General features: G+C 41.6%; 2 protein-coding genes and 1 long non-coding RNA gene across 5 annotated transcripts in view; 1 reads left to right on the top strand and 2 right to left on the bottom strand.

Annotated features, from left to right (window-relative positions):
* The window catches only part of rbbp6 (retinoblastoma binding protein 6), an 18,702-nt gene extending 3,694 nt beyond the window's left edge, over positions 1–15,008 (bottom strand). Inside the window, exons 1-18 of one of the 3 annotated variants that reach the window (XM_061748871.1) lie at positions 14,473–14,609; positions 14,365–14,405; positions 11,697–11,802; positions 10,925–10,973; positions 7,525–7,569; positions 7,313–7,395; positions 7,127–7,223; positions 6,570–6,706; positions 6,311–6,483; positions 5,045–5,148; positions 3,872–4,027; positions 3,725–3,777; positions 3,262–3,364; positions 2,195–2,228; positions 2,042–2,075; positions 1,677–1,976; positions 1,463–1,573; positions 1–1,001 (exon numbers count right to left, since the gene is read on the bottom strand). The exon at positions 1–1,001 is cut by the window's left edge and continues 1,087 nt beyond it. In XM_061748871.1, coding sequence (XP_061604855.1) covers positions 1–1,001; positions 1,463–1,573; positions 1,677–1,976; positions 2,042–2,075; positions 2,195–2,228; positions 3,262–3,364; positions 3,725–3,777; positions 3,872–4,027; positions 5,045–5,148; positions 6,311–6,483; positions 6,570–6,706; positions 7,127–7,223; positions 7,313–7,395; positions 7,525–7,569; positions 10,925–10,973; positions 11,697–11,737 — 2,521 coding nt within the window. In that variant the 5' untranslated portion in view covers positions 11,738–11,802; positions 14,365–14,405; positions 14,473–14,609. Of the gene's footprint in view, positions 1,002–1,462; positions 1,574–1,676; positions 1,977–2,041; positions 2,076–2,194; positions 2,229–3,261; positions 3,365–3,724; positions 3,778–3,871; positions 4,028–5,044; positions 5,149–6,310; positions 6,484–6,569; positions 6,707–7,126; positions 7,224–7,312; positions 7,396–7,524; positions 7,570–10,924; positions 10,974–11,696; positions 11,803–14,364; positions 14,406–14,472 lie in introns of all 3 variants that reach the window. The other 2 variants (XM_061748869.1, XM_061748870.1) reach the window with 2 other exon arrangements.
* An 8,585-nt stretch (positions 15,009–23,593) lies between these two features.
* On the bottom strand, positions 23,594–63,959 carry cacng3b (calcium channel, voltage-dependent, gamma subunit 3b). Its single transcript, XM_061749884.1, has 4 exons — positions 63,032–63,959; positions 36,677–36,760; positions 34,176–34,316; positions 23,594–31,094 (listed from the first exon to the last, which is right to left on the bottom strand). Exons 1-4 carry the CDS (start codon positions 63,246–63,248, stop codon positions 30,589–30,591), a joined length of 948 nt encoding a protein of 315 aa, XP_061605868.1. The 5' UTR covers positions 63,249–63,959; the 3' UTR covers positions 23,594–30,588.
* Positions 63,960–64,073: 114 nt separating this feature from the next.
* On the top strand, positions 64,074–71,043 carry LOC133466513 (uncharacterized). Its single transcript, XR_009784951.1, has 2 exons — positions 64,074–64,275; positions 70,031–71,043. It is a non-coding gene; the product is annotated as an uncharacterized LOC133466513 (long non-coding RNA).
* Positions 71,044–72,089: the final 1,046 nt, after the last annotated feature.

Below are 72,089 nucleotides of genomic sequence, written 5' to 3'. Positions count from 1 at the left end.
GCCGAGAGATGGAATCTTTGCCTTTTTTACATTTACTTTCACTTTCTGGTCTCTGTTGTTTTTCTCTCTCATTTTTATTTGATGCGAGTGGATTTTGGACAGATTCAAAGGCATCTCTGTCTGGCAATGAGTCACTGCAAGTATGACGATGCCTCCTTTTGTCCTCCTTGCCTTTTGGGCGTGCAGCATCAGGGGAACACGTGTTGTCTTCTGGGACTTCATCGTACTTCCTCATTCTCTCCTGTTCAGATTTGAGGGCAGGAAGCTGTTCTGAATTTGCAGTCGCTTCATGCTTACGGCCATCCTTCTTCGCGCTCCCCCTGTGAGGGGTGGTATTCTCGGACGGTGGCGAGCGTGTGTCACAGGGCGAGCGAGCGTAGCTGCAGACACTCGAAGATCGAGAAGGAGGGGAGCGACCCTCGCTGGAAGACTGAGAGTGACTGGAGCGACTGTCGCTGGACGATTGAGATGGAGGGGAGTGGGGGTGCGTCGAAGTCCTGCGCGTATGTTGGAGATGAGTGAAAGAGTCTAACTTGTGGCTTGTGTGGTTCTCTGCTCGGTCCGCCCATGGTGGATTTGGGGGAGGAGGGAGAGAGAGGAGGGAAGGCGGCAATCGGTGGTAGTGGCTGACATAAGTGCTGAAATACTTCTCATACCACTCTTTGTATTGTTTTTTCCATTGCTGGTAGAAATCATTATTTGTGTCCTGGCTACTAGTTGGTTCATTAGCATAACACTGCCCTGAAGGGCCTTCAGCTTGTCTGGAAGAAGCTGGTGAGTGTTCAGCTCGTCTCCTGGATTTGTAGCTTCTATGAGAGGACTTTTTGTTGTGATGGCGTTTTTTCCGGTGAGCTGACTGCGACGTAGAATGAGAACCCTCCCGGGGTGAAGATGATGAAGATGCCGTGGGTGAGTGGGACCTCTTGTAACCATAGCTATAAGAGTGTGAGGGATTTGTGCGGGTGTGTGGGACTCTATGATGAGAGTATGGTGACCTGGGCCTAAAAAAAAAAAAAAAAAGAATATAAACATAAATGATTGTTCTTTGTTTGAAAATGCTAACAAAGTCACTACAAGCAATAGCAACCAAGTTGATATTTCCAAAAAGAAAATAAGACTACCCATGCCTAGACGTAGATCATACTGTATCCCACTGGGTATATACAGCGACTGAAATAAGTATTTAACACGTCATTTATATACTTCCAAAAATACCTGAAAATAGCACCTTTGGATATATATTTAATGAGAAAAAATGGTGACGTTAAATACTTATTTCAGCCGCTGAATATAATGTACCAAAAAAGTGCAACAAAATAATGAGGGTCCAATAATATGGTCATGCATAGATTCTACAACAGGATGACCACTGTCACAATGTGATGAAATCGAATAATGTATAACACTGTAATACTATTAGATAGTTTTTGCAGTCACAAGAACCTCTCTGTAAAAGCAATACCTTGATCTGCCATGGGATCTTGAGCGGGACCGACTGGACTGGCTTGATGAGCGAGAAGATTTGGACTTAGAACGAGAGGAGCGTCTGAAGCTGGATCGTGTACGAGGAGACCTAAAGGATGCACAGTTACACACAATCGAATGAATATTTAAGATGTGCCAATAAAGAAATTAGAAACATTTTCAAGGGTCTGCTGAATGCGCATTTTATTTACCTTTCCCTCCTGTGTCTATGATGGCTGGACCAGTCCCTCTGGTTGAGAGGAGGGATGGAGGGGGAGGAAGAGGAGATGAGGGGAGGGAGGGGGGCACCCTGAGGGTTTGGGTGAGTCCAATTGGGTAGGGCCACTTGGTGTCCCGGTGGGTGTCTTGGATACTGCTGAGCTGGAGGGAATGAGTGGAAGTGGTGGCTGGGGAAGAAAGGTGGAGGAGCAGGTGGCTGGGAGGATGAAGAGGGAGGAAGGTGCTGGATTTCAGTTGTAACTCCCATGGGAAAAACCGAGGATGAGAAGGAACTGTAGGAAAGATACACAAGTTTTGAAACTGTAGATGGAGTCATCATGACCACATACACACAAACCTTGCTGACCTGTGCAAGCTGGTTGGTGTTTGACCTTTAAATTGAGGGAGGGGAAAAAAAACAACATCATGTCATTGTCATATAGTATATTGAATTAATAACATTCATTAATGCTTGTTGATGTTGATCAGTATGGGTTAAACATTTGCTTACCTAAGGAGGATTTCTGCACTGGGTCATTGTGAACCTGATAAGAGACAAATGACAAATGACTGAAAATTATACATTTGGGGACTAAAAGGAGACATATGCACATTTTTTGCAATTTAAAACAGTTCCCATGTGTCAAAAAAAGTCCGCAACAGGCTTTTGTCAAAATACCCAAAAGTATTTTAGACTTTTTTTATTTTTCTACAGACACTGTGGTCATTTTAGAGGTGACTCAGTCAGCCCTCATCCTGCCCGATATAATGCTGGGCCAAAGATGAGCCCTGCTTTTGTGGAATGATGACCAGCGGCCCGACTGCTTGCTTCTACTTGTTGAAGCAGAGCCCGCAGTAGGGAATTAAAGCATTTTTACTCGTGGAGGCTGCAATTTACATGTATGTAGTTCATGGACACATCGCCAAACACAAACACCCCCAAGGTCTCCGGCACTGCCACCTTACTGACATTAACGGCCACCAAAGTGTCTAACGCAACTCTGTCAGCAAACGCTAATCTGTGCGTTCAACAGAAATATATGCAACTCTGCTTACTTTACCCGAAGTCACCACTGACTAATTTAACCAAATACCCTCAGCCACCAGACACACACTTAAAGCAAGTGCCCATCAGGATCAATATTCCATTGAATTGGCAATCGTGGCTGCAGCATTTGTTCACCAAGTCTAAGAATTTCACTCTACACATGATTAATGTAGTGGCGTGGTGCATGACATCGACAAACACAAAAACCCTCCATCCTCAAGTAGACGTGTTAGCCAAACATCATAACTTATCGGCAGAAGGTAATGATGTTTATGCTGTTAGCTAACACTAATCCGCCCCAACACTGCAACTCTGCTGAGCTTTTGTCAAGCGCGTCATAAGGCTTCTTTTTCTCTGGAACTTAAACCAGCCTGGCTGATCACATAATTGGTTGTTTAATTTCACACTTTATGGGTGTACAGGCTCATCAGAGACAACTATTTGGATACCAGACAAACAGTCTATTTAAATGCCCTCATTAATGTATATGTTAAGAAGCGGTATTTGTACGTGCATTTGTTTGTCCTCACCAGTATCATTGGCTGTGATGGAACAGCTGTGGGGTCTTTGTTTAAGAAAGCCACAGAAGGTATATCAGCCACTGAAACATCTTGTGTTTTTACTTCAGCTTCACTGTGTGAAAAGAATATATTGTATTTATAAATACAGTATCAGCTTCTTACTCTGAAATCCAGTCGGTGACACCATACAGAAGAATAAAGAAAACAGACATACAGAGGGGAATCCACAGAATATTAATGTTTGCTATGTGACAGAAGACAACATGAAGGTGCAAAAATCTGTGTGAAGTATACATTTACAGAGTGCAATGCATAATTGTAGAGAAAGTATATAGCCAAGTGGATAAAGCAAGTTCTTTTTAGGTACAACAATAAAAGCTCTTAAGCTGTTACTATTGAAAACTTCATATTGTATCATTCCACAGTTTTCTCACAATGTTCTAATACTATGAACAATAATTTGGATACGTACACACACGGTGGTAGGCTGGAAGCAGGATGAGCCCCAGACTCGTGAACATCAGTCTATGGACATTGTGAGATGGATTACAGTAGAGATGAGAACAATATTAGGGACATGTTTAGTGTAACTACTGAAACATGTCAAAAAGAGCTTGACCTGCTGACTGGGGGTGGACTGCTGGATCTTCTGTTGTTGGACAGTCAAAGGAGTAGGAACAGGGATTGGTGTTGGTGTTGCAGTGAGTGACTGAGGGATGCCAGACTTTTTCAAATTCCTGGTGTCACCTTTCTCTTTCTTAAAGTTATTTACAGCCTGTGTGATAGACAAAAAGTGAATAGGAAATAAAATAATTGAAACGTTTCTAGTGTTACACAGTGTGGATCAAGTAAGTTCCACTGTAACTTAACTCCGCCAAAGCCCTAAAAGTACTCTGGAAAAATGTCTTAAGAGCAAATCTCTCAAAGAGGAGAAGTGTAATGATAATCATAGAACATATTGCAGCATAACGGAATGGTCTGACAAAACAATTAATTGAATACCAATTATACCAATATAATTTTATCACGCAGATGCCAACATACCATCAATCCATCAATTTTCTATACCAGGATAGTGTCAGGGACTCGCATACTACACCACTTTACATACATACATAAATAAAGCCAATGCCACTTGACAGTATTGCTCGGCAAAGACCTTGTTACCTCTTGATCTGGCTTCTTCCAAGGGTTAATCGTTTAAGTATAGTGTTTAACCTCTCTATAGACTTTCATAACCAGTGTGAATAAAGGACAAAATGTTTATTAGTTTTTTTTTCTTTTTTATAAACAACTTGGTGGACGACGACTGGTTAGAGCGTCAGCCTCACAGTTCTGAGGAGTCGGGTTCAATCCCCGGTCCCGCCTGTGTGGAGTTTGCATGTTCTCCCTGTGCCTGCATGGGTTTTCTCCGGGCACTCCAGTTTCCTCCCACATCCCAAAAACATGCATTAATTGGAGACTCTAAATTGCCCGTAGGTGTCAATGTGAGTGCAAATGGTTGTTTGTTTGTATGTGCCCTGCGATTGGGTGGCAACCAGTTCAGGGTATAACCCCACCTCCTGCCCGATGACAGCTGGGATAGGCTCCAGCACACCCGCTACCCTAGCGAGGAGAAGCGGCTCAGAAAATGGATGGATGGATGGATAAACAACTTGGAAATCAACCAGCATCATGGAATGGACTGCATTCAAGTTGGGAGGTTACATTATACAGTATTGTAACCCCTTCTTTAAAAATATTCATGACATACCCTCCAACAATGATCATCACCATCCCTCTGCTACTTTACCTGACGGAGGAATTTATTGGCTATCAATGTGTCAGGGGAGACATCAGCTTGGTTACAGGTGGGACAGATGTGTTCTTCTGAGTCCAGCAAGGCCGTACGAATACCTGTACAAAGGAGAATGACAAGTAGTATGTTCATCACTACTGAAAAATTACTGCACAGCTTTGTGTTTCAATGTCACAAGGTTTCCAGTCATTAAGAATTGAAGACAGTGTAACTGACCCTTGACAAGTCAGAGTGATACTTGGGAAAAGATGCTAGGTTAGCAAGGAGCAACTTATTGCATTTAGGCATGTAGACATCCTCAACACCACTCCAGTGTGATGAGAACAACAAATAAAGGGGACAGTCCTCTTTCCCAAGCTCAAGGGGGTCATCAAGTTTTGAAGACCAGGACAACATCAAGATGGCCATGATCATGGAGCTGGAGAGGATCCTGGAAGAATCCTTCCAGGCATGGCTGAGAAGGCTGAGAATATGTGTTAGACTCCAAGGGATTACTTCACAGGGAAAATCTAGTTCGGATTTGAAATTAATCTTTTGGGACAACAGTTCTGGAAGGTTTGTTACACATCTTATTTCCAGCCCCTTGTTCAGTCATTGCCAATAAGAATGAACATACCTTTGAAGGCAAAGCGTGCCCAGGTCCAAGGTGAGCCTAAGGGCCTTTTCACACCGCAGTTGTTCAGTTTGAAAGGTCTGTGGGGCAGCAAGTAAGAACGATGGCACCCCAGTGCGACCATTGTTTTATGATGGAGGAGGTGACGAGCAGCAGCAGAACAAAGGAAATGGATGTATCCTAAACTAATTTTATGGCAGGATCTCAGTGTTTAAACTTGTTTGTGAGCTAGAGTTCCACAAAGAGCACTTCGAGGTGTATTTCAGGCTGATCACGGAGCAGTTTGAAAGCATCCTGCAGAGACGTCTCAGTATATAATTTTTCTGTTGTCCCAAAGCTCGAGATTGTGATACACTACATTTATTATGACTTCGTCCATTTTCACTGTGCCATTTACAGTACAAAACTGCCAAAAAAGCACTCCGCCAGCCCCTCTCCCATTGGAGGCGCTTTCTGAACTCCCAGTGATGCCCCTCTCGAATAGAATATCTTTTTCTATTCAAGGTCGCATTGTGTCAACCACCCTCTGCACTTGCTTCCCCGTGACACGGCATTCTGTGGTCCCGCCCCCTCAGCACATACACAGTGAATGGGAAAGTCAACGCCACACTAGGCGGTATTTCAGTGTATGTCTCTCAGTTACTCACACTCGTCACAATAACTGTTTCCACAGCATGGTATGACTACCGAATCCACAAGCAGGTCATGACAGATCAGACATTGGAGCTCCTCAGGTACAGGGATTTTCTCATCCACTGGCTCACACTCTTCTTGGTGCAAAAATGGATGCTTCTCTTTCTTGCCGATGGCGTACGCCTGACTATGGATACATAGTGAAACAGACACAAACAATGCCTATTTGCTCTTTTCCTCTTCCTGGGTGCAGATTTAACCAGATACACTCACGCGTCAATGGCAGGAATTGCAAAACGCCCGCAGTTAGTCATCATAGCTCCCTTAATGTTGGGGTCATCCACCTCCACCATGAAGGAGCGAGGAATGCCTGTGCTCTTCTTTATCTTTGGCGCATCGAAATTTTTATCCTGCCGGCACAAACAATTGATGCTTAATTGCCAACACTGATTGCTTTGGTTCATGTCAATATTTAAAGCTGCTTTTTAAAAGTTCCTTCACCACACTCCCAAAGCCCAGTTGTACAGGCTTCTATTATGATTTACAGCCAACTCTCCAACTCAAATACTGCAAATGGCAATACAGTGCATACTTGCAGTTCGGCAACCACAAATTCACTTATTCGCAGATGTTTTGTTCAAATTGTTTCTTTTTTTTTTTCTTTTGTGTGTGGGATTTAAAAAAAAAAAACATCCAGTGCAATTATAATGGCCTTCAATTAGTCACGGGTTTTTGCTGTTCAGGGTCCGGCCCACTCCCTTTCTCCCACAAATAGCAGGAGTCCACTGTAATTAAAATCTGATCAAGTAAATAGAATGTCTTGCTCATACCCCAGTAGATGGACATTTCCTGATATGATGCCCAGTGTTTCCACAGCGATAACAGGTGTAGTTAGCAGGGAGCATCCCACCAAACTTTTTGTTGTAACTAGATGTGATTGAAGTATATGAACAGTTTGTTGTATTACCATGAACATAACATTGAATAAAGACGAGGAAAATGGGAGCATAACTCACGTCATGGGGTTGTACGAGGACTGGTTCATTACCACTTTGATCTTATCCTCTTCTGACACATCAGCAGCTGCCAGGTTCACCATCTGCATTGGAGAGGAAGGGTTTGTGTGCCCAATAGAAACTACACATTTAAAAACTGCACATTTCTTCTCAACAAATAATCCAGGTATGAAGATGAGTGATAGGGTAAATATGGGTAAATTACAGCATACCTTGGAGAATAAAGGCAGGGTTTTAGAAGAACTGTTGTCATCCATCTGTTAGAATTGAACACAAATCCATTTCACTGAAAAACCCCAAATTTAGACAAACTTAGGCCCTTCTGAGTAGAGAAAAGCACATACGCATATGATAAATCTTGATGCAGAAATATACGTGCGCTCACTTGTGGTAATGTAGTATGACTTTCGTCTATGGTGAAACATCTTTATATGGGAAATAAACATTACCACAGTCGTCTCATTCCAGGACTTATCTTGCTACTGCGCACTCTGCCACCCTGAAAACTACAAGTTCAAATAGTGGTTCTTTACCTAACGTTACCTGAAAGGTATCTGGTTACACCATATCTGTTACTGCTCTGGATTTTCCCCTCAATACATGTGTAAGATTAAAATAAATCATACTTTGAAGGCCAAACCCCATTTTTACACTTTCAACAAGGCTAAGATGACTGGTGGTGATGGTTAATGCCACTGGTGTCATACTGGGAGACATTTCTAATATTACAACATTTGTTTACCTTAAACAAAGCTTAAAGTATTAGAATCCTCTGTATGATGATACCGTGCATTTCTATGCCATCTCAAACTATACCCACAATAATACACATTGTTATATTAATGGTTCTATTAAAGAAATTTCAACTAAGAAGCACATTTGGAATTATATAAATTCCAGAACCAATCGAATGTTTTGAATGCATTTAAATGACTAAAGATGGATCTGAGTCTTCACTGTTTAACATGTACTATGAAAATAATTTTACGCAAACTTCAATTCAAAGCTAAATATTCAATTATACAAATATGAATATGATACCACTTGGCTGCAAATGCTTTTTCTTCACACATTTGTGGACTGACAGTTTTCCTGTCTTTGAACAGCAGCACAATGAATGTTAAATGGAGTGCTGACTTTCAGCTTTAATGGGTCAGCGTATTCACATACTGTGTGACAAGCATGGGATTTGTGTCCCAACAATAGAGCAGGACAATGGTGTCCAACGGGATTCCACCTAAAAGTTGAATGACCATCATTGCATAGGCCAGTCACAGGACGTAAGCATTTGCTGAGTAGCGACCCACTAAAAAAAAAAAAATGAAACAAGTCAAGAAAATATCCCAGAATAGTCATCAGCAAACAATCATATTAAACAACCTAACTTTTGCTAGGTTGGTTATGTATTGTTATTATTGAAGTCCAGTGGTGTCATTTACAAAAAGCACATTGCCTCTACTAATAACATATTTTGAAATATTTCATTATTTTACTGCTAAGACAACTCAAGAAATGACCTGCAATAATCATCTGAACTGTATTACAGTATCAGTACAAGATTTTTTTTTTTCTTTCCATCAAAATAGAAACAAAACGGCTGGCTATCCGAACCAAGGATGGTTGAAGCTAATTTGAACAGCTGACAACATGCAGTGACTCAATTGAAATCAAACACAGTACATTGGGAAGCTTCATCAGAACACCTTTATTGGAAGAAAAACAGAAGAAGCTTTAATATTGTCCAAACGGAATCAATGTGCTAAGGAGAGAGGCAGACACTTCTCCTACTGAGAAATCAGAGAGAAAATCAAGTCAGGTCAGTAAGCAAGTAAAAGCTTAGTAAGAAGCATTTGTTGTTCATTTATAGGAAACTGTAGGACGAAACTACATGAAACTAACCTGTTATCCGTCTTCTCTAATTTTTATAGCGTAATCAAAACCCTACTTGATAGGACTGACTTAACAGTTTAAGAGAACTTATTTTACAGTAGGGAAGGAATAATCCTTTGTATTCTATTTTTGGTAAAGCCAAAAAGTTTCTGGAAAAGAGTTAAAACATGGCATTACAATATATCAACTCCATTTTAAAAAACTAGATCTTTTCTTTATACAGGAGTTTAATATTAATCCAAAATTGACTTGCAGCTTTGGAGGCGAGCCTGTTGACTGACACCAGATGCAGCATGGTGAAGCAACAGTTTGCTTTTTATCAGCCATCAATAACTGCCTGCCTGATAAAATTTGATCCGCCCTGGGCGAACTTAGCACTCCTTTATATGCAGTGAGCCTGAAAACAGCGACAGGCTATACATACACTTTTATTCGAATTAACTTCCAGAAAGAACATGTAAAGAAGTGTTTCCAGTGACCGGATCCTTATCTGTAACAGACAGGTTCTCTCCAATTGTCTGTTTATTGTTCAATGACAAATCATTTAGAAAAAAAAACGTATTTGTTTAAATTGCGGTTATTTACTCAACTGCAATGGGCGTCAGGCATTTATTTTATTTGAGGTTACCGTTGTATATGGGTGGAGCTATGCAGCAGTCTTTAGATTGGTTGACTTAGTCTAATTGCAATGCAATGTGTAATTAACAAGTATTTTCCATTCATGTGTTCTATTATATTGTTTGGGGGAAGAACCAACTAGTGTTACCCGTTTGTTTCTGCACCATCACTTATAATAGACCATTATGTCTAAACATAATCTGTTCTCAAGTTATGTTGTCTTTTTAAGTTTGCCCTTATTGTAAGACTATGTATAGACACCAACCAGCCACAACATTATGTCTAGTTACACAGTCTAGTGAGATACAATGAACGGGATGTATAAAATATTTTGCCTTTACAAAAGTTAATAATGCTTGGTATTGATTGACACTGTCAGAATGGTGCTCATTTAATAATGTTTATGAATGCAGTTTGCAGTGGTGTAGCATTGCACTGGATCATAATCAGAGGTGTGTCTAATATTTTGAGTACGTAAATGTTATAAAAGTGTAAAAAATATTGACAAAATATGAAGATGGCAATAATCAAGCTTTTGCATAATTTCCTTTGTAAAGGCAAACTATTTGATACAGCGCTTACATTGGACCTCACAAAGTGCACGCAGACAGATAATGTATGAAGTGATTTTTGTTTCTCTCAACCCAGTTCTCATGGCCAGGTTTGTTTAAAGTTTGAATGATATTTCATTTAAAAAGGCTTTCTGTGCCACACAACACTACATTTTGTTGTATTATCTGGTGAGTTGCACACTTTCCTGCTGTTGTGATGCCATGTGCGGTGTAGCGTACCAAACCGTGCCCATGTGAACTTAACGGTAAAAGCTACCGAGGAGCGACAGCTGTTATTCTTTTTCCTGCAGGAGAAATAAAGAGGCCTTTATTTGAGGTTTGACATGTATTTATGTGGATGAGGCAGCAATTAATTGGGGCATGGTCTCTACTATTTGCGTATATATGTAATGATGTATCTTAGTTCTTCAAGCTCAAGCAGTTCCTTTTACCTCCTTTCAAACATGACTTAGCTCATAGTCAAATTTGACTGAGATTAGGTTTGGTGCTCAGTGGCTGTGTGGCAGAAGAGTGTGTAGGTTTGGTTACATACTGCTTTGATGGCTCCAGTGGAGAAGTGGCAGTGGGCATCAGAGCGCTCACTACAACATGAAAAAACAAACATGTTACTTAGGTTGATGATTGAAGACATGTTACTTTGAATGTGAAAACGCATTGTTGGATGACTTTTTTTAATCAGGCACCATTTTTAACAGGTGGCGCAACATTAAATACCATTCTGGCAATATTGTTTTCTACACATTACCGTAATAAGGTTCCAGACTAACATGGCAGCAACACCTTGTGATCATAAATATACAATTTGTTAGTTATTCGGAACAAGCTGTACCAGAATAAACTTGGCTAATAAGCCACATGTGCTTCAAATCTATGGAAAAATAAATTAGCTGATACAAACAAAACATTTCATCTTGTTCCTTTTTTTTCTTTTTCGACTGGACCTCCAGGAAGAAGCACTTCCTCTTGGGTTACATATTAATGCTGAAATCTCTTACCTAAATTATTATGTAAACACTTTACACTAATGTAAAAACATACATGGTACAACAGCGAGGCCAGTCCTCTGACCACCAGATTATCAGTGATGTCTTTTGCTACTCTCCAAGTATGAAAAAACCCCACAACAATGTTGCCTCCAGACTGTTTCAGTGAGCTCTTTTGCTACTCTCCAAGTAGGAACCCCCCCACAACCATGCCAAGTTCCCTTTCAAAGCCTGCCAGATATAAGTAATGTCAACCATCATGTTAAACCTTCTGCAAGCAAGACGGAATTTACTATATTTTATTTAACTGTTGACACTTACGTGTTTTGAGTCTTTTTGACAGAGAAACTCTTGACTCTCATATTTGGCACCCTCCTGACAATCACTGACGAGCCTTTGGGGATGAGCCCTTCCTCATTTGTGTACTCTGAGAAGTAAAAGTAAGGCTTTAAAGCAGTTCCAGAATAAATTTTGGGAAAAAAGGCAGCTTTTTTTTTTTTTGCCTTACATTGCATTTCCTGCAGACATGATACAATAGTTTGATTTGACAGAGTTGGGTCTGTTATAAGTCCCTACAATAGCAAACACCTTGACAAAATTATGGTTTCCAAAAGTAAACTTTTAAGATGCAGCTTTGAAAAAAGATGGTTTTATTTCAACTTCTACAAATTTTATTTCAACGTCTATAATTTCAATTATTTGATTAAAAATAGCCAGCATGCGTAAGCACAAAGAGGATAAATTGATTACTGTATTTCATTAATCAAATACTATTAAGATGAGCATTTTGTAAAAAGATATCTGCTCCTTCATTTTGGGATTTCCCACGTCAAAGATGTGACTGAAACAAACCTGTAAAGTTGTAATGACTTTGCAGCATCGCGTTAGTCAGGTTCCTCTGATGTCAAAACCTATTCTGTTCAGAGCCTCCAAGGGGGGTATTTGCCTGGAATCTGGAGTTTTTAGGCTATTGCTATGCTGAATTAAGCACCTTTGCAAACCTCTCAATTTATTTCTATCACACCAACTTTGCTGTTTAAATTTTGTAAAATAATCTTATGTGATATAGGTACTTTGGGCCAGTGTTTTATCGAACCAAGGCACATATTTTACTATACTGTACAGTAAACTGAAATAATATTTGTTTGCCTGTCAAAGGCATTTCCCATTACATGTTAGCATTAAGCTAGAAGACATATGCAAAGTTACGTAGTGGTTTTAAATGCACAATTCCCTTTGTTTTATATTTACTTGGACAGTAAACTTCAACTGGGAGTGGCAAAAAAAACAGCTTGAAGCCTCTTTTTTGAAGAATTGCTCACTAATTGTTTCTGCCAAACTGCTGTTTGTTGTGAAGTGAGTTGAGTTCAATGCCACCATACAGTCCTCGTAGCTTAAGTCTTTGCTTGCATGTCAAAGCCCAAAAATACATACAATAACAATTTTAAAAATTAAAAACGTCCGAACTACAGCTTGAATGTCAAAACACTCGTAAATTGAGTCACTTTTATCTCAACGCACCACTCAGGGCAGACTTCGTTGACTGTTAATTGCTCTTGAGGGGGTGGCACAGTGACGACTGGTTAGCACATCTGCCTCACAGTTCTGAGGGTCTGGGTATAAATCCGGCCTTGCCTGTGTGGCGTTTGCATGTTCTCCCCATGCCTGCGTGGGTTTTCTCTGGGTACTCCCGTTTCCTCCCACATCCCAAAAATATGCTGTGATGATGATGATCATGTGTCTGTGCATGTGTGAGTGAAGACTATAAGTTGGCCGTAGGTGTGAATGATTGTTTTTGTATGTGTGTCCTGGCATTGGCTGGCAACCAGTTCAGGGTGTACCCCGCATCTCGCCCAGTCATCTGAAATAGACACCATCACGCCCGTGACCCGAGTGGGGATATGTGGTACGGAAAATGGATGGATGGTCTTGAGGGCCCCCTAATGGTCGCCGGTCATGGTGCCCGAAGCAGGTGTTTAGTTCGCGTATGCCTTGGGCTGGTGTCAGAAAAATCTGCAAGAATTTGTGACCCCCGGATGCAATTTCGCCTTTTGAGGATCGACAATAAAAGAGAAGATTACTTGTTAACAATGTGAAGTGTCTCAATCATAAATTGTGACCACTGTATTCCTCCAGAGATTGGAACACAGCAGACACAATTTATGATGGGGAAACCTACGTTACGCTGTTAAAGAGGAACTAAACCCTTTTCTGTCTTGCAAGTATATGTTGTATGTGCCGCCACTAGTCTAGACACGGTATTCTGATTAACATTCAGCTCGTGGAACGAGAATTAAACAGATTAATCAGTTTTCATCCATCTCAGGGGGCCGCCATGTTTGGCAATATCGTCCTCTGCTGTTGACTGAAATTAGCGTCTCTCGCGCTTGTGTTGCGAATGTCAAGTCACCAAATCTGGAAAACAGGCAGCACATTCCCCGTGTATGTTGCGATAACTAGCATAACTATGGGTTGTTCACATGATTGTTTGAACCCAAACTTGCTAAAACATTCTCCAAACCATGTCATCAATGTGTAGTGATGCTAGCTATTGTAAAATACATGAGGTGGTCGCTGTTTTCTGGGTTTGGTCATGTGACGTTCGCAACGCAAGTGCCAGAGACTTTGCAAAGTTCATTTCAGGCGACAGCAGAGAGAGATATTGCCAAAGATGGCGGCCCCCTGCGATGGATGTAAATTGATGAGTTAATCTGTTTAATTCTTACTCCACGAACCCCTATTAATCAGTATATCGTGTTTAGACTAGTGGGGTCACATGCAATAAACTGCAAATGATTATTTTCCAATTTTAGTTGCCCTTTAAAGCAAGTTTATTTTCTCCTTTTGCCGTCGAACTCTCAAAACACACACCACGGATAACAAATTCTTAACAAAAAAAACCGCAGATTTTTCCTTAACACCCTTTGCTTTGATCCAACGCTGACGGAGCACTTTTGGGATTTTAAACGCATCACTGATCTTGACCCACCAGACAGCTGGCAACGCCGGACCACGTGTTTTCTTAGCCGCCTACAAGATGTGAAACAACAAGTAAAAAACACAAAAACGTCCACACCTCACAATAACGTCGCGTTACCTTCTTTGGTTTGCGCGTCGGTAATCTGCAGGTCGCAGTCGCCGGCTCGCAGCCTCTCCCTGCCCATGATCTGCTCCTTTAGGTCCGTCAGCGTGACGTGCGGCCCGTCAAACACCACCGTGGCGTAGCTGAGTTTGGAGGAGAATTTATAATGTATATGAGTCATGTTGCCACTCAGCAGTCGCTTCAACCTCACAGACAGGAAACCCCCCCCACGCGTGCTCGTAAATTAGCCTAGCTAAAGTTAGCTGCCCGGAGCTTCACTTGTCCCTTGCTAACAAGTGCCTGGCAAAGTAGACATTAAGGCATGGCATCTCCCAAGCCACGGTAGAACCCCAGCAGGGAGTTAAGGCGAGGCTGAGTCAGTCGCTTTCGAGTCCAATTTGTGCTTTCGACGCTCTAAATGTGGCTCTCGAGACGAGTTGCTGGCTGACAAACTACCAGCTGTTTCGAAAGGCGACAGCTCGTCAGCAAAGAGCCGGTTGATGCTGCGTTCAAGTCAGCCCCGAACACGTAGGCGTTATAGAGAACGTCCTTCTCTGATAAGGCGCAGATTAAAGACGTCGGCCAAATTGTACGCTCTTATACCACAAATATTTAAAAGACACATAAAATCTTGTTATTATTCTCAAACTCATTGAAATGTTAAATCAAGGTTAGTCGTAGCTTCGAACGCATAACGTTTCTTTGTGTATATTAAAAAAATGTAAACCGAGATGAATGACTTGCACGTTTTGAATACAAATGCTATAATGTATCCACATCATAAAATAAATTGTGACGTTAGAGCCAAGTTATGCCGACACATGACACTGATGTGAATATATGGTGAATATACAATGAATATTCCCATAACATCGAAAGCAGCACATGTAGTTTCAGTCAGAGGAGCACGTGTTTGCAAGAGACAAGTAATGAGGAAAAGCAAATCATTTACGGGACAAACTTTAATTACGTAATACATTTATTTTGGCCACATTATTCATTGGATTTTTTTTTTTAAAGGTCTCAAATATTTTGCAATCCCGTTAAAATCCCCGGAAGAAATATATAATCTTCTCATCTTGTATTTGCGTCATCAAAATGGAAATACAGTTAAGGTGTTTTGCAATTAAGTTTTTGTTTATCTATGTTTTACTCATTTTAAATCATCCTCTGGAGGGAGACAAAACACTATTTATCATGTGCCCATGTGAGTTGCTCTGCACTGCAGTGATTGTGTGAGCTGAGGGCCATTTTTAGGCCCTAGACCAAGATAACATGGCTCCAAAGCGTTGAATAGCTGTCAGAACTATGAAATCTAATCTATCTATCTATCTATCTATCTATCTATCTATCTATCTATCTATCTATCTATCTATCTATCTATCTATCTATCTATCTATCTATCTATCTATCTATCTATCTATCTATCTATCTATCTATCTATCTATCTATCTATCTATCTATCTATCTATCCCACCTCTCGCCAAAGTCAGCTGGGATGGGCTCTAGCACACCTGCCACCCTAACAAGGATAAGCATCATAGAAAACTGATGAATGGATAAATGAAAGGACACCCTGAACAAGCTTTGTTGAGTTAAGTTTTGGAACCAGATGAAGAATATTGCATTAAGTGTTGGTTCAAAATAATTTCATTCACTGCAAGACTGCTTAAAAATAGGCCCACTACTTTACCTTATATGGAGGGAACAAAGGTTTGAGTTATGCTGGAGGCAGCTGTCGCCAAATCGCCACAAAGCATACGTGAGCTCCCATAAAGGCAGTAAATTCATCGATCTGTGTTGAACAACCGATATGGCTTGGGTTCACTTCACTTAAGTATGTGGGATAATCTCTGATAGTATAATGGTTCACTTACTTGACTTCCATGCAGGCAACGTAGTTTCAGTTCCCTCTCATTGAGAGTGTGATTGTGAATAGTTGTATCGAGCCTATACAGAAAATGGATGGATAGTTATCTGGTAATGCCGGTACAAATTATTATTATTATTTTTTGACAGGATAAGCAGGGCCCCGGGGGTGGATGAGATTCGCCCGGAGTTCCTAAAGGCTCTGGATGTTGTGGGGCTGTCCTGGTTGACACGCCTCTGCAACATCGCGTGGACATCGGGGACAGTGCCTCTGGATTGGCAGACTGGGGTGGTGGTCCAGGGTGTGTTCCAACTACAGGGGGATCACACTGCTCAGCCTCCCTGGTAAGGTCTATTCAGGGGTGCTGGAGAGGAGGGTCCGTCGGGAAGTCGAATCTCAGATTCAGGAGGAGCAGTGTGGTTTTCGTCCTGGCCGTGGAACAGTGGACCAGCTCTACACCCTCGGCAGGGTCCTCGAGGGTGCATGGGAGTTCACCCAACCAGTCTACATGTGTTTTGTGGACTTGGAGAAGGCGTTCGACCGTGTCCCTCGGGGAGTCCTGTGGAGGGTGCTTCGGGAGTATGGGGTACAGAACCCCCTGATACGGGCTGTTCGGTCCCTGTACGACCGGAGTCAGGGTTTGGTCTGCATATCCGGCAGTAAGTCGGACTCGTTCCCGGTGAGGGTTGGACTCCGCCAAGGCTGCCCTTTGTTGCCGATTCTGTTCATAACTTTTATGGACAGAATTTGTAGGCACAGCCGAGGCGTAGAGGGGGTCCGGTTTGGTGGCCTCAGTATTGCATCTCTGCTTTTTGCTGATGATGTGGTTCTGTTGGCTTCATCAAGCCGTGAGCTCCAACTCTCACTGGAGCAGTTCGCAGCCGAGTGTGAAGCGGCTGGGATGAGAATCAGCACCTCCAAATCTGAGACCATGGTCCTCAGTCGGAAAAGGGTGGCATGCCCTCTCCAGGTCGGGGATGAGATCCTGCCCCAAGTGGAGGAGTTCAAGTATCTTGGGGTCTTGTTCACGAGTGAGGGAAGAATGGAACAGGAAATCGACAGGCGGATCGGTGCAGCGTCTGCAGTGATGCAGACTTTGTATCGGTCCGTTGTGGAAAAGAAGGAGCTAAGCCGAAAGGCGAAGCTCTCAATTTACCGGTCGATCTTCGTTCCCACCCTCACCTATGGTCATGAGCTGTGGGTCGTGACCGAAAGAACAAGATCCTGGATACAAGCGGCCGAAATGAGTTTCCTCCGCAGGGTGTCCGGGCTCTCCCTTAGAGATAGGGTGAGAAGCTCGGTCATCCGGGAGGATCTCAGAGTAGAGCCGCTGCTCCTCCGCATTGAGAGGAGCCAGATGAGGTGGCTGGGGCATCTGATTCGGATGCCTCCCGGACGCCTCCCTGGTGAGGTGTTCCGGGCACGTCCCACCGGGAGGAGACCCCGGGGACGACCCAGGACACGCTGGAGAGACTACGTCCTTCGGCTGGCCTGGGAATGCCTCGGGATCCCCCCGGAAGAGCTGGATGAAGTGGCTGGGGAGAGGGAAGTCTGGGCGTCCCTGCTAAAGCTACTGCCCCCGCGACCCGACCCGGATAAGCGGTAGAAAATGGATGGATGGATGGATTTTTTGACAGTTGTGCAAAAAGATGCAGAGTCCTCTAGCACTTAGAGTACTTCCAATGACTAATCTCGCAATAGTCCGGTGCAATGACCATTTTCTTTCCAGTGTCGAAAAGCTTGGTCTCAGTTGCAGGTCATGGGTTTTGCAATAGGACAAAGACTCAAAACTAAACTATCCATCGATCCATCCATTTTCTGAGCCGCTTCTCCTCACTAGGGTCGCGGGCGTGCTGGAGCCAATCCCAGCTATCAATGGGCAGGAGGCGGGGTACACCCTGAACTGGTTGCCAGCCAATCGCAGGGCACATACAAACAAACAACCATTCGCACTCACAGTCACAGCTACGGGCAATTTAGAGTTGTCAATTAACCTACCATGCATGTTTTTGGGATGTGGGAGGAAACTGGAGTGCCCGAGAAAACCCACGCAGGCACGGGGAAAACATGCAAACTCCACACAGGCGGGGCTGTGATTTGAACCCCGGTCATCAGAACTTTGAGTCAGATGTGCTAACCAGTCGTCTACTGTGCCGCTCAAAACTAAACTAAAATATAAAAATAAATAAATAAATAAAAGTACCAATAGACAATGAAAATCCATAACCATTTCATACAAAATTGAACTGATTTGCATAGCTTAATAATAACTGTTTCCCACAACAATTGAGGGCATCATTTTGGGCTGGATGGTGCAGATACCTCCTTAGTGATCCATTGAGCATCACACCTACTGTAGGTGCTATCCCTGTGGAGCCAACCATCTTTGGCTGGATTCAGCTCGAAACAGAGGATGTAGATCAAATGGAGGAGAGATACAGAGAGAGAGCGAGAGAGAGAGAAAGTGAGAGAGAGAGAGAGAGAGATTAGAGGAAATGTTTTGCCCACAAGTCTCTACCGCTCTCTCTTTCTGCCTTTCCCTCCTGCCTGCTCTGCTCCGAGGAGGGATTTGCCCCTATCTTGGCTGGCTTAGCACATGATTGTGAAAGCAGTGGGAGGATGGAGAGATGCAGCAGGAGAATGATGGTGAGAGGATGAAGGGGACACAGCTGCTGCCTTTAAACTCATGTTCTTCTTATCTTCATATGATACGCGACATGACTCAGCCATCAAAAGAGTGGATGTGTGTGCGTGTTTGTGCATATGCATAAATCAAGGATGGCATGGGAAAGCATATCAGTTTACTCTGTAAGACCATGGACACGTTGCTATAGGATATGTACAAACCTCAATTCCAATGAAAGAAAAAAAGAAAAAACAGAATGCAATGATTTGTAAATCCTTTTCAACCTATATTCAATTGAATACACTACAGAGATAAGATATTTAATGTTAGACCTAGTTGTTTTCCAAATACTCTCTCATTTTGAATTTGATGACTGAAACATGTTCCCAAAAAGCTGGGACAGGGGCAACAAAAGACTGTGAAAGTTGAGGAATACTAAAAAAACAAACAAACAAAAAAACACCGGTTTGGAACATTCCACAAGTGAACAGGTTAATTGGAAACAGCTGAGTGTCATGATAGAGTATAAAAGGAGCATCCCTGAAATGCTCAGTTGTTCACAAGTGAAGATGGGGCGAGGTTCACCACTTTGTGAGCAACTGCGTCAGCAAATAGGCAAACAGTTCAAGAACGTTTCTCAATGTACTCTCAATGAATTCATGGCTTTCATCATCTAGGGTCGATAATATCATCAAAACATTCAGAGAATGTGGACCAATCTCTGCGCGTAAGTGGCAAGGCCGAAAACCGCCCTTGACCTTTGAATGTATTAAAAGAACGGCATTATTGTGTAAAGGGTTATGGGTTGGAGTGAAGTGGGACTACTGCTGTTTGGCAGAGCACAAACTAATGGCAATAAAAATAATACAAGCCAGCGGAATGTCTAAATTTGGTAAACTCAATGTAAACAGTGAATCTGTGCTTTTCTGTGGTTTGGCATTTTGTGAATTCACCTATTTGCATTTATTTTTTAACCTAATCTCCATTATTTGCAGGAAAAACTCCCTTATTCAGTTTTTGTGCTCAAGCCAAAGTAAAAAAAGCATTACCTTGACGCCATCTTGGTGCCAATGAACTGTGTTGAATTAATGCTTTTCGCCCCCTTGTGGCATCTTGGTGCCAAGGAACTATGTTGAAGTAATTAAGGAGCTTCATTTAGACAAAAGTAATGCTTTGCTACCATCTTGTAGCATTTTGATATAAATTAACTATGTTGAATTGAATCGAGGAACAGCATTTAGACAAAAGTCATGCTTTGCTGCCATCTTGGTGTCAAGGAACTATGGTGAACTTAATTGAAGAGTTTCATTTTGACAAAAAAAAGTGCTTTTCCGCCATCCTGTGGCATCTATAAGCAATGACAGGATGGTGTAAACCTTTTGGGGCAGGGTACTTGATTTTCGCTGTTCGCGGCAAGGCTCGGTCCCTATCCGTCACAATTAGCGGGGATTCATTGTACATACAAATGACCATGTGTTAATTGGCATTAACATTTCTCAATGAAAATGTCTGTTATACTTTTAAGAATGCACGGAGTTACTGCTGTCTGCTATGAGAGGGGGGGAAAAAAACATCTGATGTGGGATTCTTGAGGGATACATGCTGGGAAACGCTCAATGTGTTTTATGGGCTATTTGCATAAAAGGCAGTTTTCTCTTATTGGGCCAATGGAGCTGAAGAAAGCAATTACTACAGTGTCGTACTGCTCAATGGGAGGTTTCCAAACAGAGAAATGTGACGGAAAAGGTCTTAGAGGATCACAAGGAATTAAAAATAAATACATAGAAGAGAATGGTGGAATATGTTGAGTGAAACGTGGAATTTATCTGAGCAAGAGGAAATCTGAGAATCACTTGGATGTGAGTGATCCAATCTCATGTTTAAGAAGTCAAAGGTAACAAAAAGCAGAGTAGTGACGCACAGTCTCCCCCATAATCCTGGCATCCACTCTAATCTCTATGACGTTGACACGGGTCACTTTATGAATGAATATTCATCAGGTGTGTCTGAGCTCCTCATTTAATCCATCCTACTCATAGCTTTGCTTGCTGTTCAACCTCCATAATCACAAAAGCAGTGCAATGAAGTGTGACCACTGAAGTAAACACCCAAGAAAAATATCAAAAACACACAGTAGGAAAAACTGTTCCCCTTACTGCCAATTCCTGTGTGCTTCTTTGAGTTGGTGGGTGGCACCTTGTGGGTGTTGCTTGCATGCCTATTTAAAGAGTCATATAGAACCACTTGTGCTTATTTAATGCAAAACTACTTAAGTCTCTCCTGAACACCATCAGCATAAATAGACAGCACAGTAAGTGTTTAACTGCGTCTGTTTATTTCTGCATGAGCCTCGTTAGGTGGCTAAATATTCTCTCACGCTTTTTGAGCTTAAGTGGAAGGTGTACTTCATCATCGTAAGTGTCTACACTATTAGTGAAACTTTCTGAAAATGGGCTTCCAACAGAGAAGCTCAGCTTCATTAAGTTTACATGTGGAGTATCTTTTAAGTGTTATTTTCATCACAATATGAATATAACAGTTTTATTTTCATCACAATATGGATATAACAATGTGATTGGAATTCCATTAGGAATCTGGACAACACCAAAACAAAGCATCTTGTTATGAAGGAGTGGAGTGGTGGGCCGTGCATTTAGTACTTGGGCCTACAGTGGGGATTTACACGACTTTACAACACAAACCTTTACTTTTCACGAACCTTTACTTTTTGATCTCATTTTTCACGATCTTAACTCCAAGATCTACTTCAATAGTTGTGGGAAGTTGCTGTTTATTGGCAGGAACTGGAACGCACTGTTTGGTGCGGCGATCCAGAGCATCCCAAACATGCTGAATGGGTGATATGTCCGTTGAGTATGCTGGCCATGCAAAAATTTGGGATGTTCTCAGTTTGCAGCAATTGTGTACAGATTGGTCTAGCTGGTCGAACTAAGGTCATCTTGAAGGTGAAGACACTGGATGTGGAGGTCCTGGGCTGGTGTGGCTCCATGTGGTTGGTTTGGAGGCATTGACAAATTCTCTGGAATGCATTTGGAGAGAGCTTATAGTCGAGAAAGGAACATTAAATTCACAGGCACCAGCTGTGGTGGACTTTCCTGCAGTCAGTGTGGCAACTTCAAGCTCCCTCAAAACTTGCAACAGATGTGTGCTGTGTGATAACATTGCCTATTTTAGAGTGGCCCTTTATTATGGGGAGCTAAGGCACGCCTGTGCAATAATCGTGTTGTCTAACCAGCATTTTGACATGCCACACCTGAGAGGTGGAAGGATTATCTTGGCAAAGGAAAAGTGCTCATAAACACAAATTTAGACAGATTTGTGGACAATGTTTGAGAGAAATAGGCCTTTATATACAAAAAGTGTTACATTTATATTTTGGTCAACCTAGAAACCATCAATACTATACAAAAAAAAAAACCTAAGGATGTCTAGCTTTTTGGAAAAAGTTCACTTAAAAACCTCTTTTTACATTTATATTCTTACATCAGGCAACAGACTGACCCATTTTTCAACAGTTGCTTTACTGTATGTGAAAATTCACGTCTAAATCAGAAGAAAATTGTTAGGTCAACTACTGTTATCAGTGACTTTTGGAAGTTCCACTATAGTACATGCAAATAAAACACAAAACAAACCCACACACAGGCGCATTGAAAAGGTGTCTCTTTATTTTCTTTTCATCATACTGTATATAATGTTCTCTCTCTAGATACAGGTAATCATATAATATAAGTAAAAGTGTGCTTTTATTCACAGCATTTGTCCGTGTCAGACGGCTGCTAGTTGGAGGTTTACGTTATAAAGTGTACAGAGATTCAGGCTGACAGCTATGTGTCTGTGCAACCTGTCCTCCACAGAATGTAGTAAGAAATCAAATAAAAATGCTTTATTACGTTCTAATTGGACAAATATTTGGAAATATGACAGCCATATTTTGCCATTATTATTACTATTTCTTTTCGGAATAATGATTAAAATACTATAATATAATTCATTAGGAAAAATCTTTTTCAATACAAACAAAAAGTTAGTGGAGTACATTTTGGACAAAATCCTACTAAATTCTGGTGAGAACAAGTTTGTCTGTGTGTTAAGCTGTGAGGGGAATACAGTCAGTTTGCCTGGGGTATTGAAATACAAATACTGTATGTGTGTGTGCGTGTGTATGTGTGTGTTTAGCTCATGATAGGGCTCAGAGGTATACAGCAGCGTCAGTTTGCCCCCCAACAGAATTTCAAGTCATCAGAGCACACACTGCATCAGCTTCACTTTAGGCTCCATCAGTTTTTTGTTGTTGTCATTTTGAAGCACTTCTGCACTGCACAATTGTTCTTCAGCATAACACTTTGACCTCACCACAAAAATACAATAATGCACACCAGCCCCCTTAAATAATTGCATGTTAGTCCAGGTAACAATTATAATCATTCATATATATATGTGTGTGTGTGTGTGTGTGTGTGTGTGTGTGTGTGTATATATATATATATATATATATATATATATATATATATATATGTATATATATATATATATATATATATATGTGTATATATATATATATGTATATATATATATATATATATATATATATATATATATATATATATACACACACACACACACACACACACACACACCCCATACATAGTTTTATTGGTTACGCTGCCTGTCATTGCATTCTTGATTACATTATAGTCAAAGTAGCCTTTTGAGGGGATGGCTTTGTTAGATAACAGTCTGAAGGAATTGTTCAAAAACATTTGAAGAAATCTGATCTGATTCTTGGCAGACTATTATTTCAAGCAAACACCTTGGTTGAGGCAGAGGATCCATCAACATGTGATTTGCTACAATGTCAACAATTTATCCAAGATGCCACTTGAACGCACCTGATGGTCGAAGCTTGGTAACACACCCTGTAATTTGGAGTCTTTCATCCTTGGTCAGTCAAGCGTAAAGAGCCACGGAAATGTTCTGCGTGTAAACAACAGTGAGCACAGGGCTTGAGGCAAAACCATAATAAAAACACATTGTAATTGCTCCCTTGTCAAAAGAATACATTTAAAATGAAAGAAATAACACCGGAAAGGCATCAAAAAGGACTGTTTAGGAATGGCTTCACTATGAATTCTTTTCATGGAGATTGCATCTCTGCATCTTTCAACATTAACAACAGAATTTTAATCTGAATTGGAAGTACAAGTGTTAAAAATGCTTTTATACAACCGTAATTGTGGTCATCGGGAGTAATCAGGGCTTCAGAGTCTGGATGGGGAGCAAACCCGCAGATGGCTTCTCTACCTCATGAGCCACACACATACACACAAACACACACATAAACACAGTCATTCTTGGGAAAGATAACAAAGAATGAGAAACAACAGTCTACAACCATGTGTGTCGATTCAAGACCAACGGTCATTAGGGTAACCACACATTGTTTTCCACCCTGATAAAACACCCCTCTGCCAGTCCAGAATCAACCACAATGACAGGGTACATGTGAGGAGTACATTTAGCAATCATAAACACAACATTCAGACATTCAACAACGTACTCACTAAATATCAGAATTGCCTATCAATGTTGTTTCTAGGAAATATACGCGTAATTAGCTGTAGGACGTCACACTGGAAAAGCCTCTCGGCTGATCTGGGAGCTGTCTGAAGGCAGGACAAGGCAGGCACTCCGTGTACAAGTGAGGAGAGGCGAGCTGCACACACACATACACACTTGTTGATATGAACACACGCACACACACATACACAAACATGCAGGCACATAAGTCCTCCTCACAAGTATTTGAGTGTGTTTGTAATAGCAAAGTGTAGATAGAGTTCGTAGCATATTTGTTGCCATTTCTGAGAACAAAATGCTCCACTGTGTTTGATTAACTGGCTCAAGTTACTTTTTAAAAGTTGTTTGTCCCCTAAAGAAAATCATCTCATGAATTCACTGTTTTTTTTCCATTACTGATTGTGTGGTTGATGTTGTTTTTTGGCCATTAACCAATGTTAGTTGTGTGTCGTACATTTGCATTGCTATACTTACGAGGACAATAGAGGAAAACCACGTGGTACAATGTTGTATGTGAAGTGTAAACATTTTTGACACACACACACAAAAAAAGGATAGTTAATACCGCATTTCCTAAAATAGCACCCTCCGTGGTTATAATGATTCATCACTGGTGCATCGTATAAATCGTGGATTTATTAAATAAGAGCTATTTTTCCCCTTCGGTGGCGCTAATAAGTTGTTGTAACTACTGTATGTAGACGTAATTAAGACAACACATGAACCCAGATGGAGGATAGATATGGCAACTGTAAGGCTGAAGTTTATGGCGGAGTTCAAAGTGAAAGTGCTGCCGTTATATTGCGATTTTTAACTTTAGTTGAGTAACATTATTTAATCATGAAAAACAATCATTAGAAAAATACAAAATTAAAACCCTCCCACTAATGGACAACTAGTACTCTCTGCAGTTGAGTAAATAAACTCTTCCAGCCACTATATGAGCAAATACGATATTTTTAGTCATTTTGAGGCATATCTTTACAGACTATTGCATTGGCGTTAATTACATTATCGATCATATCTACTTTCATGAAGCTTTTGTGGTGGACAGAAATGATCAGTAAGTCCTCGAAAGTATAGTAACCCATTTAAGTGTTGTTAAGTGTGTATTGTGTTGATCGTCCCACTGACTAACAAATTTAATAGTGTGAGAGAGAGGCTCTCTCCAACTTCTAAATCAGTTAGTCTCTATCAGAGGCTGCACATGTGAATCAATCAGCATTAAAGGAGAACATCAAAGTAGATTAATATACACAGACAACCATCCCAGATCCCCAAATCTGACCCATCAGTCACACCCAGTGCCCCAACCATCAATAGATTAATAAATATGTGACAGAGGTTGTCATCCTCCACACAGTGGCACCTTTAGAATAGAATATATAGCATTACTTAATAACAGTTATTTGTTTATACCCAGTCAAAGCTGTGTGACAGTACAAGTAAGATGGCAGGCCTCAAGGGGCACCCAGTAAACTGTCTTACAAGGAGCAGTGTGGCGTTCAGGGTGCAATTTGAGGTGTACTGTAGAGCAATGGAAGCGCTGGAAACAGATGGATATGTGGCATATGCATTGTTTGAGTTGTCAGTTTTGACATGGCTTATGAATGACCCTTGACGGACCCCTGCGCGGATGTGAGGGGGCCCTGATGACCAGCTACACTGCTACCACAGGTAAGTCTAAATGATAAGCCGACTGGAGGAACTATTTTCAGTAATATTTGGCACCAGGTATGATAAACAACATTTTGATCAGGTACATTGCTATCCTACGTGTGCGTAAGGTTTAATCCTTTGACTCTAACTACTTTGAAAAGTTGCCTACTCTAAATATAGAGAAAAACATCTTGTCAAGGCTCAGTTGTAGCGAATGTGGCCCGGTGAGTACTCTTTTCTGGAACGCTACTCAGACACCATGTTGCTTGTTAGCTATTCGAGCTGGTTTATAAACGCTTGTTCCCGTGCAAATGTACTTTTCCTTGTCTTCCCGCGTTCGCGCATCAATCCCATCCATTTAACACCCTTCGAACAATGTTGGTGCAACGCCGAGCATAGAAAGCCCTTGTGTGCTCCGCTTCTTTAAAAATTAAAAGCCCTTGCTTAAGAGAAAAGCACATTTTCCCTTTCACAGTCCATGACAACTGCTGATGTTGTAAAATTAATATTTACATGTGAAGGATAGCCGCCACAAGGACATGCCAAAATGCTCTCTATGGGGAGTGTTGCACATCTTTCTATATCAAGGTAATTAGCTGTCCCAAAACTGCTTAGCCTTGTTTTATTCTTATAAAACAGTGCAATGCTGATCAAGCGAAGTATATAAGTAAGCGAAAAAAATAATAATATGAATTTCACACTCTCGTTACTCATAGAATTTTTAGTTTGTAGCCATTCTATAAGCTACTCACATTCTTGCTAAATCAATTTCAATTAATTTTATGGATGTACGCCCTTTCAGACGCAAACATTTTTTGATTTTCTGTATGAACGGCACTAACACGAAATGGGGCAAAAAGGCATTGCGGGAATAATCTGCCTTTAGAGTTGGCGTCAGAACGGAAAGCGATTTGAGCATTTATTCAGTATCCTACTAATACATTGAATTTTCGATGTACACGTATGCGCTTTGTCCTCACTAGTAAGACAATTCAGTTCATTAGTAGAACAACTAAGGCCTGTCGCACACAGTGTGATGCGAACAAATGCCACTAAGTGGACCATTGCAAGAAAACAACAGTTGCTGACTTTTCGCCAGTCACCAAGTGATTAAGTACCGGACAACTACTGTCAAGCTGCAATGGAAAAACTGCAACCCTGTATTGGCTTTTGAGGCTTCACATTAAACATACTGTATGGTATTATTTTTTTTATTGAACCACAAAAACATGGCGTGATTGTCAAGTAAGAAACGGATGGCCACAAAAGAGGAAACGGGCAAGAATAATAAGAGTGTTGATATTTTGAGAGACTGTTGGCAATGATTGAGCTCCCAATCCACTGATGCACCTGTGGATTTCGATGACAGAGATGCCACGATTTGCTTTCTAGCCAAGGGGACATAATAAATTATAGTTAATTATTACTGTAAAACAGAAAATACAGAATACATATTGTATATACTGTACTTCAACTAACGGAGACAAATTCCTTGTGTGTTTTTTGGACATACTTGGCTAAATAAAGATGGCTATGATTCTGATACGGCTTGGCAGCGCCACAGTGGCTGGCTGGGTCTCACGTTTAAAATCTGGAAACATATTTTGTGTGTGTGCGTGAAAGCGCATTTTTGATTGGCTGTTACATTTGCGATGTGGCAACATCATGCACTGGCGATTCAAATTTTGAATCACAGCAAAGCCGGTGGCCGACTGTCGGCCACTCAAGAAAACCAGTGGTAGACCCCACGCACTGCGTGACAAGACAGTTCAGTCGGTTTCTGCCGCGTTGCTCAGTGAATGACTCAGGCGCACTAGTAGAACAACTAGGGTGGACTAGTAGCAAAGTTTGTTCCACTGCTGTATGACATTTCAGCACACTAGAATTACTAGGGTGCACTAGTAAAACAACTACATTTGTAGTGAGGCAAAACTGTGCATGCGTTGACATCTGTGTGCTACTTGTGCAACTAGAGAAATGCTAGAAGTTAACAACTGGAATTTTACATAACTAGTATTACTAGTAGCACACATTTGTTGGCTAGGGCAAAGTTTTGCCTTACTAGTAACATGTAGTTGTTCTAGTAGCGTGCCCTACTCTTTTTACTATTGCGCAGAAATGTCAGAGTAGTGGAAGGCAGTAGTGTAAAAAACATCACTTGGAAGACCAAGTCTTCTACTAAAAAGCTGAATTGACAATTAGGGACAAAGAGAGTACTATAGCATGGACAATTTAGCACACTAGTAGGATACTGAATAAATGGCAAAGCGGCTCCTGTGTGTAAGGGAATGTAGAAATGCCGTCATATCCCTGTCCTGTTATTTTGAAAGCGACTGTCTCTGCGCGCAGTACAGTATTTTATACGTAAATCCGACGCTGACGGCGTCACACATGTAATTATCTGATTGTGGGTTACTCTGACGCTGCGTGAAAACACACAATTGCGCCAATATCCCGCTTCGCTGGGTTCAGCGTAAAAGGCAAAGGCCGACAAATCCTGACTCTACTGTTACAGCTCTGATGCTGAAATTTTGCGGTATCATTCACAGCCCCCCTCCTCCCTGTTGCGGGATGTGTTCAGGTGTTGTCTGGTGATTTGATAAAAATCTCGCGGAACCAGACAATATGTGTTAGCGGTATAAAATGCTGTATATTTGCATCTTTCTTTGGACCAGATCAACATACAGTTTAAGCCTTTTACAAACACAACCCAGCAGGCCACGATAGACTGAAGCTTCATACAGTGTAAACCACATACAGTGAGTGGATGGGAAAATACCGCAGATAAATGTTTTTCAATATTGTAAACTGAGTTATTTTACGTGTTTGTTTTGAAATTGTCGACCACCGCCGTCCCTGCTTGTCAATGCCTTCAGGTGTACCAAAATAAATGGCCCCTGTACAGCATATGTGTCTACAGCGTTTTTCTGCTATAAATCACATCAAATCATGCTTGGCAAACTCCGATCCTGCTAAATTGAAAAGCTGAGCTGACACTGAAATGATAATGCAGATGTGTCGGTGTCTTTCTATTATCCCGTGACAGCAACATGCAGTATATTTAAGTGAGTATTTAAGTGTTACGAGGGAGACATATGGAGATGTATTGGTGTGATGTGTTCTGTGTTTGAACACACGTTTGTGGAGGTCACAGATAGAAGACGTGTGTTTGTACTGTATACGTGCATACAGTCAATGCACATGTATGGGACCTAAGGAAGAAGGGAAGGCTGTGACTGACACATCAATGGATGGAGCACAAACCCTCTGAATAATGCACGGTACTACTCTCCGGTCTGCTTTACATCGCGTGCCACATACCAATTCCTTCCGCCAATGCACAACAGAGACTTTAGACAAAATTGTTGAACGATATTCAGCAGGAGGTAGTGGGCGAGCATTTCCGTCCCTGTTTAATGTCTTTATGGCTCTGTCTAGAACCATATTCACAGCTAAGTGGTCTCCTCTCTTTCACAGGTTCCTCAATGCAGCAAGTCTATCAGCGGCACAGATGGAAGACTAGTGTGGAAAAGAGAGGGTGAAAGGTAGCGAGAATGAAGAGGTGAAGTGAGCAGCACAGATCAAAAGTGGTGGGTGAAAAATGAACAGACAAATCTTTTTTTTGGTGAAGAAATAAATAGAGAAAATAAAGAAGTATAAGGAAGCACCAATGATCTAAAAATGACCATCTAAAGGTGATGACACCCGCAACAAACAAACAACTGACCAGCGGTCAGCTAAAAAAGGAGGTTTGTCACCAGGGATGAACTCAATTCACCTTCAGTACAGTATGTCTGTCATGACAGAAGCTAGTCCATGATTAAAGCAATCCAAAAGGAGCATACAGCATATACCTGTACATATACACGGACAAATGCATCCGTCATTGATATTTTGAAGTCAGCTGAACTGAAAATAGAATACTGCACTCATCTGACTGATCTGCTACCAAAGAAGGACAGATGTCCTACCCTCCCCCCTTTCTCCGGTTCACGTTTCATTCATCTTTTAGGAGAATCTGCCAAAATAGCAAACCACTCGAGATGGAAAAATCCCAAAAAGCCAATTCATGAATAGAAGCTGATCATAAACAGAATGAATGAATGTGCCAACTACAGAAACATGAGGTTGGAGATGGGAAAAAAATTCTCCATTCAAACGGCTCGTGCTACACACACTGAAATGCTCACTGGGCTCAGGATTCACAGTTCAAAGGCTAAAAGTTCACAGTTCACAGTCAAGGTATTTCGGATGCCCCAGTACCCACCATTCCCTTTTAACCCCGTGTGTCCCCTGCCTGCTTCAGTGAGCACTCCCTCTCTCAGCCTCCTCCTCTTTGCTACTGTGATTGGTTAATATCTACAGGGAACACCTCTCAGACAGGCGTGGTCCTGCGGTTGGGGTCCTTTGTGTAGTCTTTAGTGAGCGTGCTACTCTGGAGGAAATCCCTCTCAGAGTTGAGCAGCCCGGCTAGGCCGGATTTGGTGGCGGCGTTGCCCGCCTCGCGTGGGTTCAGCGTGTACATCGGCATCTCAGAGGCGCCGGGCCCTGTGTAGCCAACTTTCCCCAGTGGCGAGGCATCACGGCTGGGAACCTCAGACGAGCGGACACTGGAGCGGCGCCGGAAGCGGTAACGATAGGAGGGGATGCGGCTGAAGGCGGACTTCTTGATGAGCTCGGTGCGGGACTTGGCCCGCTGCTTTCGGTGCTTCTCAATGAACATGTGCACAGCCAGCACACCCACCATTTCTGCCATTATGAAGGATAGCGCCCCAAAGTAGAACGACCAGCCGTAGGAGTAGGACTTCTTGCTGTCACTTTGTCCCGGGTCCCCTGAGTTGGCCGAAATATAGACAATAATTCCAATGATGTTACTGAGGCCTGGAAGGAAAAAACAAATATATCTGATCAGCACAACTTTTGAGGGGATTTTAGGGTAGTCTTATTTTAACCATTGCAGCTTTTCCCCTGCTATATCGTGCTCCATCAATTGCGCCCCCGCTATATCGCAGATGTCTATCTCTCGCAAAAAATTCCTGCTGTATCACAGAAATATAATATGTACAATTTGAGTTTTGGGGGAATTTCTGCTTGAATTGCTTTGCAGGATGTCAGATTAACCTCCCAGAGCTGCAGTTTGGATGTGAACTGCATACCACCCTCAACGATCTCAATAGGGTTGCGGTCAGGAGAGGATGGGGGCCACAACATGATTTTTTCTCCTTTTATGCCCATAGCAGCAAATGATGCAGAGGTATAACTTGCAGTAGGTGATTGTCCACTGACTGGATGGTCCAGACGGATGGAGTCGTGGATGGTTGGTGGAAGTCCACCATGTCCCAACAAGGCTGCTAAGTTAGTAAGGAGTGGCGGACTGGCGGTGCATGCATTTTATTTTAGAGGCCCCTTCACGGTGTGAAAATGACCTCTGAAATGTATGTGGACTTTCTAACTGATCACTTTCTTCCATGGTTCCAAAAGAAGAATCATTCTTTCATTAACAAAAACATCTTAAAGCGTGACAATACATCTCAAAGAAATTCAAGCAGGAACTCCAAAAACTCACAAGTTTAATGGATGTAAGAATTGTGGGACTGCTATCAAATAAGCGGTCCTACTATACCAACATGTAACTTGACTTGTTATGATTTCAGTAAATATGACCTCCTAATGCTGCAAATCCAATAAATGACTATTTTTAGTTCTTTAAAACATGTCTTGAAAGTCTGTTGTGCATAATAATTTGGAACAGTACATTTTTAAGTTTGTTTATGTAAAAAAAATACTGTTATCAATGGGAGGTTTGTTCAAAAACATTAATTATATTTAATGATGTCAAAATTATGCCAACTGTCATTCTATTTAAATTGGTTTAATTTCACAGCTTCTGAAATTGCAAATTTAATTGAAATCAGAAAAATAAAGAAAGCGATCGTACTGTAAACAAGAAATTTCATACAAACAAAACATCCATCCATCCATCCATTTTCTGAGCCGCTTCTCCTCACTAGGGTCGCGGGCGTGCTGGAGCCTATCCCAGCTGTCATCGGGCAGGAGGCGGGGTACACCCTGAACTGGTTGCCAGCCAATCGCAGGGCACATACGAACAAACAACCATTCGCACTCACAGTCATGCCTACGGGCAATTTAGAGTCTCCAATTAATGCATGTTTTTGGGATGTGGGAGGAAACCGGAGTACCCGGAGAAAACCCACGCAGGCACGGGGAGAACATGCAAACTCCACACAGGCGGGGCCAGGGATTGAACCCGGGTCCTCAGAACTGTGAGGCTGACGCTCTAACCAGTCGGCCACCGTGCCGCCACAAACAAAACATGCTCTAATTAATTAATTAATTAATTATGCTAAAATAGTTTAGATTTATAGAAATCTTTAGAATAAAACATGATGATTTAAATACAAATACTGTTGAGAGTAAAAAGTAAACTGAGGGAACTGATGGACAGCCAGTCAAAACAAATGCAGCCGACAAATATGTGAAGGAGAGTGGTTGTGAAGCGCGCACACACACGTACACACACACACACACTCACACACACGCACAAACTTACACACACACACACACACACACACACACACACACACACACACACAGCTGGTCTCTCCTATTCCATATCATTAGTCCAGAATACAGTGCTCATGCAGTGTGGTGGAACGTACAGAATGGGGACAATTAGCTGGCTGTAATTAACCACAATCAGCGCCACACTTTTGTGGTAAATAATTACCAATTTGGCCTCAAGAATTTACTACAAAACCCCAGTGGAGCCCTCCACATCGCACTGAACAGCAATTACAGCCCTCTTTGTGTGTCGGGGGCAAGAGCAGATGTGTGTGTGTGTGTGTATGTGTGTTTATGAGATATCCTATGTGTCTAGAGTCAGGGGCTGATGATGTGCGACTGTATCATCGCGTGCTTCAAATCTCAATTTGGCTGCTGTGTCCAATCGCCACAATCTGACTCCACAGACCTCCTCTGTGAGCTTGCAGTCCAATGTGATCCTCAACAAATATAAATTATAAGAGACTGGACCTGCTTAGTAACAGCACGGTGGACGACTGGTTAGAGCGTCTGCCTCACAGTTCTGGGTTCAATCCCTGGCCCCGCCTGTGTGGAGTTTACATGTTCACCCTGTGCCTGTGTGGGTTTTCTCCGGGCACTCCGGTTTCCTCCCACATCCCAAAAGCATGCATGGTAGGTTAATTGACAACTCTAAATTGCCCGTAGGTGTGAATGTGAGTGCGAATGGTTGTTTGTTTGTATGTGCCCTGCGATTGGCTGGCAACCAGTTCAGGGTGTACCCCGCCTCCTGCCCGTTGATAGCTGGGATTGGCTCCAGCACGCCCACGACCCTAGTGAGAAGCAGCTCAGAAAATGGATGGATGGATGGATGGACCTGCTTAATCTACTGTATGTGGCTGTCTCCAGCATCACACACACACACACACACACACACACACACACACACACACATGCGCATTGATGTTTGAATATGTAATTAAATATGAAAGAGCAGATATGTGGCTTCAACTAAGCGCCTTCTTTTCAGGATTTGTAAACATGCGAAGTAGGTTGATTGAAGACTCTAAATTGCCCGTACGTGTGAATGTGAGTGTGAATGGTTGTTTGTTTATATGTGCCCTGCGATTGGCTGGCGATCGGTTCAGGGTGTATCCCGCCTCCCGCCCAAAGATAGCTGGGATAGGCTCCAGCAGCCCGCGACCCTAGTGAGGCTTAGCGGTAAAAGAAAATGGATGGATGGATGTTTTGCTGTTTTGATTTTAACGCCAGAACAGGAAATGAACGTCACAAAAAATGCAACATGAAAAGAGATTTGAAGCAAGAAAACCAAAAATGTGTAGAGTGTAAAAGATCCTTCTTATTGTAACGACCAAATCTACTTTATGCCACTTTAGAGACACATTTTCAGTGCACACTGACCTGCGGAGACAAAGAAGATTCCTGCGCTGAGGATGACATTGTGGCGGCTGCGATAAAACTCACTGGCGGCTACACAGAGTCCTCCCAAGAACAGCAGACCCACACTCATGATGGGGAAGATACTGGAGGCACGCACTGCACCTGTTAGGTTAAAACAAGCTGTTTGCTTTAGGAAATTTGGCAGTCACACGAAACAGATTACCAAAATAGCAGCAATGGATGTCACAATGCCTTCACCTATAAACAGCACACAAGTGACCGCCCTGAGGTACTTTTCAAACTTAATGCTCGGTGTTGAACAACTTGGAGACAGCGCTGAATGAAAGTAGAGTTGATGTTTTTGATGTTTTTTCAGCACAGTACTGCAGTCCCCAACCTTTTTTGCACTCCGGAATGGTTTCACGTGAAGAGATATTTTGATGGACCGTTATAGAGACAAATAAAAACAAATGACTAATAATACAACTTACCGTTATGTTGAATGTAGTTGCTGTAATTATTAGGAGGCTGAATGTTTCTCTTCAATGAGCCGGCCGGTCTCATCTTGTGTTCCATAGCATAGCGTGTTGTAAATACACAAGGTGTAATTCTCTTTTTTTGTTTAGTTTGATAGTAAACTTATTTAAACTGGAAATGGCATCAAACAGCTTGTAGCCTCTTGATGAATTGTTCACTATTTGCCAAAGTGCTACTTATTGTGAAATGTGTGAATTTGAGTTCACTGCCCGTACAACGCTTGTATCTCAGATTTATTCTCACAAGTCAAAGCACAAAAATTGCCCAATGACGGCTCATAGCTCCAAAAATTCAGAAGTAGAGTCACTCGTATCTCAAGGCACCACTGTATTTGAGGCTAAACTTGCATAGTTTGCAAGTAACTGTGCTACCGGTCTAATCTTTGGTAAAGTATTTGCGCATGCTGGTAGCGTATGCCAGCCGTATAGTGACAAGTCACTCACAGTTTTGTAAAGCAACAAAAGCAAGTGTCGTGATGATGGTGGGGGTGCTGTATCATACAACGTTTTTGGTGATTAAAATTGTCGTTAGCACACAGTTGTTACCCCTGCATTTTTGGACATCACATTTTGGCAATGAAGATGGAGCTTCACTTCAAGCTTTAAACGTCGATGCGTAGTAGTACAGTTGACTTCTCGAAAAGTTGACTAATCGTTTCAACTCATTAATGCCATTGTTTCCATCGAAACCCCTGAAAGGCAGCGATATATCGGTGAAAATGGAGCCCACACAACAAGCTCGGCAGAGCTAGAAACTTAAACATGTTAAAACAGAGCAAAGAGAGAAGAAACATGGATGAAAAACAAGACAGATGGAGAGTGTCAAAGACACATATGCAGGCCAAATAATGAGAAATATTTTGTTAGGACCCCATATGTGCACTTAATGTGATGGCATATTGAAGATTTGCTGCAAACAGCCTGTCATAGTGGACTGGGTTGTGTTGAAAGCTGATATGTGGAAAAAATACCTGTACAAAAAGTATTTTATTGTATTGTACTGTATTGTTACAAAACATGACGAGCATTCCTGAAAGGGCGGTAACCAATGATGTTGTGCGGTTAAGCATACAGGCCACGCCCTTTTGGCCCACACCCCTGGGCTGAATGAAATGACGGTCATTAGGTCTTGGCTTCCTATTGGCTGGCCAGCTCTCAGGCTTGTGTTCGAATTGGCAGGCTCTGGGGATGTTGCTCCGTGTTCAGTGCAGCAATGAAAAAAGAAGCTCTAGCTGAATTTGTTTCTTTTTTTCCATCCCTCTGTTGCTGTTAATATTTTCCTTGCCATCCATCTTTCCAATGTTTACAATCAGAGGAAAAAAAACATCCTCTACCATTTTCTTGCCTAATACTTTTATGGATGTATGAGGGAATAACAGGGTCGTTTTTCATTTTTTTTCTAACAAACTATAGTTATTGATGAAAGCCTGTACGCTGGTTATATCACTTGCACTCAGGTTATGCATCTCTCCCAAGCAGAATCTTCCACCTTGCAGGGAAAAAAGTAGAAAAGAATATTCATTTATCTCAGCCAAGGTAGCACGAGAGTGGTCTATCCATCTCTTCAGCGCATTGATGTTGTTGATCCATGCTGCCTCAAACAACGACTGTCCAATCAGTGATTGCAAGTACAGCAGGCCTGTCAGGCTTAGATACAGTATGTCCTTTGCTTTTAGTTGCCAACCCTAGGTATTCTCATGATTATTTTGATATAGGATATTATGATAATATTATGATATCATAATTACTTTCTCCTCCAGCAAAGTATCAGAAACTGCTATTGTACACATATTTTTAATGTTGAATGCAAACAAAGCATTCCTATCTGAGATTTCACTGGGTAATAAAATTAACAAAAATAAAAAAAAATGTCTGCCCCTCTGAGAGAAAGTTATAGACTAAAAAGGAAATTAGATGCTTATAACAGTTGAACATTGTTATGACTAAGCATGGTGGAATGTGATGTGTGATTATTAATAAACGTACGCAGTAGGTATTCAGCAGCATCAGCCTCATAGTCAGCATCCTCTGGAAAGTGATCAATCTTCTTACACACACCTCGGAAGGTTCCTGGAGAGGGAGAACAGGAGTGTTTGTGAAACAGCATTTGTTTAAATTGCCATTAACTGTATGTAAAACATAGGCATTGACTTCCAGGCTTTATTTGTGTTCAGTTTCACTGGAGGCTTTATCCCATCAGCTTCTTACTTTTCCACCGGTGGTGAATCTCTCTCTCTCTCTCTCTCTCTCTCTCTCTCTATATATATATATATATGTATACATATACACTGTATATAGAGGATAAGGATTGGCTGGCGACCAGTCCAGGGTGTACACCGCCTCTCGCCCGAAGATAGCTGGGATAGGCTCCAGCACGCCCGCGACCCGCGTGAGGATAAGCGGTACAGAAAATGGATGGATGGATATAGAAGATAAGCGATACGGAACATGAAAAAAATATATATACATACAGACCCTTTCCAAAAAAATTTAATATCATGGAAATTATTATTATTTCCATAATTCCATTCAAAAAGTTAAACTTTCATAGATTATAGATTCAGGGCCTACAATTTAAACAATTTCAAGTATTTATTTGTTTATTTTTAGATAATTTGGGCTTCCAGCTCATAAAACCCATGAAATCAGGAATTCAAAAAATTAGAATACTGTGAAGAAATCAGCCCAAATTTTTCAGGCCATACATGTTTTAAACTGAGTGTTACGTACTAATCACCTCCTAAACTCAAAGCACCTGCACAGGTTTCCGCAGGTGTCATTAAATTGCTTCAGTTGGGTTCAATATGGGGAAGACTGCAGACAACTGTCCAGAAGACCATCATTGATACCCTCCATAGGATGGGTAAGCCACAGAAGTTCATAGCTAAGGAGGCTGGTTGTTCACAGAGTTCTGTGTCCAAGCATATCAATGGAAGGACAAAATATAGCAGGAGAAGATGCACCAGCAAAAGAGATGACCGTGGGCTTAAGCAGATTACAAAACAGAGAAGATTCAAGAATCTAGCAGAGATACAGAAAGAGTGAAATGAGGCGTGAGTCACAGCTTCAAAAACCACCACATTCAGAGGCATCCGGGAGATGGGCTACAACTGTCGGGTTCCTCTGGTCAAGCCACTTCTGAGCCTGAGCCAATGTAGGAAGCGTCTCAATTGGGCCAAGGAGAAGAAGGACTGGACTGTCGGTCAGTGGTCCAAGGTCCTCTCTTCCAATGAAAGTAAAGTGTGACTTTCATTCGGGAATCAAGGTCCAAGGGTTTGGAGGAAGACGGGTGAAGAACAGAACCCAAGCTGCTTGAGGTCCAGTGTGAAATATTCACAGTCAGTTATGATTTGGGGTGCAATGTCCAGTGCAGGTGTTGGTAAACTCTGCTTTCTTAAATCCAAGGTCACCGGAACAGTCTACCAGAATGTTTTAGAGGACATGATTCCTTCTACTGAGGACCTGCATGGAGATGCAGATTTCATCTTCAATGCAGGACCTGGACCCTGCCCATCCCGCCAGAAGCACCAAAAACTGGTTTGATGCCCATGCCATCACAGTGCTTGACTGACCAGCCAACTCGCTGGATCTAATCCCCATTGAGAATCTATGGGGTATAATCAAGAGGAAAATGAGGGGCACCAGACCCAAAAACAAAGAAGAACTGACAGCAAGGTTCAAGGAAATCTGGGCTTCCATAACTCCCAGGCAATCCCACAGGCTGATTGCCTCAATGCCACGGCGCATCGAGGCAGTGGTTAAAGGAAAGGGATTCCCAACCGAGTATTGAAGATTAACATATTGTTTTGAAAGTACCGTATTTTGATTGATTTAATATGACCCTAATTTATTTCTTTTTTTTGACAAAAACTGAGAAGTAAATGGTGATTTCTTCACAGTATTCTAATGTTTTGAATTCTTAATTTTGTAAAAATAAATAAATACTTGAAATTGTTTAAATTGTGAGCCCTGAAGCTCTAATCTTTGAAAGTTTAACCTTTTGAATGTAATTATGAAAATAAATAAACTTTTCCATGTTATAATTTTTTTTTGGAAAGGGTCTCTATGTATATATATATATATATATATATATACAAATACATACATACAGGGTGATTGAAAAGTAACTCCCTATTTTAAAATACTTATAATTTATTCACATGTTGTAATATTTTTCTCAATTCTTTTGTGTATGTTCCATGATGAAAGGAGCAAGTCTATCCTACCAAACCAACGACTTATAAATAAAACTCCATGCAATACACTTTCTTCTCATGCTCATTTCTTGTAAGAAATAAATTACAAGTACTTAAAAATAGGTAGTTATTTTTACTATTTATATATTTATATATATACAGATACAACAGATATTTGAGTACTATATATAGTATTTCCTGATTTAACAAAACAATGATTATAAAACCCACAATGCTTTGTGTTTCATTCGATATATTACGGTAGCCCGGATAACACAAAATACATAACACTTGGGAATTTAAGTAACGATGCCAAGCTGTTCTGTAAATTTTGTCATTCAGGGATGATACATTTTTTTCAGGTTGTAGGCATAGCTTGAAAGCTAACTCCACAGTGAAGTGGTAGAAATGGGCCTTGTAATAAAAACAAAGTAACTCGCAATTCCGCAGAAAACCACTGATGCGAGAAGACGCTCATGCCTCATGCCAGAATCTTAAGGCTTCATTTTAACCACGGCCCAAAAATCTGGACAAGTCAAATGTTGAAAAAAAGTTTAACTCTATACTGTATCTCAACAATTCAGTACTACAATGTTTTCAGCAATTATCTTCATACACATACAACATATTTAGAAATAAATCTTTGAATTCACTTTACAGGGTCTTTAAACAACTTGAAGCCTGTGCCTGTCACAGTGACAATAAAGTTATATTCTATTCTTATTGGGAAATTTATTTACTGCCCAATTGATGCTTGTTGTGCAGAGAGTTGCGTTGAGTTGAGTTCCTCGCCATCAAAGAGCGCCCATATCTCTGTTTTGGGGGGCTGGAGGGGATTAATGGCATTTAAATTCATTCCAATTGGTAAAACTGATTTGATATACGAGTGAATTGGGCTACAAGCTTGTACTAATTCAACTCGTAAGTCAAAGTACCACTGTATGTGCGTAACAACACATACATAGGGTGATCAGACGTAAAAGATAAAAAAATAAAAATAAAACAGCAGTAGAAGAGAGAAAGAGATGGCATAAGATACCGGACTGGTAACCTTCAGGCCATTTGTGGGGAAACACTAATGAAAAGTCTTATGATGCCTGCCGCACACATGCACATGCACAATTACCGTTCTGAATCCAAACACACAGACAGACACACACACACACACGTTAAAGCAGCCATCAAGTGTGCCTACACAAACCGACTAAGCTCATTAAAGTGATACATGAAGACTATCAATCATGCATGTAAGTGAAAGCCCTTGGATTATTTATATATATAGTGTGTGTTTGTGTTTGTGAGGAGGAAAAGTGTGTTTGTGTTGTATCGACTGGGCTGCGGATGCTACGAGCAAGCGTCGTGTGAGCCAGAGAGTGACTCATCCTCCTTTGTGGAAGTCCTTCAGTGCTCACACACGCATCCCTCACCACATGCACAGGTGTGAATGTGTGCACGCGCTCGCTGCATGCGGCTTAATTCCTTCCCATCATCCTGTCCCATTCACACATGGTCAACGCCACAGGGGATAAGGGGTGTCGGTGGGACAGGGAGGTGATGGTTTGGGGGTGAGATGAAGGAGGATGGTGAGAGAGGAAGTGCTTGTGAAAGAGGTTTGGGGATTGAACGGCAGAGGAACAGGAGGAAATGTGCTGCTGATCCATTTGCATATGAAAAGTTTCTTGTACTTCACATCATCCATAAATTGATTAAGCCAGCAAAATGAGTCATGGCTTGATGGTTGTTACGCCGATTGACACATTTCAGGTCTTCAATATTTATAATTAATAGAGTTTTGATATGAATGATAGTTTTGATATGAATGAGAGGACGTTTATCCATATTTATACAGTAACTTGTGATACTTGATCATTCATGTGTCTTACAGTTTTTCATCTTGCTCCATTTAGAGCTCAATGTGTTATTCTTGTTACAAGACTTGAAAATAAATCCCAGCCTGAGAAAAAAATTGTTGCAGTATTTTTCTTTATTCTTTTGGCACTCATCCCAGAGTTGTACTGAGCTAGTTTTAAAACAGGTCACAACTACAGTGTCTTTTAAATTGGCTGAGACATTTCCAAAAGCAGTGTGATTCTTTTTTTTTTTGCAAAGGTTCTTTCACACAGGGACTATTTTTCATCTTTTGGCTAAAATGTAAATATTCAAATATTTAACTTATACAATGACAGGTTCACAACAGAGATCTTCTTCTTTTCCTTTCGGCTTGTCCCGTTAGGGGTCGCCACAGCGCGTCATCCTTTTCCATGAGAGCCTATCTCCTGCATCCTCCTCTCGAACACCAACTGCCATCATGTCTTCCCTCACGACATCCATCAACCTTCTCTTTGGTCTTCCTCTAGCTCTCTTGCCTGGCAGCTCCATTCTCATCATCCTTCTACCAATATACTCACTCTCTCTCCTCTGGACGTGTCCAAACCATTGAAGTCTGCTCTCTCTAACTTTGTCTCCAAAACATCGAACCTTGGCTGTCCCTCTGATGAGCTCATTTCTAATTTTATCCAACCTGCTCACTCCGAGAACGAACCTCAACATCTTCATTTCCGCCACCTCCAGCTCTGCTTCCTGTTTTCTCTTCAGTGCCACTGTCTCTAATCCATACATCATGGCTGGCCTCACCACTGTTTTATAAACTTTGCCCTTCATCCTAGCAGAGACTCTTCTGTCACATAACACACCTGACACCTTCCTCCACCCGTTCCAACCTGCTTGGACCCGTTTCTTCACTTCCTGACCACACTCACCATTGCTCTGGACGGTTGACCCCAAGTATTTAAAGTCCTCTACCCTTGCCATCTCTTCTCCCTGTAGCCTCATTCTTCCCCCACCACCCCTCTCATTCATGCACATATATTCTGTTTTACTTCGGCTAATCTTCATTCCTCTTCTTTCCAGTGCATGCCTCCATCTTTCTAACTGTTCTCCAGCTGCTCCCTGCTTTCACTGCAGATCACAATGTCATCTGCAAACATCATGGTCCACGGGGATTCCAGTCTAACCTCATCTGTCAGCCTATCCATCACCACTGCAAAAAGGAAGGGGCTCAGGGCTGATTCCTGATGCAGTCCCACGTCCACCTTAAATTCTTCTGTCACACCGACAGCACACCTCACCGCTGTTCTGCTGCCCTCGTACATGTCCTGTATTATTCGAACATACTTCCGCATGCAGTACCACAGTTCCTCTCTGGGTACTCTGTCATAGGCTTTCTCTAGATCTACAAAGACACAATGTAGCTCCTTCTGACCTTCTCTGTACTTTTCCATCAACATCCTCAAGGCAAATAATGCATCTGTGGTACTCTTTCTAGGCATGAAACCATACTGTTGCTCGCAAATACTCACTTCTGTCCTGAGTCTAGCCTCCACTACTCTTTCCCATAACTTCATTGTGTGGCTCATCAACTTTATTCCTCTATAGTTGCCACAGCTCTGCACATCACCTTTGCTCTTAAAAATGGGCACCAGTACACTTTTCCTCCATTCCTCAGGCATCTTCTCACGCGCTAGAATTCTATTGAACAAGCTGGTCAAAAACTCCACAGCCACCTCTCCTAGATGCTTCCATACCTCCACAGGAATGTCATCAGGACCAACTGCCTTTCCATTTTTCATTCTCTTTAATGCCTTTCTAACTTCCCCCTTACTAATCATTGCCACTTCCTGGTCCACCACACTTGCCTCTTCTGCTCTCCCTTCTCTATCATTTTCCTCATTCATCAACTCCTCGAAGTATTCTTTCCATCTACCTAGCACACTGCTGGCACCAGTCAACATATTTCCATCTCTATCCTTAATCACCCTAACCTGCTGCACATCCTTCCCATCTCTATCCCTCTGTCTGGCCAGCCTGTATAGATCCTTTTCTCCTTCTTTAGTGTCCAACCTGCCACACATGTCATCATATGCCTCTTGTTTTGCCTTTGCCACCTCTACCTTTGCCCTGTGTCGCATCTCAATGTATTCCTTTCGCCTCTCCTCGGTCCTCTCAGTGTCCCACTTCTTCTTAGCTAACCGTTTTCCTTGTATGATTTCCTGTACTGTGAGGTTCCACCACCAAGTCTCCTTCTCTCCTTTCCTGCCAGAAGATACACCAAGTACTCTCCTGCCTGCTTCTCTGATCACCTTGGCTGCAGTGGTCCAGTCTTCTGGAAGCTCTTCCCGTCCACCGAGAGCCTGTATCACCTCTTCCCGAAAAGCTGCACAACACTCGTCCTGTCTCAGCTTCCACCACATGGTTCTCTTCTCTGCCTTTGTCTTCCTAATTTTCCTCCCCACCACCAGAGTCATCTTACACACCACCATCCTATGCTGTCTAGCCACACTCTCCCCTACCACTACCTTACAGTTGGTAACCTCCTTCAGATTACATCGTCTGCACAAGATGTAATCCACCTGTGTGCTTCTACCTCTGCTCTTGTAGGTCACCCTATGTTCGTGCCTCTTCTGGAAAAAAGTGTTCACTACAGCCATTTGCATCCTTGTTGCAAAGTCTACCACCATCTGTCCCTCCAAGTTCCTTTCCTGGATGCCGTACTTACCCATCACTTCTTCATCACCCCTATTACCTTCACCAACATGTCCATTACAATCTGCACCAATTACGACTCTCTCTCTGTCTGGGATGCTCAGAACTATATCATCTAGCTCCTTCCAGAATTTCTCTTTCACCTCTAGGTCACATCCTACCTGTGGGGCATAGCCACTAATCACATTACACATAACACCCTCAATTTCAAATTTCAGCCTCATCACTCGATCTGATACTCTTTTCACCTCCAAGACATTCTTAGCCAACTCTTCTTTTAAAATAACCCCGACTCCATTTCTCTTCCCATCTACACCATGGTAAAATAATTTAAACCCTGCCCCTAAACTTCTAGCCTTACTGCTAGCCTTTCCACCTGGTCTCCTGGACACACAAAATATCAACCTTTCTCCTAATCATCATGTCAACCAACTCCCGAGATTTTCCTGTCATAGTCCCAACATTCAAAGTCCCCACATTCAGTTCTAGGCTCTGTGTTTTCCTCTTCTCTTTCTGCCAAAGAACCCGCTTTCCACCTCTTCTTCTTTTTCTTTGACTTCGACTTCGACCCACAGTAGCTGAATTTCCAACAGCGCCCTGCAGGTTGACGGCGCCGGTGGCGGACGTTGTTAACCCGGGCCACGACCGATCCGGTATGGAATTCTTTGGATGAACGCTCATATTTGTTTGGCAAGGTTTTAAGCCGGATGCCCATCCTGACGCAACCCTCTGCATTTATCCGGGCTTGGGACCGGCCTACATTTTGCACTGACTTGTGCCCCCCATAGGGCTGCATTGTTCACAACAGAGATAATTTGATCAAATACCCTCTCTGAAAAGAGGTACACTGATCTGCAGGAAGTAAAGAATCGGCAAATGTCTCCGACCACTTTAATTGGCAAATGCAGCTCAGAGGAAACAAGCTAAAGTGCAAGCCCTGTGAAGCTAATTACTTCACTTGAATCTGCTCATTAAATGGGACCAAACATTTGATGTAGCGCGTGTGCATATGACAGACTGCACACCGTTTGATGTTTAGCAGTCTTCTGTTGCTGCTGCAGACAGCTGCTGCACATCAGTGTAAGCTGCAATCACCTTAGGTTCGATGAATACGTTTTGACATCCACCCTAAGACTCCACAATTAATAGAGCAGTTCTAAATTTCCCAGTTTTTGGCATGGCCAGAGCATCAAGAAGGTGTGTTTATATTATGATAGTGGGGACCACCTTTTACATATAACAGTAGTCTTCAAATGGTGATTAGTTTTACTTTATCATAGTGGTATTGTACATTTTTATACCTGTATGGCATTTAGAAATGTTAAAATGTCATTGTCAATGTCAAACTTTGCCTGTACAGTTAATTAAGGGTTTATGATGGTGATAGTTTACCTGGAGCAAGTTCATTCACATTATTTCCCATGTAAAAACTCAGTTTGTGTCACAGAATGAATTGTGTTTGTGGCTCCACTGTAATCATATACAACTTATTATTTACCACGTGACAGGAGCTGGAATGTCACAATTAAAATTTTACCAACCACTCCAAGCATGGTGGTCACTAATAAGTGTAAATCTGAATTTTTTTGATTTTTTTTTTTTTTACTTGCTGGCAAGAGCTGACTAAAATATAATGAAAGGAGGATGCCAAGATTGACATTTTACTGTCGGAATACAAAGTATATTTTTTATCAAGCCAAGTTAGTTGTGTTGGATTGTTCATACTCATGAAGCTATGTTCCATTATCTGACAATTAAGTTCCGTTTCCAAAACACTAGGGTGATACATGATTAAGTTTTGTTATCCATGAAATTATGTTGGAGTTTCGGTCACTGAGGAATGGTGGTTTTAATATGACTCCCCCATTTTGTGATAACACCCAAGGCCAGAGATACCTTCTGCCAAACAGTCATAACGAAACCTTCTGATGTGTATAAGAGGAGTTAGCTCAATAAATGAGGTGTCTCATTCAGTGGACTTGCACTCTGGTGTACAGTTGATTGAATGAACGCTGAGACTCAGCCCTCTGGTCTTTTATTTTTTCCTCTCTTTTTGGACAAAGAAAACGAACGCGCAGGGACGATTGGAGGTTCCATGATCTATTGAACATTGACAATCTTATTGCGTCCCTAACAGTTGTCATCTCCACGTTTTTATGATAAATTTAAGGACATAAATTACATACACATTAATGAAAAACATAACATGATATAAAATAATCATTAGCTGACCTCACTTTTAACCATAATTGGCATACATATTGAATGATACTCCATCCATCCATCCATCCATTTTCTGAGCAGCTTCTCCTCACTAGGGTCACGGCCGTCCTGGAGCCTATCCCAGCTATCATTGGGCAGGAGGCGGGGTACACCCTGAATTGGTTGCCAGCCAATCGCAGGGCACATACAAATAAACAACCATTCGCACTCACATTCACACCTACGGGCAATTTAGAGTCTCCAATTCATGCATGTTTTTGGGATGTGGGAGGAAACCGCAGTGCCTGGAGAAAACGCACGCAGGCACGCGGAGAACATGCAAAGTCCACACAGGCGGGGCCGAGGATTGAACCCCGGTCCTCAGAACTGTGAGGCTGACGCTCTAACCAGTCACCCACCGTGCCGCTGAATGATACTCTTTAGGCCTTATTTGATTGAATGATAAAAGTTGCAGTAGCGTCACAGAAAGCAAGTGAGGTCTGAGCTGATCCTGTGGGTGCATCAATGTATAAGGAATCATCAATCACAGCTTTGGCGGTCTGGAAATTCATTACACCTCCTGACTTGTAAGTGGACAGATTGGTATTGAATCCTCCTGATGGTAACCCACGCACGCACACACACACAAATGAAAGATTTATTATGGCTTGGTGTGCTGGATGTTGTCCATGTATGCGACTGCAAATGTTCCATAATTATTTTCTGTTAGTATTGGGTAAAAACTGAGGAACACACAGGGACCATAAATAAAATAAAAGGAAACTGCATGCCATGTATGTATTACAAATTACAGTACATAAATGCAGTGGACACATCTATTTGGATATATGTGCCTCTCAAAGGTCAGCATGGTTCGAGGGCAGCACGATGGCATTATGGGATTCAGACAAGGGGCTGATAGTTCAGTGTGTTCCTCTGCTTCAGTGTGTGTTTTATCTAATGTGTCATGCTGGCACACTTTGTCCTCCTGGCTGATTTACAACAAATTCCCTCCCACCGTGGCAAAGTCGTTTAAAACGTCAGTGCCTCGCTGAGTTGTTGTGTGCGTTAGTCCCCAATCAACACAAACACCGGAACGTTAACTGTTTATTAAGCATAACCTCCCATGCCACATGTTATTCAGCCAGTAGTTGACTACAGCGAACGTCAACATATATTTGACGGACAGGTGAAGGACTCGTCTTCAGCGGACCAACCACACAGTAGCCGGATTTACATGGAGACTTTTTTGTGATTCCGATTGAAATAATTCCGATTGAAGATCTGTTTACATGTGACATGATCTATTCTGATCGGTTATATACATGATGTGCACTACATTTTAATCGGAACACCCGTGTGATATGCGCACGTCGTCGTGAATGTCATGGCATTTATCAAGATGAGGTCCGTTGTCTATTAAGTATAGTAGTTGGGATTGTTTTTATACGTTTATTTAAAAAAAAAAAAGCTTGATGAAAGCAACTTATAAGCGGTTAAAAACAAGATCGCATGCAAGCTCCGTCGGGAGCCGCCATATTTGCGCATTCATGTAGAGATGAAGCCATATTTGCGCATTCATGTAGAGATGAAGCAGAGAGAGCTTCATGTAGAGATGAAGCAGAGAGAGCTTTTCCCGGCTGTATTCTGAAAGACGGTATACATTTGGCGAAAATTTACTTCTGATCAGTTTGGCAAAAGGAATATTCCACCCCTGTCAAACCGAATGAAATTCCATTCGCATTCGACCTGTTTATTCCAATTGAGGTGTTTATATGGAGCATCATCATTCGGTTTGTGCTTCAAAACCGGTTATAATTAAAACAGAAGGCTCCATGTAAACCAGGCTCGACTTGCAGCTCTTCATTCTTTATTTCAGACCCATGCGGATCAATATCACAGCGTAAAGAAAAACAATTTAATAGATAAACAAGAAACGAAATTCTAATAATAACAACAATAATGATTTAAAAGCAAAAGAAATATATAAAAAATAATAAGGGTGGGCCTTATTTTTCATGATTTCAGAGGCATTAAAAAACAACAGTATTATCGTTTATCGTGATATATCGTCTTAGAAATATTGTTATCGTGACAGGCCTAACCACAATGAAAAGTAGAATCAAATTAGCCCAAAAACAAAGAAAGACAGTAATGGGATCTTTTCCTGTTCAGTGACCGTATGTGTCACTGGTTGTCTGTCTCTATTGTTATATGTAAATGACTTGAGACCAATCAAGGGTGTAGAGGGTGTAGCCTTTTACCCATCAGTCACTACAACCAGAGGTGGGTAGAGTAGCCAAATATTGTACTCAAGTAAGAGTACTGTTACTTTACAATAATATGACTCAAGTAAAAGTAAAAAGTAGTCATCCAAATATTTACTTGAGTAAGAATAAGAAAGTACTCAATGAAAAAACTACTAAAGTAAAGAGTAACTTGTGAGTAACTAAAGATTATTATTATTTTTTAAATCAGAGCATGAACATCAAAATAACATAAAATAAAAAATAATAATAATATATGGGAGTCGGCACACACCTGCCACCATTTCAATTTTTAACTGCCCAAAAACCAACAACACATGCATTGGGCCCTACAGAAACATGATTTGCTTTATTCACGTAAATGACTTCATGAAGAAGCTGTTTGCTGAAAAGGCTTATTGATTGTGTGTGCGTGTGTGACACCATAGGGATAGGGCTAATTTTGCTATATTCACCGCCAAAACAACAATAGAAACATCTGCGACTCACCTCAAGGTGTTTTCTCAAGTTAGAAGTGGGCTGAAATATTTTGGGCAGTCACAATTTAAGAGCTGCATGACAAAGCTGTTGTTTTTTGGAGTCTGAAAAATAAACACAGTCGCCCGACTGTTTCCCCCCGCCCAAAATGAGTCATTTTGATTGGCTCGTGATGGCTATGTGCACAGTCATGTGACTGCCTTGTGTCGTTTTATTGGTGAAAAATTAGTCATTTTGATTGGCTCGCGAAGGCTATGTGCGTGGTCATGTGACTGCCTTTTGTCCTCTGATTGGTGAATTGGAGTCAAATGAAATTAGTGATCCTGTTTGATTGGTGCACTCTATGCGGAAGTCGAAGATGGAGTCTAAAAATAGACGCGCACACGCAAGAATGAATAAATAAAAGTAGCGAACGGCATGTCGATCATTGTAACGGAGTAAAAGTATCGATCCTCCTTCACATAAATACTCAAGTAAAAGTAAAAAATACGGTGCATTTAAAGTACTCTGACAAGTACAGTTTATGGAAAATGTTACTTGAGTAAATGTAACGAGTAAATGTAGCGCGTTACTACCCACCTCTGACTACAACTAGGGATGTCCCGATCCAACTTTTTCACTTTCTATTCGATACCAATATCACAACCTTGAGATTTGGCCAATTCCATATCGGTCTGCTACGATTTCCGCAATAATCATACATAATTTACTTATTTTTTAGTATGGAACGTTAGAAAAGGTTTCATCAAGTGCTATTACTCAAACAAACAAAAAAAATCAGCAACAGGAGGTATGAGAAAAACTGACCCATTTATTATTAACCAATGGGTTACTGCTGTGCACGTCTTGACCTCTGAGGGGCAATGTGGTGAATGCAATGAGATACACATTTGCAGTAACAAAGAAAGAAGTCGCAATCAAATATTATTATGTTATTAATGTTTTTCACAGAGTTTGAGGAATATATTCGAGTATTGTAATATTGCATGCTTATACAACGTTTGTATACCAATTATTATTTTTGAGAGATATAAGTGGCGTGAGTTCGTTGCTAATTTTCGTTAACTCGTCAATGGTGTTTTGCATTCATTTTGTGTTAGCTTTCAGCTAACGATTTTTGCGAACAAAAATGAAGACAGAAACTAAGTCTGTAATGTATTTGAACATTCAGTAGGTGTAATTCTTTTGTTATGTCTGTTGAATTTTTTAGTGAACTTCAACTGGAGTGTCAATAAACGAATTTAAGCAAGCAGCATTCACTTACTCCTTGCTACTATGTTAGCACCTTAGCAACCTGTTGTTGTGATCACGTGGGTTCTGCTTGCCGTCCGGGCGCTGCTGGATAGAAGTGCTGGAGCGAAGCATGTAATGGAGTGATTGTATAAGTGTGGTAAAATTTGAGATTTTAGATCCAGTCCTATCTGATCCGATTCTTCTTTTTTTGTTGAGATCGGACCGATTTCCGATCGGATCAGGAGAACCCTAACTACAACCCTCAATGGGATAAATGGTATGAAAGATGGATGGACAAAGAAAAGAGGGTGGGGCTAGTTGATGGCTCAAGCACAAGCTGACAACAAGGGGGGAACCATGTACACATAGAAAAACATTTAAAGCAGGGATCTTGCCTTACAGACTGGTTAACACCCTCAGACCTCATGTCGCGACCAGAAAAGCCCTGTCATGTGCATCAGTGTTGTCGGTTTCTCTTGGGAAATTACTGGAGAATAACAAAGCTGTGCATTCAGAGTAGCAACAATACGCCACTGGAAGCAAGCACAAACTGTGCCTTCAAAGTTAAACAGGAGACAAACACAAACAACAATGCGCACCCAAATGTTCCAACAATTGTGACGAGTTGGGTATGACGTGCCAGCTGTGTGCCCTTGATATGACTCTGCCCACCCATAGAACAACATGCATGCCAGCATGCACGGACACGCACGCACGCATGAAATATCTCATTCAAGCAAACTGTTAAATTATTTAAAAGCGACACTAATGAAATAGAGAAACATCTAGCCAATTGTGTTGTGGTGGCCACACAAGCCGGATGCACGGTGGAGCATGTTCAAATCTCAGCTTGGGCCTTTGTGTATGCAGGTACAGGTACTCCCTTGCTTGAGTGGATTTTCTCCTTTTTCCTCCTACATTCTAAAAGATGAATGGCAGGTTAAATGGTGACTATACATTTCCCATTGGTGTGACTGAATGAGTTTGAATGGTTATTTGTCTATATATGCGCTGCAATTGACTGGCAACCAGTCCAGGATGTATCCTACCTCTCGCTCAAATAGGCCGTAACCCGAAACAGTATATACGATAGAAAATGGATGGAGCCATACAAATTAGGGATGTTCCAATCCGATCACGTGATTTTCAACTGATTGACATCGGGTGAAAAAAATTGTTTTTTATTAATTTTGTAACATTTTAAATGTCACAAAGTGACAAAATAATCCAAAGGTACAAAGATCTTGCCAAATGGAACAGTAATATCTTAATTTTATATTAAACAATGTAACTTTTCGGGGTATTTTTAGTACCTGAATAATATACAGATAAATGACTGAAAGTGACAGGCAGAGTGTGTGTTTCTATTTTTCAATATTATTATTTTGTATTTTTGGTCATTCTTTTAAATATTAAAAGTTGAGTTTTGGTAGTTACATGCATTGGATCGGGACTCGGTATCGGCAGATACTTAAAATCAAAGACTTTTGCACCAACTCAGGTTGGTGCAAAAAAATGTGATCGGGAAAATCCCTAATACGAATGGCGAGCGACCATTCCAGGTTGTTCCCCACCTCTTGCCCAAAGTCAGCCTGGATAGGCTACAGCTCACCCTCTGAATTGTTTTCAGGTCAGCAGTTTCTAGCTTTAACTTTGGTACAAGGCTTAACTTTAACTCATTCACTGCCAGCCTTCCCAGTTAATATGGATATTTTACTTCTAAAGCAGTCAATGGCAGTGAATGTGTTAATAGTGGCCCGATGATCCAGAGACAGTAATGCCAAGCTGTCTGGCCCCTACCTACCTCACAGGCGCTGCTCCGACCCGGCCAGTACAAATTTCTAGGTTACCAAAAATGTTTGGCCGCCGAAAATGGCCATTCATCACCGAAACAACCCTGCCAAAACAGGATGTGATGACGCAAGGGAAAAAAAACACAACCGGCACGCACTTGACTAGATAAAGGCCATGAACATTGGGGTTATCCTCAAGTCACTAGCTTCGGTTAGTCCGATTGCCGCTAGCCTTAAATTATTAATATTAACGGAAGTGGGATCACGGAATGGCGGTGAGGAACAAGGGTAGCGATGTGAAGTGAAGCTTTGTCCCCTATGTCCAATAATGTGCGGACAACAACTGCGTGCAAACGTAAACTTTATTCATCATAGAAGTTGTAAGACACGTCATGCACCAACATTATGACACTTTATGACACTGTATCATAACACATAACACACACACACACATACTACAAGGGTGTGGCAAGGGTGTGGAAGTATTTAACCCAAAAGCTTACAACCTCCACATTCTTGCTTTTTAACCCAACTATTTTGAGTTTTGTTCACTTAAATAGATCAAGCTATTTACCACGCTTTTTGAGCGTGTTGGGTTAACAATCCTTGATCATTGGCCAGAATAGGGCTTACACCCCTAGATTGCAAAATATGCAAAATAACTACCGTATTTGTACGACCATAAGGTGCACCGTATTAAAAGGCGCAGTCTCACTTACGGGGTCTATTTCTGTATTTAACACATACATAAGCCCCACCGTATTATTGGGCGCAGGCATGGTAAAACATACACTAGCTTAAAACATACGGTAGCATGAATGCACGCTAAAACAATGTTTTTAAAAAGGCAGCGGGAGCAAAACTGAGTTCGGTTGTACTTTATTGAAGTATTTAACAATGTACTCACATTATTTTTTTATCAATCTTCATCCACAAATCCATCAAAGTCCTCATCTTCTGTATCCGAAATGAACAGCTGAGCATGTTCTCCATCAAACACGCCAGGTTCCCTCTCGTCATTGTCGGAGTCAGTCTCGTTGACGTGCGGCTCCTCAGAAATGATGCCGGCTTTTACGAAAGCTCGAACAACAGTGCAAGCAGACACGTTAGCCCAAGCATCCACACTCCATTCACAAACTGTGGCGTAACTCGCCCGGCGCTGCCTCCTTGTCTTAGTAAAGCTGTGTTCGCCAACTGTCATCCATCGCTCCCACGCCGCTCGCAACTTCACTTTGAACGCCCTGTTTACACCGATGTCCAGCGTTTGGAGTTCCTTCGTCAAGCCTCCCGGAATGATGGCAAGGTCTGAGTTATTACACTCAAGTCGAATGGTGACTGTAGAGACGATTCTCCCGGCTGTTCTTTGCTCATTGGTCCATTGCTCGAGTTGGTCTTCCAACTCGGGCCACCTCGCCTTGTTTCCGTGGAAACTCAGCTTCGTCTTCTTGACTTGGCGAAGCTCGTTTTCCTGCTTCCTCCACTTGCGAACCATGTATTCGTTGATCTTGAATTCTCTCGTGGCTGCTCGATTCCCACGTTCCTCCGTGTAATTGATAGTTTGCAGGATGCCCAGGATGAATGAAAATCCAAGACCGTGGAAAAGGACGCTACAGCGGAGCGGCGTCAGGACGAAGAGGGAAATTCGCACGAGTCACAATTAATAATTTCTTATGTTTCTAACCTCATCTCTTCGTCTTCTTGACTTGGCGAAGCTCGTTTTCCTGCTTCCTCCACTTGCGAACCATGTATTCGTTGATCTTGAATTCTCTCGTGGCTGCTCGATTCCCACGTTCCTCCGTGTAATTGATAGTTTGCAGTTTAAACTGTGCTTCGTAAGCGTGTCTCTTTGTAGGTGGCATTTTCGTCCTTAGCCAAACACAATGTTGTTTAGTTTAGTTTTGCACAATGCACATACCGGCGATATATACCTACTGGGCCTTAGCGTCCTCTGTCACGTGCACCCTTTCCCCTTTAATGTCCGCATGCTGTCCTCAGTCATGTCCGCCTTTCCTCTATATAAGCACCTTGTCGGCAGGAAATACTCCCAGTCAGTCAAGCGGAGCGCTCATCACACAACAACATTTACAGATTTTGGAACTCTGTGCACACATAAGGTGCGCCACATTATAAGGCGCACTGTCCATTTTGGAGAAAATTTAAGACTTTTAAGTGAGCCTTATGGTCGTGAAAATACGGTAACTACATAGGAGGAACATTTTCTTAAGCGCTTAAATAATACAGTATAAAGATGTTAACTATGAAATAATCATTGAAATATTTTGTATTATTTCCTGAATAAACAGGGCCAGTTGTGGTTCTGACTGGGCCACCACAACTTGGCTCATTGTGGCAAAAAGGCTTAATGTTAGACCATGTTTTGTAAATGTAGTCCAGTCAAACTTTGGTTCAAGAGTGACCCTGTTTAGAAATAAAGAGGTCTTCGAACAAGATTTTCGAACAAATCTTGCTTTGGTTTACAAACTATGCAGTCGCGAAAAGTCATAGCATGGAACACTTAGTTGTTCTTTTTATCACACAGCCTCGACATTGTCCTCCGTGCATCACGTATTTCACATATCGCTGGCTTTGGGCCGAAAGCTGCTATGTCTAAATTTTGTTCAATTTCATTATTTTTTTTACAAATTCATAACAATTTGTCAGATTATTATTATTTTGTTTAATAATAATTTGTTTTTATACAAATATAAAGTTTTGAAAATGGCTTGCTCTCTTTGATGATGCAATGTTAATACCTCAACAAATGTGCCACATTTTTGGTTTCCTGAAAAATCATGGTTTTGGACATGTGAGGTTTCAGCAAAACGCCAGCGATATATTGGTAGCTTTTTGTTTTTTTTTTTGCTATAAAATAGCTCCCAAGAATGTTAATAGTGCAATTAGGAAGCCTAATCGTGTTTACTGTTGAAAAAAGAAGGGAATAATAGGTAAATATTAGAATGGTGTTCGTGTTTACAGTGTTTATGATTTCACTACACAATTTGGTCTGGAGAAATCTATCTGTACTATTCTTCAGAACAAAGATGCATTAAAGGCAGCTGATGTGGCTAAAGGAGTGACTGTGCCTTGATTTATTTTTACTAAATCCATAAAAACAAGGTAAATGTAAGTTTTTTCTGGGACCAGAAGGGATTAATTCTATTTTTATTCATTTAAATGGGAAAAATTACTTCTGCTGGCAAAAAGTTCGGTTCATGATGGAAGTCTCAGAATGAATTTGGTTGGTAAACTGAGGTTTGACTGTAATGGTAATTTACTACAAATGTCTGGTAATATGATAGACCTGACTTTAAAGTTGGTGAAGCTCATAGAAACATTGGTATAAAATAATTACTTTCACCCCAACCTGGCGGCTTTGGGAGTCAAGATCGCAAACAACATCTGTTCAAAAATCCAGCAAGGGACCTTTTCCTGTCGCATCTCTTCCCCTCCACTGATAACGCTCACTAATGAAGGCATAACATGCCTTAAAGCTGTCCCTAATCAGACGGTGTGTTCTCCAAAAGCTGCGTGCGTCCCAAACCAGCCAGATGCACGCATAAACACATGCATGACCAAGAATAAGATGACGATGATGGAATGAGCGAGGGTGAGGAAAAGGAAGTTAAAAAGCAGAGCAAATAGGGCCGCTTGTTTCTTCCGAGCACCTCTGACAGCTCAGCGTGGGTGATGGAACCACTTCCTCTTTTTCTCTCATTTGTGTCTACCTCTCTCTCTCCCTTTCCTCTCTGATTACTTTTTTCAGGAGAAGGAGAGAGGAGCTAGGTGAGAGGGAAAGAGGGAGAGGCAGGGAGAAACTAGTTTCCACGGTGATGGCTGATGAAAGGGAACGATGTGCATTGTGCTTGGATGCACATCTCATATTTTCGCTCCTATTTTTTTCAACTTGTTCATACTCAAGCACACATATTCACCCCCTCTCTTGCCAAAACACTTTTCTGTTCCAAATGTTCTCGTCATATCCCCTTAGGTTGGTTCCCTCCATTCAAAAGCAGACATTTAAGCATGGGATTATGCTGTACTGCTTTTGAAGAATACAAGTCAACAGTACTTGAACCTGAATACATAGGGGTACACCTTTTCCTACTTGCCAGTTATTGGTTTATTTGATTCATTACCACACACATAAAAGGGACTAGATAATGTGAACACTAAGACAGTGAACCTTCGCTACTTTGCGGTTTGACTATCACGGATTCACGACTTTGCAGATTTTTTACAGTGCAATTTTGCATGCTGTTTTTTTACAGCGTACGAACCCGCATTGTGTCCTAATTGATTTCGCATATTTTTTACAGTGCAATTCTGCATGCTGTTTTTTACAGCGTACAAACCTACATTGTATTTTCTGGCCTGATTGGCTACTGTACTGTAGACCAATTGGAATCCATCTCCTCCGCGCCATGTCTCCTGTATAGCACAGAATGTGTTCGGCTTGCTAAATTTAAATTTGTGTTTGATTGCTAGCAGTGTGACTCCAAAGTGCCTCCTGTTTGGAAGTTTTCTCCCAGACATAACCAACAATGTCGTGCTGCACCGACAAGGGCACCTGCGGTCACACACAAGGGCACCTGCGGTCACACACAAAAGGCAAAGGAAGGTGGCATGTCTGTTTATAAGAATCTTCTCGCCCAGAAGAAAAAAGAGCGGCAACAACTACCTACAACTATGTTCTTCTCTCGGAAAAAGACCGTGGAAAAGGACGCTACAGCGGAGCGGCGTCAGGACGAAGAGGGAAATTCGCACGAGTCACAATTAATAATTTCTTATGTTTCTAACCTCATACGTTGTTCATTAATATTAAATTCGTTATTTCTTAAAATTGTCATAATTCTTTGTCAGAAAATGTTTACATTTGTATTTCTTAAACAAATGTTTGAGCCTTAAAACAGGTTTTGACCTTTGTTTTGTTATACAATAATATTAACAATAAATAATAAGTACAACAACAATAATTATAATGTACTTATTTTTATTACAAAGGTTTGAACTTTGACCGGGTTTAAACAAGAGAGAAATGTGAGGAAATGTTAATTGTAAGGTTTAGAGCCTTAAAACACATTGTACAATAATTGTAAAAAAATAAAGTTTCCTAATTCGCGGATTTCATCTATCGTGGGTTATTTTTGGAACGTAAACCCCCGCGATAAACGAGGGAACCCTGTAAATGGATTTTCATTCATCCTGGGCATCCTCTACAGTTTCAAAGTGTTTTACAATTTACTTAAAGTAAATACGAATAAACAGTGGGCGAAGTACGTTTTTGGGACAAGTTGACCAAGGTGATGTTGCTGTATGCCCTTTAGGTTAAATTTTCTGACATGTGTAGCGACACTCCCTACAGAAAATACAAGCCCTTCTAATGTATATTCATGCTTGATTCATTAATAATTCACTAGGTAGTGAAGTGATCTGTTGAATATCCAATATCTAACAAACTTCAAACAGCAACACAAATGCTATGTGTAAATCACTTCTTTACACTAGAGCCTGCCAACACCAGAGAAGTGTTCCGGCTGGTCCCGTCAACATTAAACAACTACAAAAAATGTTTGGAAAAATTGGGGATCAATGGTAGATGCTAGAAGACATGTTTGGGAAAGTCTACTGTTTTACACATTTTACATGAACACGCTACCCACAGTAATGTTGCCATTGTACCGCTAAGGGTCAAACCAGATTCCTTCATTTGCCAGCTTTCTCACCTCAAACAAACCACAGTGAGTTTCTTTTTCACCACACCACCTCTTCTAGGTGGCCTTGGGCTGGTTGACTTGACTCAGGCCTGAATTAATGGACCACACCCAGGGGGACAGCTAACTAGACTTTGATTAAAATGGACCACTGGGTGCTAGTGTGTAAGCACGCTTAGAATATCAAATGGTTTCTCTCATCAGAACAAAAAGGGTCTTGACAAAGCATCCTCGCAAACAGACACATGCACACACCTTCCCTGACGTTTCTGGTCAGGCATTTCCATCCTGGGTATCATCTTTATGCCATTTCTGCCATCCAGCTTGTACGGCCATTTCTCACTCCATCATTTGACTCCCAAGGCTCAACCAAAAGAGATTTATTTTCTACTCCCCTGCGCTACCTTTCTCCCTTCACCCTCATTTCCCCTGTGATATGTCCCTTTTAAGACTCCCTTGACTAAGACTCTTTCTGAAGCTTTGGAGAGACTTCATTTATTTCATATAGTTTTTGCGGCTTCCCAAACTTTTTAAAAATTCTCATTTTCATAATTTTCCTATTGGCCTGGTCCAACAATGATGCTGTGTGCCTTTTCTCATATCAACCTCTCTCTATTGAGAAAATTCCCCCACAGAGAAATAACCATGGACACATTGTGATCCTTCAAAAGACTTGATGCAGATAACAAGGAAAAAGACAAAACACCTAGTTAAGTGTGGCAATTTGAAACTTGACAGTAAAAGTGTGGTTCTTCCTTGTTTCACGTTCAATCCTCGGCAAGTGATGCTTCTTGTCTTCATTTTTATCCTCTTTCCTCACACCTTTCAACACTTTCCCCCCCTCATTCATCTAACAATAATTTAGACATGCTGTCTGTGTCTTTACCCACCCCGCCTTCCTGCCTTCTCCATCAGTTAGTTGATTATTTTTCTCCAACCCATGGACAGCCCCCTACATCTTGACTGATTGCCTGTTTCTAATTCATTCAATTCTCTTTCTTCCTCCTTCTTTTGTGGTGTATTCTACCACTGGGGTGATCGTTTTATGCCTGTCTTTTTTAGAAAACAAAGAAAAACAAGCTTTTCTATTACCAGGTGGTCTCCAGCAGGGTCAACCACTCCCCAGAGATTCATCTCAAACAGAGGCCATGCACTGCTCATCCATCACTTGGGATCCTCCACTCCTCCTCCCAACATGTGCTTCATTCATTCATTTTTGACTCCCCACTCATTCGTGTTCTGTCCCCTAACCCCTTACATCTGTCCCTGCTCCTTTCCAGGCTTTTATTGGTCATTCATCACCTCAGCACACCTGTACAAATAAAACATCCAATGCATTCTGTACGCAAGAAAGAAACCACCTGCAAACTGGGTGCCTGCTTGATAATGATCAACCCACTTACAATTGTCATTAATTGGGGCTGATTACAAATTTGAATGAAGTTAATCACACAACTGTCTGTAGTTACCTTAGAATAATCACAAATGAAGTGAGTATCTTTCATCAATATATACTGTATATCAACACGTGTGTTAATGTCTATTTAATGGTGAATATGGAAATAAAATAATACAGGTACACATTTTGGTTATCCTATCAGCAGGTTCCAGACACGCACACCTAGTGTTGGCTGTTATGAGCTTTACGTGTGGGCTCATGGGATCTTGTATGCTGTTCATGCAATCAGGGACATTGTCAACGTGACAATGTTGAGCAGATATATCTTTGTTGGTGACACCCGTGTGACCTGAGTTATGCTACCTTAGACCGTTTACATGTCATTTTCATCTACTTTCAAGTGACCCATATCCAAAACAGTATCCCTGTTTTTGCTGCACACCAGAAACCACTTGGATGTGGGCACCTCCAAAACACACTAAAATGCTATCATATTGGCAGATATTCCATTCAGTTCTGTTGTTTTCAGGCCTGATTTGCATCGAAACATGTCCAATTTCATTTTTTTTCATACACTGCCATGACACATCTAAACTGTGCCATATGCGAGAAAAAACATGGCACGTGAACCATGTAGCGTTAATACAAAATATTGAACAAATTAATAATTTAAACAAATAAATGCTAGTGAATAATTAATACATACATTCATATGATTAACTAATTACATATCATCATCAAATGAATTAATTTAATTGAGGTTTCATCTCATCTCTCATTGATGTATTCATCTAGCTATAATATAGCAATGTATTAAAATGGGTCAAGCATAGAGCACATAAACAATAAGACACAGGAAGTCCAAATCAGAATGCAGAACTGTCTTCACTTTTTTTTATGTGGAGGACAACAATTTTTTTTAACTCTCTCGTGTGACAGTGAAAGAAACTATGACATGGTCAAATGTGCTGCAAGTGGGTATGCATGACTGCTTTATAAAGAAGACCAGGGCACACAAAATATTATACACTCCTCCTACTTTCTGTCTCCCACTCAGTCAATCTCTGAAGCCACATGGACAGTATATCATTCAGAGATGTGAATTTATAAGGCTTTTATGAAAGATTAAACTGTGACAAACCTTTTATTCAGGACTGCTGTGTGTTTGTACATGACTGAACACATTATCCCCTGCATGCCATTTTGCATGTGAGCCAGTGTGTGTGTGAATGCGTGTGTTTGTGTGTATGCACTGACATTGTGCTGACATTGTGTTAACTTGCCGTATTGCCCCCACTGCTCTGTTTATGAGATAGCTTGGGAATATCCTTGAATTTGTCTATTTACTCATCCAATTACAAGAGTGAGAGTGTGTGTCTGTGCATCAGTGGATCCTCAGACCTGCACCATCTGGCCCTGTAATAGCCTCCTATGCCCCTCAGAATGAGATGGTTATGTTTCACTGCACACAAAACACATACACACATATTTTATCTAGAGGCAATGCAAAGTTGGCCTGCGCTAAGGCAGAAAATTGTCAGAAGACAGCTCAAAGTCAAGTATTCCACATTCACAAAAAATTACAACGTTCAAGTCATGGTGAAGAATTACAATTTTTTTAATGTCGATATGAGTAGTCTCTCTGTGAGAAAGGAAATAGCTTGGAAAATATAATATTTAACCCAGATATCAAGTGAAATTTAGTAACAAGGTATTGCAGTAGAGGAAATGCTCCTTGCCGGAAATAACCATTCTGTTAGGAATATATACATAACTGTAGGCCTCTCTACAGTAACTATTATGAGAGGCAATAATACTACTAAACTACTACAATGTATAATACTCTAAAGTGATCATTGTTTAGGGGAGTTACATAAATCTCCTATAGAAAGTCTTGCTTCTGTTTAGTTCTACTTTGATTGCTGAAGGGCATCCAGCTTAAATGCTGCTGACTTTTTGAGTTTGCCTATTTTTTGTCTTGCATTGCCTTGGTGACAAACTGCTACTCAGGTGAGACTGAGGTGAGGTGAGGTGAGGTTTGTAGCCAGTCCTCTCAAAGATTGCTTGTAAAAGCCATATTAAATAGAGATATCACAGCACTCAAACACATGATTTAACACAGCGTTTGACATGCTATACATAACACAAGGTCATCCATTTTCAATTGCACTTGTCCTGTTCAGGGACACATGGAACCTGTAGCCGATCCAAGGTGATTTAAGAGGCACGGTACACCCTGGGTGTATGCTGCCTCCCACCCTCCATCACCTGTCAATCACTGGGCTGACACATAGAGATAGAGAACCATATACCTACAGATAAGTCTTCAAGGAACCTAACATGCATATTTTTTGACAGTGGGAAGAAGGACCCAGAGAGAACTCACACAAAAATGGTGAGACCATTTAAACCGCTCACAAGAAAGAAAAAAACAAAGACCTCCTTGTTGTGAGACAACAGTGATTACCAGTCCTCAATACACTGATACAAAATGACATACTGGGTCATGAATATGTCAGACAGAACATTGTCTGTACAGGTTTCACTAGAGTGCCTGTGACAGTCTAATTGGTATTCAATATTGCTTCCCTGTTGTCATCAATAGAATTGACCGCACATCTCCAGTTTTATATTAAGCCAAATAATAATAATAATAGAGATGCGAAGACCGAAAAGTCAGCTGTTATGAAAAAAAGGCACCACACTTCACTTCACTTCACAATCACTTCACACATATGATTCCCTCAATTTGCCACCGTTGTTATTGTATGTCGGAAACTAACCTGGTTAGGGGTTACAATGCCACCTGTGGCTTTCACATGCACTTGATAGTCAAGCATTTTCTTGTCTTTTTTTTTTTTTTTTTACTTGTCAAATTTATCTGTATACATTTAATAAAACAAGAAGTTAAAATGACAGCAGATTGCCGTCTTGTGTCAAATACCTGACATATGCCACGTGAATGTGTGTGTTACTGTGATATGGACGTGTATGCACTCAGTCAAGTAGAAGTCAGGGTTTTGCCTGCATATTCTGCAAGTCAATTGCCAGGTTTGTACCTGCAGCTACAACCAAACAAGGCTGAACAGCAGTCTATTCTGTGGCAGCGGAAAAGGTTGATTCACCGCGATTATTGTCGTTAAACACACACACACATACATACACACATGCACACACACGCTTTAGGGGTTGAACAACTTCAGATTTTTTTGTAGTCGACGCTAAGGTGATTCATTCATAACCTCATTGATATTTTTTGCAGTTGTCAACTTGCTAAGAGCTTGCTAAACTTGCTCCAAATAGAAACTCACGCAGTAACTCCCCACTGTCCTCGGTTGCACAGGCCCCACATCCCGACTTGATCTGATCACATTCAAACACTCACTCGTCCAATTACATTCAGATACCGGAACTTGAACTAACTTCACGTTTACGTTCACGTTTATAACTGGAAGACAACAAACTGGAGTTGTGATATGTGGATTGTTTACAGAGTTTTAAAGATCCAACTGCCCGTGAGACCATGAAGGTGTCTGAGTGTGATTTGTGATTGGCTGGGTGAGTTGAGGGGGTGGGGGGACTGGAAGGAGGAAGAAGAGGGATGAAGGCTTGAACGAAACTGTAGTCGCTGGCGACATTAACCTCTTTCCACATTTAAATGAATGGAAATGCCATTAATCTGTTCCAGCCCCACATTGTACTCCTTCTGGTGTGTGCACCTTGGCCATCAGGGGGCAGTATAATGCAGCCATAAACACGTAGCCATAAAGACACACACAAAGAAGAGTTTCACAACTGACTTAGTGAGCTGCAGAAATATTTATTTTCACAGAAGGTATAGAATATATATGCCTGTGAGTATTGTTATGTCTGTCTAAATACATTGCTGCACCGTTTGCATTCAAATAAAGGGGCAAAAAAGAGGTTATAACACCACAACATCACTGCTATTCGTTAGCCCATCTATGGCGCTTTACATTGTGAGCTGGCATCAAGCTAGCAGACTATATTAGGATGAAGTTCTGCAGTTGTAATTCATTTCATTATTTTAGTTTTGTTTAGTTTGACAACAAACTTCAAATGGGAGTGGCAATAAACACCTGCAAGCCTCTTTTTGAAGAATTGTTTTGAAGAATGTGCTGAACGGCTGCTTGTTGTGAAGTGAGTTAAGATCGCTGCCACCATCTAGCGCTCATATTTCAAATTTCTGCTCGCAAGTCAAAGCAAAAACTCGGCACAGCGACAACTTGTATCTAAAAAAATAAAATAAAAAATAACTATGTCTGGTCACTTGTAGGTGAAAATACCACTGTACTTGATATTACTATTATTTTTCTTTATCAAAGTCACCTAACAATTTATTTATTTTGAAAAAAATTTTTAGGGGGCAAGAATAATGGCATTTCAATTCATTTCAAATTATTTGATGGTCAAGGTACCGCTGTATTGCTGTGTGTGAGAGCGGAGGACAAACGATGAACACGCACGCAAGTACACAGGTCATCCAGACTGGTCACGTACCTTCCAGACAGCAGGTCCGCCAGAGGCCGGAGTGCGTCATCACCTCCTCGTTCTTGCGGCTCGTGTCGTTGTCGCCGCTACTCTTCACGCGGCAGACCCCACGCGAGTACAGCCAGTAGTCGGTCCCCACGGCGATGGTCATAAGGCTGAAGGCGGCGAACGCGCCCACCGTCGTCACGAGCATCTGGACGCCGCGGTCACACATCAGCATCTTCATATAGGCGGCTCCTGTTCGGGCTTAATCTTTGTTCACCTCCTCTCTTATGGGCTCTCCCCCCTCCCCAATTTCCACGCGAGATTTGGGGCGTGGGAGTGGGTAAATTTAACAAACAAGCTTCTGGGATGACATGTCGCCGAGGTTTGCTGTCTCGTGAGGCTGGTGGCAAAGGAAGGCGGCGCATCCAAAGACCACAAACAACACTAGGCGCTCACCGGAGCTTTAACGACCACCGGTTGTCCTCGACTGGCCCCCACTGTCCTTACTCAGCCCAAAAGACGCCACATTATCGGACGTGTCTTATTTCCTATACGTCCTGGAGTTAGCAACTCAGCTAGCAGCCGGCACAGTGAGCATCTTCCTATAGTCACGAGAACTCACCGCTTTACAATGTAGATTACGTCGTGTAGCACCAAACGACGAGGCGGTGTACGTGTTTTATTCCCCTTTCCCAACAAACGAAGCCTTCTACACGTCAGCTACGGTGAGAATGGACCGAATTTAGTCGAGTCTTCCTCTCCAGCTGTTGGCACACTTGACATGTTGTCCCTCGAAATCCACAATAGAGGCTCGTCCACTCTTCAGCTCGACACACAGCGGCTGTTTTTCATCAAAGAGGCACCAAAATGGAGACGTCTTCACTGTGAACACACCGGTGCGGTATTCCCGGTGCTCCTCGCTCCTGGCAAGAAACGTGCCTGTTGGTGCAAATGGATGGGGGTGGGGGGTGAGGGGGGGGGGGGGATAACAGTGACAGCCTGGGTCTCCTCCTCTTCCTCCTCCTCTTCCTCCTCCTCCACTCGGTCCAACCAACACAAACTAAAACTAACCGCGCGTCTCCTCAAAGTCGCCTGGGGCCACGCCATTCGGCCCTGATTGGTCAAGTGATTGGGAAAGTGTCCTTTAGTCGCCAATCACGTGCGAGCTATACTCATCATCCCGCCCACCACTGGAAGTCTATAAAAGCCACGAGGGTGAGGGTGGGTCAACGAGGAGGTGACGGAACACTCAAATTGACTGAAAACAGGTATGACGGTGTCTTTGTGTGTGTCTACGTGTCTGCGTGTCTTTCTGGACACCATCTCCAACCAAAACGACGTTTTGAGATAAAAGGTCACGAGAATGTTTTGTTTTCGTCAAAGCAGCAAAGCGCAGATTTGACGCGCCTACCGCGCCCCGAGCCAGAGGCGGCAGATTCTGCCGCATGCGTCTGGAAAGCTGTCCATGGTTCTGAATGTAGGAGTTCGCGCCTATGTTCTACCCAGTACCAGGAGAGCGAGAGAGAGAAAGAGCGGGAGGGAGAGGGAGGGAGAGAGAGAGAGAGAGAGAGAAAGAGAGAGCGAGAGAAGCAAGTGATGCATGAAGAATAGCACCCGGGAGAGAAGCAGAAACGCCACTTAAAGAGCCACGGACCGTTTTTAATGATTCCACTCCTGCATGGCCTCCACACAAGGCGGTGTGAGCTTCAGAGTTCAATTAACATAGTCACAGTGTTATTGTGTGTGTGTGTGTGTGTGCCACGAGCAGTCGAACAAATAGGACTGTCTCAACCTCCAATGCGTTGCCTATTTAACCACACACACACAGAGACACACAAACACACGCACATCGCGTCACAGCTTTGGATCTTTGTATCTACTTTCAATACAAAACGCAAACTTGATAGTAGTTGCAGTGGAACCTCAGCATTTGAGTGTCCTGAACTCCAAAAAATTCAGTAGTGTTATGCTCAAAGACCACAATAGCCGAGACCAAGTCTTGCCCGAGACCAGAACTCACTGAGACCAAGACAAGACCGAGCCTTTTGGGAGTCGAGACCGAGTCCAGGCCAAGACAGAGACAAGACCAAGAGTGAGAGAAGCCGAGACTGTGACAAGACCAAAACCATAAAAATCTATTTCATAAACCATGACGAGGTTGAACATTTAAAGAGCAATCTCTTGTTAATTTTAATGTTCTTTTAAATACATTAGACAGCCAAAAACGCAGTGTCTGCAACTCTTTCAAAGCACAACATACAAAAATCTAAAATCTTAAAAAACATTTTTTTAAACAAATTCTTGCAAAAAAATAAAAATAAATCCTTCCAATGAGTTGAAGACTCAGAATTTACACAAATAAAAAGTACATTTGCACAAACATGTGAGGAGTAGAAGTACAACCCCATTGCCAATGAAGTTGGGACGTGGGTGCTAAACATAAATAGAGACAATACAAAGATTTGCAAATCATGTTCAACCTATATTTAATTGAATACACTACAAAGACAATTTAATGTTCAAACTGATACACTTTATTGTTTTTAGCAAATAATCATTAACTTAGAATTTTATGGTTGCAACACGTTCCAAAAAAGCTGGCACAGGGTCATGTTTACCAGTGTGTTATATGTCACCTTTTCTTTTAACAACATTCAATAAATGTTTGGGAATTGAGGACACTAATTGTTGAAGCTTTGTAGGTGCAATTCTTTCCCATTCTTGCTTGGTGTACAGCTTCAGCTCTTCAACAGTCCGGGGTCTCAGTTGTGGGATGTTCAAAACAGGTGTTTGATGAGCATTCCTCAACTTTCTCAGTCTTTTTTGCCACCTGTCCCAGCTTTTGGAACGTGTTGCAGCCATAAAATTCAAAGTTAACGATTATTTGCTAAAAACAATAAAGTTTATCAGTTTGAACATTAAATATCTTGTCTTTGTGGTGTGTTCAATTAAATATAGGTTGAACATGATTTGCAAATCATTGTATTCTGTTTTTATTTATGTTTAACACAACATCCCAACTTCATTGGAATTGGGGTTGTAAAAAGCTAGCTGAAAAATAAATTCTCCAGTAAAGTAGACTAGAGAAACCCACAATTTTTACGGTAGGTAACAAAGTATTTGTACTTAGTTACAGTTCATGACACCTCTGGTGGTGTTATTTCACAGGGTGTTTCAACAGATCACTCAAAACAGACGTTGGCCCATCCATGGCCACAGCAGTGAGAGTCGTTGTCCGCATTCCGATTAGACACATATACAGAAATAGACAGTCTGCTCATGTGTCAATTTGACTCAGTATTTTAGAGCTCCAGCTAACAGACTGTCTGGTGCACTAACTTCAAGATGTTGCTCTGACTGACAGCGGCTGTCACAGTGAGGATGAAACAGGGGGATTTAAAGGATCAAAAACACAGAGGAAGGAGGGAAAGTGAAAAGAAAGGGATTACACATACATAAATGCTGGAGCAGATCAACAGGAGAGAGAGCAGTGACAGGTCCTATCACCCTTGCAGAGTGTGTGTGTGTGTGTGTTTGTGCGCGTGCACGCGCGAACACGTGCATAAGGCCCTCACTGCCCGTGTTATCTCACAAGGAGACTCATTAACATAGAAATGACTTCAGGAAGAGAAGCATGGCATCCCACATCTCGTGAGAGACAGGCGGGTGGGATGTTGAATGAGTGACAGTGAGGGGAGGAAGGCAGGCAAAAAGAGTGGGAGGAAGATGTGAGAGTGATTTAGGAAGGAAGGAGGGAAGTGGATAAGGAAGAAAAGAGAGAGGGATGGGGCAGATGAGAGAGACTGAAGGAAAAAGCAAGGAAAAGTGAGGGAGGAGGTTGGCACAAAGAGTCACAGAGGGTTGGAGTAGAACGAGGACATGGAGGAAAACAGCAAGGGTAATTGTGCTGAAGTTTAAAGTGAATGAAGACTGAAATGTTTCATTGATAGTGACAAATCTAATCTACAAATCACATCATTAATAAAAAAAAATGGACTTACCTATGTGTACTGCGGCTTCCGCCCACATTCCAAAAACGTGCATGTTTGGTTAACTAAAGACTGAAAAGGGAAAAACGTGTACAGTGATCAATAAAGCATTCAACATAAACAGGTGTTTTGTGATAATCAACTTTTAATCAGGTATTTAAAATATACACAGTATAGGCATATATTAGATACAAGATTTGTAAATAGCATTTTGGGAACGACATCCATATAAATCCACTCATCTTTTCTAGACATTTCTGAAAAAAATTATTAGCGTATGCAAATTACAGGAGGTCCTTGGTTTACAACAGAGTTCCATTGCTATGGTATTGACTCCACCCAAAGTAAGTCTGAACACATGTAGGACTCTATTTTCGTAGACTACGCATCTGTGGTCTAGCGCACAAAATGGCGTATCTCGATTTTCGTGCAAGCGCAAGGCTAGCTGCCCGTGTTTTCCAATTTGACAGACCGGTCTGCGCCAAGGTGGCGGTACTGGTGCAACGAGTGTGTGACCTTTGACATTCGCCCGGTGTTCAGACAATTTGGTGGCAGAAAGTCGGTCTAAATTTACACCTTCTGATTACATCTAAGTCTGGTGCAGTACTTACACCGCTGTTCTAACGCAATTTTGATGAATTTGATGTTGGGTGAGGCATAAATTCAGAGCTTCACAGACGTGTGGTGGATATCAGATGTAATTTTAATACATTTTAGAGGACTTGATCATGTAAATGGTCGGTGTGCCAGATTAAAGAACGGAGCTGGCCACATGTGGTCCGTGGGTCGTAGTTTGCCCACCCCTGGTTAAAAGTGAGAGCTTGATCTTGGAACTGATTAATTCCATTTCCATGAGAAACTCATGGAAGAAAAAAAAGATTATAATCCAATGAATAATGACTATAATCCATCCATTTTCTGTACCGCTTTATCCTCACAAGGGTCGCTGAGGCCTATCCCAGCTATCTTCGGGCGAGAGGCGGGGTACACCGTGAACTGGTCGCCAGCCAATCACAGGGCACATAGAAACAAACAACCATTCGCACACACATTCACACCGACAGGCAATTTAGAGTCTTCAATCAACCTACCATGCATGTTTTTGGCATGTGGGAGGAAACCAGAGTACCCGGGGAAAAGCCACACAGGTACAGGGAGAACATATAAACTCCACACAGGTGAGGCCAGATTTGAACCCGAGTGCTCAGAACTATGAGGCAGATGTGCTAACCAGTCCTTCACCGTGCCTCCCTTATGACAATAATGTACAACCCCAATTCCAATGAAGTTGGGACATTGTGTTAAACATAAATAAAAACAGAATACAATGATTTGCAAATCATGTTCAACCTATATTTAATTGAATACACTACAAAGACATGATATTTAATGTTCAAACTGATAAACTTTTTTGTTTTTAGCAAATAATCATTAACGTAGAATTTTATGGCTGCAACACGTTCCAAAAAAGCTGGGACAAGGTCATCTTTACCACTGTGTTACATCACCTTTTCTTTTAACAACATTCAATAAACGTTTGGGAACTGAGGACACTAATTATTGAAGCTTTGTAGGTGGAATTCTTTCCCATTCTTGCTTGATGTACAGCTTCAGCTGTTCAACAGTTCAGGGTCTCCGTTGTTGTATTTTACGCTTCATAATGCGCCACACATTTTCAATGGGAGACAGGTCTGGACTGCAGGCAGGCCAGTCAAGTACCCACACTCTTTTAGTACGAAGGCACACTGTTGTAACACGTGCAGATTGTGGTTTGGAATAGTCTTGCTGAAATAAGCAGGGGCGTCCATGAAAAAAACGTTGCTTGGATGTCAGCATATGTTTCTCCAAAACCTGTATGTACCTTTCAGCATTAATGGTGCCTTCACAGATGTGTAAGTTACCCATGCCATTGGCACTAACACAGCCCCATACCATCACAGATGCTGGCTTTTGAACTTTGTGTCCATAACAGTCCGGATGGTTCTTTCCCTCTTTGGAAAGGAGGACACGACGTCCACAAGTTCCAAAAACAATTTGAAATGTGGACTCGTCGGACCACAGAACACTTTTCCACTTTGCATCGGTCCATCTTAGATGAGCTCGAGAGAAGCCGGCGGCGTTTCTGGGTGTTGTTGATAAATGGCTTTTGCTTTGCATACTAGAGTTTCAAGTTGCACTTACAGATGTAGCGCCAACCTGTATTTACTGACATTGGTTTTCTGAAGTGTTCCTGAGCCCATGTGGCGATATCCTTTACACATTGATGTTGGTTTTCGATGCAGTGCCGTCTGAGGGATCGAAGGTCACGGGCATTCAATGTTGGTTTTCGGCCTTGCCACTTACATGCAGTGATTTCTCCAGATTATCTGAACCTTTTGATGATATTATGGACCGTAGATGATGAAATCTCTAAATTCCTTGCAATTGTACTTTGAGGAACATTGTCCTTAAACTGTTCAACTATTTTCTCACGCACTTGTTAACAAAGAGGTGAACCTCGCCCCATCTTTGCTTGTGAATGACTGAGCAATTCAGGGAAGCTCCTTTTATACCCAATCATGGCACCCACCTGTTCCCAATTAGCCTGTTCACCTGTGGGATATTTCAAACAGGTGTTTGATGAGCATTCCTCAACGTTCTCAGTCTTTTTTCCACCTGTCCCAGCTTTTTTGGAATGTGTTGCAGCCATAAAATTCCAAGTTAATCATTATTTGCTAAAAACAATAAAATTGATCAGTTTGAACATTACCTATCATGTCTTTGTAGTATATTCAATTAAATATAGGTTGAACATCATTTGCAAATCACTGTATTCTGTTTTTATTTATGTTTAAAACAACATCCCATCTTCATTGGAATTGGAGTTGTAAAATGTAATTTGTTGGGCAATTGGCACAGAAAGAGTGTGCTTAAAACCAACTCATGATTACCTTGTGTTATGTTCAGTCCACAATTAGGCCTACTCCAGTGTAGCTGGAACATGGAATCATGTTTAAACCAACATTGACACAGTGTCCCTTCCTTCTTCTTGAAGAGAGTGGGACTGCAGGCTCGGTGCTCACTGGGCTGGAACCTTCTCACGCTTCAGGCCAATGCTCTGAGACTGTGAGGAGGAGGAGGAGGAGGAGGAGGAAGAGGAAGATGAAATGAAGATGCTCTCTAGTAAACCTCAGAGAAACCAGACAGTGAACGATAAACTGTTTGCAGGGGGAAGATGCCTGACAACGCCAACATATTGCAAGGAAACGACTTATACAATATTGGTGCTTTTGTGTATCGCTCTTCACTTGTTAATTGCAGTGTGCACGCTTACTGTTGCTTGTGCATGGTTTAAGAGTGTGTGCATACTCAGCTCAGTGTTGTTGTCGGTGTGATACCAGATGGGGATGACTCCAGGGCGAAAAGAGTACATATGGTGATGTGTGGCATGATTCTGGCGTGATGCTAATATGTCATAGCTGTGATTTATGGAGTTCATGGCCAGAGACACGGCCCGAGGAAAGAGTATACATCACAAGAGAGCATTACAATCTTTTTGATAGAGCTCTTGTATTGGAAGTTGTGTGATGGGTGTATGTTTTCCTTTATCCTCCAAACAACAAATGCACACAATTGGAAGACAAACAAGATTGGTTAGAACACTAAATAATAGAGGCCAGGTGTTAATGTAATTAAACGGAAATAGAATCATTTATTTTGTTCAGCAACTAACTGAGGCTGATATTTGAGGATATACAGTAATGGAGAGAAAGGATCATGTCAAAGGGAGATGAAAACATGTGTGAGTGTGTGATTAGACAAAAGACTGACATATTGATTAAGACAGGAAGTGCAGAATAAATTAATGGTGAAGCATATACAGTAGAAGTCTGATAGAGTGAAACAGTGTATGTTGTGGTCAATGAAAGTGTGTGTTGGGTTCTGTGTTATGTGTGTGGGTGAGTGAGAGTGCGAGTGTGAAATAAATCCAATAAGCTTCTCCGTCATGCTCTTGAGCATTTTCTAGATCCGCTGAATGAAATAAATGAGATTGTTTTGCTTTTGTCACTTTGCCTTTCTCATCTTTCTCTCGCATTCCTCCAGTGTGCTGCAGTGCTGCTTTTTACAGCATTGGGCCTTATTTGTTTTTGTTCCCCTTCACCATCAAGCCGTACCTGTGTCTCTTAACATCTGTTAGAGGTCACTGTCATTGCTATTTTAACAATTTTAACCTTTTCATCTGAATATCTAAAGGATTTTGATAAAAATAAAATACAGCTTAATAATTGCTCATGCATGAACTTCAGTGTATGGACAAAACGATTGAGAAACATCCCCTTGAATCAAATAATTAATAAATTAACAAAGGTCATTGAGTTCAATTCTTCATCAACTTCCAACTTGGGGGGGCGATTGCATGGCCGTGCCCCAGTGCGGTGCACACAAACAACGTTATAAAGGCATGAACTTAAACAAAGACATGAATTGTTCCAGTAAGTTACAGCCAAATGCCCCAATACGGTTATCCAGCTAAGCTTAGATTAAAAAAAAAAAAAAAAAAAAGATCTGATCGTTAGCGAATTGAAGGCAGCAATTAGCAGAATATGAGCTCTGTTCCATAGTAGTATCAGTGTAGCAGAGGAGCTGTTATTGCCACCCAATGCAGTGAAGCGTAGCATAAAGCAGGTGCACCTTATTATCACCAATATGCTGGAAGACATAACATCGTCCTCTGAATAACACAATAATGATCGAGTCCTGTCCACTCTGCAGATAGTTAGAGGAAATATCTGCTATGAAATGTAGCAAACAAAGCTTGCTTCCAGGTTGAGGGTGATTGTCTTTATAAGTTGCACATTTAGGTGTCAGCCTCATGTCATATTATGTTCCACTTATTGAAGAGCTTTCGACTATGATTTGTATTTTAGTTAGTGGTTCCTACTTAAGTTGACCTGGGAAATTTCAAACAACAAAGATAATTAAACCTGCTCTTCTTTTACCTCCTTATTATACACTTACCATCCATTCGAAGGAATGAATCATCATCTACCTGATCATTCATGTCTCCGTCATGTCCTGTAAAACAAAACTTCACCATCTTTAAATTGCGTTCC

Source organism: Phyllopteryx taeniolatus, chromosome 16 (genome assembly GCF_024500385.1).
Source record: "Phyllopteryx taeniolatus isolate TA_2022b chromosome 16, UOR_Ptae_1.2, whole genome shotgun sequence".
Classification (NCBI taxonomy): Eukaryota; Metazoa; Chordata; class Actinopteri; order Syngnathiformes; family Syngnathidae; genus Phyllopteryx; species Phyllopteryx taeniolatus.
This window is presented reverse-complemented; position numbering and strand designations above follow the sequence as displayed.

Excerpts from the sequence above, each read along its gene's own strand:
- cacng3b (XM_061749884.1), bottom strand. The coding sequence starts at position 63,248 with ATGAAGATGCTGATGTGTGACCGCGGCGTCCAGATGCTCGTGACGACG. Across the intron at positions 34,317-36,676 it reads TGCTGCTGAATACCTACTGC|GTGCAGTGCGTGCCTCCAGT; the intron begins GTACGTTTATTA and ends TTAACCTAACAG. Across the intron at positions 31,095-34,175 it reads AATCTTCTTTGTCTCCGCAG|GCCTCAGTAACATCATTGGA; the intron begins GTCAGTGTGCAC and ends TTTTCCTTCCAG.